The sequence below is a fragment of the Adiantum capillus-veneris genome, chromosome 12 (assembly GCF_014529385.1).
Source record: "Adiantum capillus-veneris isolate H3 chromosome 12, ASM1452938v2, whole genome shotgun sequence".
NCBI lineage: Eukaryota > Viridiplantae > Streptophyta > Polypodiopsida > Polypodiales > Pteridaceae > Adiantum > Adiantum capillus-veneris.
The window spans coordinates 21,325,499-21,397,587 of record NC_140942.1 but is presented as its reverse complement, the minus strand read 5'-3'; the positions used below and the strand labels follow the sequence as shown (position 1 = coordinate 21,397,587).

Sequence of the window (72,089 nt, the reverse complement as noted above, 5' to 3'; positions counted from 1 at the left end):
TTTTTAACAGGTATTTCCACCACAAGGTTCTCATCTACGTTGGGTTGTGGATCTAAGTGTTCCTCCTCTATTGGCATCTCCCCAGATCCATCCATCTGTGCAAATTGTGGTAGCCCAAACTTCAGTTCTCCATTGAGGAAGGCTCGAAGAGCTGAGACTACCTCAAGGTCTTTATATAGTTTGGACATTATGGTGGTTCTAACTTTTGGAGACATGAAATCCATCAATTTGGCAATGTTTAACGTCATCTTTTGGGATTCAGCCCCTTGACGTGGGGAAGATGGGATCTCCATTTCTTTGATACGATCAGGTAGTCCCTCTAAAAACATAGGATCAGGTAGTCCCTCTAAAAACATTCTTTCCATCAAGAAGTGAGTACGCCCACTTTCCAATGACTTTAAGTCACTTACTTCTTGGATGACACTAGGTATGGCTAAGGGTCTATGGACTTGGTGAGGTTGTTGTTGCATAGGGAACACTGTGTCTGTAATCTGGATCTACCTAGGTGCTGGTTCTAGATCCCTTTAGGTATCCTCTACCAAACTCCTTAATTGCTTGACTCGCTCGATCTCCTCTGTAGGGTTTGGATAAGTTCCTATCTTCTTCTTAGATCCTGGCCATTGTGGCTCATGAAGATATTCCTTGTTGGTTTCTATCTTACTGGTCATTTTGATCTCCATGATTTCACCTGAATCAGAATCCTCTTCAGCGTCGCTCATATATACGGGGTTGTCACTAATCCCTATGTTGGTCTTTGAACTGGGGTCTGACTTTGCTGCTTTTTGCGATCTCTTCCTTCGTGTTTTCTTCTTTTTCTGAGATTGGGCAATTGATGCCGTGTTTTCCTCAAGAATATAATTTTGTTTCTAGAGCATCGATAGTGTGAGTACATTTACCAGTACCACAAGTGTACTTTGTCATAGCTCCTCGGTAACCTCAATCAAGTTTAATGGCATGATCTTCGGTGCATTTGGATTATTTAGACATTGGGCAATGTCATAAAAATTAATATCTATCCAACCCAAATGATTTTCTCATATTAAACTGATCACTTAATGTGGGAGAATACACGGGAACAAGGGTTAAGATATAGACATGTGCTTATAGATCTATCTCAACACGGGGCCAATGGTTAAGGGGCCCAAATGAGAGATGGTCTATCAAAGATCAAGGCTAACCAATGGAGCATAAGACCTTAGGGTTAGCTTCATTGAAGACCTCCAATAATGTGTGTAAAAGTCCTTTGACCTTAGGCAAGCTAGGGCTGAGCTTGAGGTGGGAACCCGGCCTAAGCTCGAGGTGTTTGTCCTGCTTGAAGTGCTTGTCATGCTTGAGGTGCTTGACATGCTTGAGGTGCTTGATTAAGATTCTTGAGGTGCTTGATTGGCTCCATGCTTGAGGTGCTTGACTTGCTACATGATTAAGGTGCTTGAGGTGCCTTGAGATGCTTGTGGGAACACCCCCTAGTTCAAGTGCTTTGTCATGCTTGATGACTAAGGGGCTTGCTCATCCAAAGTCAAAAATATCCCTACAAGCAGGGGGGCGAGCCTACAAGGGGGGGGATGAGAGAGAACATACACACACACACACAAGGGAAGCCCCAGCTTGAAGAGGCAGCAAGGACACTTGTCAAGTTCCTCCCCATGTTGCCCTCATGGTGTGCCTGAAGCCTATTGGTTAGCCACCCAAGGGGTCCAATGATAATTTAGGATATTTAATTAATTAATTTTGCATTTATCAAGTCCTCTCTCTCAAAGGGGAAAGGGGGACACTTGTCCCAAGGCTACCCATGTTGCTTGTAATGGCTCCTGCTTGTGATTGGCTAGGCCTGGAGGGGTCCAATGAGCTTCAAGCATGAGCTACAAGGGGGGGTCGACCCAAGCAAGCTAGGGGGGTGCTTAGGGGGTATACTCACCCACACACACTCACAAACACTCTCATTGTGTGCTATGCAAAGTGCAAGAGCTCCATCTCCTTCTCCAAGCTCCTTGAGAAGTTGAGAGCCTACACCAACTCTCTTGGCTATGGAATGCAAATCTAACCAAGAGCTATGCTTCAATGCTTAAGCTTGCCATCTCCTCCTTCTTCATTACTATGCTATTATGTATGCTAGCAACAAGAGTATGATAAGTGAGGAACTACTTCTTTCTCCTATGAAATGTTTCTTCTTCCTCTTCCCTACCCTCATTCCCTGCTAGCTCTCTCCACCTTCGAAGGTGTTTGAGGTCTTGGGATAGTTAATGCTTTCTACACGTGCATGTTATGCTTATTGCAAGAAGGCTAATGGTTTATTGCAAGTAGATTAATTACTTAATGCAAGTAGATTAATTGTATTGCAAGGTAGATTAATTATTGCTTTAAGCACAAGTTGATGCATAAAAAGTATACATCTTCATGCACTCAAATGATTTAGGGAACACAAAGATTAATGATGTTCACAAGTTCTTGATTGTTTCCAAGCTAAGATTGATTGTTGAAATTATGCAAAAGCTTGGTGTGTGAACCTTCCATCTTCATATTGCCAAGGAGGTCTCAAGGAACACAAAGATTGTATTGTACCAAGTCTCTCTTAATGAGAGAATCTATAATACAAATGCCTTTTGGAGGGGGGACCGGCTCCACATAAATCCGGTCCTCAAATGTTTTCATATTCTCTACACTCTCTCTCTTGTAAAAGTATTGTTCATGCCTAGTTAATTAAGTGTTATGATAGAGTTGCTACTACCAATTAAGTTCACCCTCTATGCTCTCAAAATTGCTCACTCTAATTCTCTTAATTCCGCTATTCTCTAAGTTCATAGGCCATTCCCATTACATTGGGCAATCAAATGATCTATGCCACATCAATTACAGATAAGTATCAACATTGTAGACGTGGTCGCTTGATTGGTTTGCATTAATGTGGTGTTCTTTTGTAGCCTAGTAGGACACTCGGCCACACGATGTGGACCTCCACACTCATAGCATTGAAGAGGTGGTCTCTTAGCCGTGTAATTGATATTTTGGCCTCTTGCAACAAGAGCAGCTACTTGATAGACAGGTTTGACTTGTCCCCAATAGTCCTCCATGTAGTATTGTGGACTTTCTTCAAGCGCATCCATCCCATAGGGAATATTAGGGTCTATATCTTACTCACAGCCTTCCAAAAAAGCAATAGATGACTCACAACCCACTTGATTCACAGAAGTGATTCTCGGATGTGGTGGTTGCGGTCCTAGCACTCGAGGTAGTAAGGGTGTTGTTTGAACAACATTTTGGGCCTTAGGGACCATGTGTTGTGATGTTTGTTCAAGAGGTGGGGCCTGCATCAACGCAAGCACTCAAGGTGTGTCTGTCCATTGTAAGGTTGGTCTATTGGCCATTTGCGTGCTTAAATACTATGCAATCCTTAGCTTGATGACCGTACCTCCCACACGCATGTCAATTCCCATTGAATTTTACTCTAAAAGTAGGGCATTCACTGGTAAAATGTGGTTCATAGCATACCGAGCACCATTGTTGCTCCCTTCTTGGATACAAATGATTGTTTTGCGGATTATGATTATCTTTAACACTCTCTTGAATGGCCTTGGTGAGATCTGCTAAAGTCATCTCAGATATCTTTGGCTCCTTAGCAATAGGCTTTAGGGTCATTGGCTGATGCCCCGATGCTTGCGAGCTAATAGATCTAGGATCAATAGACACTATTTCTCCTTAAATCATTAAATTATCCTCCAATTGGATCGCATTGGCGGTGACTGCTTTCCAAGTGGTGATACCTCTAATGACTAGGCCATTGTAGATATCCTCATGTCGTAATCCCCTAATGAATCTATCAAGCAATTGATGTTTATTGAAGCGCTCATTTGGATTACAACAAGAATTCAAATGCTTCAAGCGACTAATAAAGTCTCTCATCGACTCTCCTTCCTCTTGTTGGGCTTTCTGGAGTTGAGGGGCTACACCCCAAAGCACTCCCTCTCGTATGTATTTTTTTGAGAAATAGTCTTATAAGAGTAGGGTAAATCGTTTTTTCTTCCACCCTTAGGGTTCTATACCAATCCCCAGCCTTCCCACTTAAGTTTAGGCTTAAAGCATTACTGTTATGCAGGTCATTGTGTTCTCCTAGAGAATCGCATATTTATTTGAACACTTCGATATGCTTCTCACATCCCCGTCTTCACTAAATTTTTGTGTGAGCTGGGCGGGCTATTTGTACTGCCTTACTTCTAGGTTCTCTATCAGTCGTGTTACGCATATTCTCAGCAATAGATCAACCGATAGCTTGAGCAAACGTTGCCAAGTCACCTTAGTGAGCAGGCAGCGTGGGTGAAGGTGCTCCAGAGACTACATGTGGAGTAGGTATTGGCATTGGGCTTGGTGCATGGGAAGCCCTTGGATTCCATGTTTGGTACAGTGTTGTGCCATATGGCGGTCCAAAGTTCATATGTGTGGCCCTTGGCATAGCAGACATAGGATGTGACATGGTAATGCTAGCCGGTATGGTCCCATGGAAATGAGAGCTTGGGTGTTGTGGTTGTGGAGCATAGGTTGTTGAAACAATGGGAGGGGTAGGGGCTACATGAGTACAAAGACCCATAGGTGTATACGATTGGTACACACTTCTAGGTAGTGTTGTTCCAGGCATTGAGCTACCATGTAGCGGTGCTTTACTAAGAAATGAGGTCCATGGCGTGTTTCTTGGCATGCCCATCATTGGGGTAGGCATGGTAGCCGTGGTGTCATCAAGAGAGAGATGAGCTAAACTTGGAAAGGTAAAGCTATCAGTTGTGGGCTCAGATTGCATTGAGACCCTGGCGAAACAACATATGGGGGATCCATCAGACTTACCGAGGGAGTCTCCATGTATCCAAGAATCTCATGAAACCCGTTGAAGGCAGGTGGATCCCCTTGTTTTGTCTCTCTAGCTCAATAACCCTATGGATGACCTCACAAACTCTTTGTTGTTGATCCTCCACACTAGTAGCACCCGTTGTGGATTGTAGGACATCTAACCAACCCACGTGATAGGTGTGACGTGTGTATACGTCGGTTAAAGTTTCCGTTTGTAGTTTGTACTCCCAGTTCTCATTTAAGAACGCTCCATCTAGGCTTGAGGTGCTAGGGGTGTCCTTTGAGCTAGATGCAATGTTGCTCTGTATGGTCTGAGCCTGAGCGTGGGCTTGGGCTTGGGAAATATTTCCGAGCCCGGTCCTACCTTTTTTTTTTTGGGATAATGTCGTCGCGGCCGCACTGTGCGCGCGCGCACACACACACCTAACCTACCTACTTACAACTAATACAGCTATTGTTACACACGAACACACTACTACAGTCACTCATTAGCTAACAGATCTACTTACTGTACTTACACATAACTAACATTATGGATCTACTACCTTAATTCTAATACCTTATCACAGAGAAAACACAGTACCTTTCAACACCTTATTAACAAAACAATACACAGTAACAAAACAAACTCCTTCTCAACACACACACCTTCCTTCTCTACCTTTCCTACATTTCAAAATGCACCACAAAGTAGCATAGAGTGCTACTATGGCTTAATGCAGGGCATTTCCCCGATAACGGTGCCAAAAATGTGCGCGTCTATCGCACGTGTCAATGCAAGGGACTTGCCGATACACTGTGTGCGAGCCACAAATGGCTCCAAGCACACAACTAGACTAATCTAGCAAGCTCAAGAGAGCAACGGTGTGTCACTCACCGCCCTATGCTCGCCTTTGTGGAGGATTCCTCGCCGCGAAGAAGAAGGAGCTACCGTCGTGCCGCACTCAACCGCTTCCGCCGTTGTGCCGTCGTGGCAATGCTCAACCGCTCTCTCTCTCTCTCTCTCTCTCTCTCTCTCTCTCTCTCTCTCTCGTGCGCGCGTGCATACACACACACACACACACACACACACACACAAGGAGATGATGAAGAAGAAGATGGAGATGGAGCAAGAGCACTCTTCAATTGCACAAATGAGAGAATGAATGTTTTTTAGGTTTAGGTGACTTTTATATGAGCTCGCCCATTCACACTTGGGCGCCCATGCTTAGCCAACTAACCATTGAATGTTCCAGTTAGAGCGCGTCTCTCATCGACGATCACTCTTACCCTTTTCCTATTGGACCGACAAGCCCGATACTTGACTCTACCAAATAATGTTGTAGGTGACATGAATGTGCATGAGGGTTAACAATTGGGTCTACTAACTCGATTTCCTTAACCCACTGGACCATCATACACTCCATTGCTTCCATCGATAGATTTTCTTTGAGCCTTTGTATACACAACCTTACGTTCCTCTGTGGTGTAGGATTTGAAATGTTCAGGTGTGCAGGGTGTAAGTCTATGGGGTCCTGTTGTTCAGTTTACTTTGATTTCACTTTCGATTCCTTTTGTTGTTGAGCTAACTCTTGATTTTGTCGTCTCCTTATGGTACGGCTCAACTTTGGCTTCTCTGTAGCCTCTAGTTGTGTGATGTCAATGCGTTGTGGACTACACCACATAACGCTTTGAAGGTATTCACCCCAATTATCTACCAACTTTCGATGAGCATCACATGCCCCTATATAATTAAGCCATTCTGGGGTAGATTTCTTTTCATTTATTCTAGTACACACATTTGCTCGATATCGTCGCCTCTTATATCTCTTACTCGTCTTGTCTAATTTTTGATTACGGCCGATCTCTAGTGAAGAGTCACTAGATGAATCGCTACTTGTCTTTCTGCTCCCTTGGATAGATTGTCATCTAGGGTACCATTGGGCCCTGAATGGTTTCTCCCCACATTTGCACTAACATTTAACTCAGATTCTTCGTCCTCAGAGTCAATTTCAATTGATGATTTTGACCCCAAATCGTGTGGGCTATAGTCTTGTGAGACACTACTAGTTCCAATGCCAGGCAAACCTTCATCTTGTAGGTCATCAGAAGCTATATGCATTGCTTCTAACATATTTAATGGTATGAGTGGCAGCATTTCATCCCCCTCAGGTGTTACCCAGGTCATCTCCCTATTTCCCCAAGTGTCTATGGTTGCTGCTAGGTGGACCCAATCCACATTGTCTGACTCAGTCATCCCAGGTAGTACATCCATATAAGGAGAATATTTCCCAACCTTAGTGTTCGCTTTATACGTGTAACAATATTGCAATGGGACCGAGTGAATTGTGGTGTCAGATCTATGATCAAGTATAAACCTGTTTCCTAGAGGATGTGCTCGACTAGTTACAAGATCCACTCAAATGATAGAATCTTAGAACTACAAGTAGACAAAGTTTTTAGACCAATCATGCACCATTTTTGCTTCCCTCATGAAAGGACATCCTAAGATCATCTTAGATGCCATAGTATGCTTGGAGAAATCCATAACAATAAAGGTAATTCGTATTTTATGTTCAAAGACCTTGACCTTGAGATCTTCTAGCATCCCAATAGGTTTAACAATAGACCCATTGGCCATCTTTACTACTATGGTTGTGGTCCCAAGGTGAGGTCTTCCTATAGTTTCTCATCAATTTTTAGTGACAATGCTAACCCCCGCGCCACCATCAAGGATTCCCTTCACAATTAATCTCTTGGTAGTGATTGGTATGGTTGCATTGGATTCATCGCCCTCAAAATATTGTCTCAACTTGTTAATAGGTATTTCTACAACAAGGTTCTCATCTAGGTTGGGTTGTGGATCTAAGTGTTCCTCCTTTATTGGCATCTCCCTAGCTCCGTTCATCTGTGCAAATTGTGGTAGCCCGACCTTCAATTCTCCATTGAGGAAAGCTCGAAGAGCTAAGAATAGCTCAAGGTCTCCATATAGTTTGGACATGATGGTGGTTCTGACTTCTGAAGCCATGAAATCCATCAATTTGGCGATATTTAACGGCACCTTTTGGGCTTCATTCCCTTGACGTGGGGAAGATGGGATCACCATTTCTTCCATAGGGTCAGGTAGTCCCTCTGTAAACATTCTTTCCAAGAAGAAGTGAGTACACCCACTTTCCCATGACTTTAAGTCACTTTCTTCTTGAAAAGGTATGATCTACCCAAGGAAGGGGGGAGTGTTTGCTGACATCCATCATTCACTTACTTCCCTCTCAACCTTCCTCCCCGACCTCTTAATCTCTAATTTTAGGGAATGTATATATAAAGCCTTATACTCACAAAAAACAAAAATAGTAAAGAGCAAGAGCAATTAGCAAACGAGTATGCACAATAAAAGTCAAAACATTGATCCACGCCTACAAATTCACATCCGGTACACTAAAACAGAAACTTATGTCATCAAACACCTTTGATCCTCATCACTAGAGTGATGGAGGGTAGGTAGGATTAGTACAATAGGAGTGTTTCTGTTTTAGAGTTTATCGATTAGCAAAGTTCTTTCTTCCCACTGATGTGCCTCCTAGAAGTATTCTTTGTGTTTCCTAGTGTGTACAGAAACAGGTGTTTCTTGTCCATTAGCATTGCCCCTTATCTTTTTTGCATCCATGTTTGTCTGCTTTAATTGTAATTGGTAGCATAATATTCAACGCATTTTTGCTTAGTATCAAACATTAAATTCAATGTAATTTTTTGTCATAATCACTTGTCTAGGTTTAAAAATCAAGCAGTCCGACTAAGCTAGTTTTACCAAGTTAGGTGTTAGAGATCTTCTCTTAATACCATGGGGAATGCCTTCCTAATCATCAATGGTTACTTAGGTTCTTAATCCGATTTAGGCAGCATTGTGTGAAATGCACTAGGGCTTTCTAGTGGGCTTAGTCCCTATTGACCTTTAGCTTAAGTATTATAAAGGGAGTTTACTAGTGTGATGCGCCTGAGGAGGGTAATAGTGTTATATGACCCCCCAAAGTTACAAAATTAAAATGCGAAAAACGAAAAAAAAAAGTGCCACAATGTAAAATCTTAAGCGGGAAGAGAAATCTTAGCTTGATTTGGTACTTCACTCACATGTATCACCTATGGTACTAGAGCCCTAGAGGTTCCCATTGTGGGCGCTTTTCCTTGAAAAGCAAAAAACCCAAGGCATACAAAATAAGCACACACATCAAAATTGAATCAATGTTAAAAGACTTTGGGGGGTCAAAGAAATTGAAATAAGTCTGGGGATAATTTCATGAGCAATTCCTTTTATCGTAGCTTAACTACAAGGTCTTCTAGGTATAGCCTCTAGTCAACCCTCGGACATGAAATACTTGGCTCTCTCGATTAAACAACTTAATTGACCAGAGAAAATTGAGAAGCTTACTCATGGTATTAATAGTTGATCTCTAGTGCCTTTCGATCGTTAAATTAGCAACCCAAGACTTGTTTAGTTTTTGACATTTACAATTGTTTATGCGTTTGATTATATTACAATTTAATGTTTATTACTAACAAATAGTTTAATTTTTTGTTACCAATCAATTTGCCTGCCTACAACTGCATATGCTTTTTAATTATATATAAGAATGCAATTACTGTGCCAATTTTGTTTGATTTTGCAGTGACTGAAGAGGCTAAGGACATTCATCTCAAATGCTCTTCCACCTCAACAAACGAGCTTCAACTCAATAGCTTTCGAGGACAGAATCTACATCAGGAAGGGGGGCATGTTAACCCTCATGCACATTCCTATCACCTACGACAGATGCCGTATTATTTATTTGGTAGAGTCAAGTACCGGGCTTGTTGGTCCAATAGGAAAAGGGAAGGAGTAATCGCCGATGAGAGACACACTCTAACTAGAACATTCAAGGGTTAGTTGGCTAAGCATGGGCGCCCAAGTGTGAACGGGGGAACTCATATAAAAGTTAACTAAACCTAAAAATCACTCATTCTCTCATTTGTGCAATTGAAGAGGGAGTCTTTCGCCATCTCCATCTTCTTCTTCTTCATCTCCTTGTGTGTGTGTGTGTGTATGCGTGAGAGAGAGAGAGAGAGAGTGCGATCGAGCATTGCGACAACGCCACGGCAACGGGCGAGGCGGTTGAGCACGGCACAGTGGTAGCTCCTTCTTCTTCGCGACGGCGAGGAATCCTTCATGAAGGCGAGCATAGGGCGATGAGTGACACTCCCTTACTCTCTTGAGCTTGCTAGATTAGTCTGGTTGTGTGCTTGCAGCCATTTGTGGCTCGCACATAGTGTACGGAAAATCCCTTGAATTGACACGTGCGATAGACACACAGATGCTGCAAGTCATCTATCCACACGTCCGGATATAAGCCCATCTCCTCTCTCTCCGACATGCACCATGCTTCATTAAGGTGCTCGGGAGTGGGGAAGACTAGAGCATCCCTCCACCATCTACAAGACAACAAATAATGTTTTGTGCCACCATGACAAGATAAGTGTAACCTACAAAACATATGTATGTGTCTAGCAAAGATGTCCAACCTGTAGAACATGCGTCGTCTTGTGAAAGCGAAGTGGGGTTGCTCTTAGGGATCTTGTGTGGACTTGATCCATGCACTCCTTTTCTTAAAGGCTTTTCCAAATTGGTTCCACCTGTATTTCTGTAATGTATGTGTGAGTGTGCAACCATGCCTCTCTTCAGCCTTCTCGTATAGGTTTGCAACATGTTGATTCTCGCCCTCCGTTTTCTCGGCCATCTCAGCACTCTCCTGCAACAAATAAAAGGACACAAGTTAGATCACCAACATGCTGATTTGAGGACATAATCACTTGATCTACCTTTCTAATTGCCACCAATACACATGATAGTGAAGCCATTGGATCCATGCCTTCTTCGTCAACCCTATGCCATTCTCTTTCAAGGTTGCATCACCACCTTGGACCAAGTCGATTAAGCGGCACTTCCTAGCATAGGAGAAGGGAGTCTTCTTTTTCATTGAGACATAATCAAAAGTGAAAGATATCAAATGACTTGCAAACATTTACTTACTATTGTGGGCTAATGCATGCTCGTGCAACCTCTACCACTCTAGATGGTGTCATTTTGATGGTCTTCTCGCCTAGCGTGTAAATGATATACATTTTTGAAAAAAGTCGTTGCCATTGTTTGGATTTGCAATTGTTGTTATCTCAAGGCCTTTGCGCATGAAATACTACTCTGTTTGAGATAATGCAAAAATGATACTTTGCTCATATGTGCCAGGTACCAAGTCGTAGTCTAAGCTTCCTTTTGATGGCACCCCTTCAATTTTACTATTGTACATAGCATCGAACTCTTCCTATCATTTGCAAAGGACACAATCAAAAGATATATAATAAGAAATCATAATCAAATCACATGCTCATTTAGCATTTTTTTCAAGCATACCTTCCAAATGAGTTGAGCAAGGACAGCCATTGGCAATTTTTGCCACTTTGATTTGTTTGGACCCCTAAAGCTCAAAGCCCTCTCTGCTGCCAGTCACGGTCTTTTCGAAAATTTTTGCAGGAGTGAAGCTGGGTTCCCAAGCCCTAGCTTTCTCATCATGAATATATGATGCGCAGTGGTGTGAGGGGCTGAAGCCCTTGTGGTCCTGTTTAACATTCGGATGTAATACACATTGTCAAAAACAATAAGATGCATTTACATTCACAAGAAACAACTGGATTTACCTATTTATCATTCCCAAAATCAATAAAAACTCCGTTGTCTCATGGGGTTGAAATCCACAAGCACACACTCCACCCGCGGTGCCTCCTCAATGGAGATGTTGTTCTCGTTCATCCATCGCATCCATGCCTCCAATCTGTGATTTCCATCCCAAAACACAAAAGTACCTCTAGGCCATGATGTGACTAAGCTCCAGAATTAGACAAAGCTCCTCATCTAAGTCATAGGACATCGCAATATCTCTTGAATTGTGACCACAACGAGAGAGTTGCTTATGATCATCCCCACGAATCCCCTCACTTACAATAAATCTTGCCATGGTTGGTTGGTAGCTTTTATTTGCAATGGAGAGTTGCAATCCACCACAGGGTCATCATGCGTGCGGATGGAGGGGTTCAAAAGAAATCAACATAAAGGTAAGCGCAGAAGTTTGCCATCATAGGGAGCTCTATGAGAATCCACCAAACCCAAAGAAATATGCTTGTTGACCAGATTTCCAAACGCTTCATTTCCTGTGTCTTCTGTTATGGTAGCAGTTCCCACACAATGGCTCAATTCTCCACTTGATTGCACTGTTCCACCCACACCGGTTATGACGGACACAGTCGGATCTAGAGAGCTTACGGTTTGAGATTGTTCGCTCTCTTGAGTCCATATCACAAAGGGATTTCTTGCGACGGAGTAGCATAAATTCATCTATGACACCATTGTTTTTTGATTGATTTCTTGTTCTCATAATTTAGCTAAAGAAATAGAGAAAGTTATGGCTTATGAGAAATTGAGAACTTGAAATAGGAAAAGAGATGAAAAGTTAAGAGCTTGAAAGAAAGAAAGTGAGATCAAGTGAAAGCTTGACATAGAAATGAGTTTAAGATAGAGAAGTAGAGATAGAGATAAATAGATAGAGAAGTAGAGATGGAGACTTTTTCAGACATCTTCTCTAGGGTCACCTTTAAATGTCAAGAGTTATCTATTGTAAAGTATGCCAATGTGAGTAGTAGTGGTTTCATGCCTGTCCTCTATCTCTCTTTCCCTCATTTTTTCTCTCCCTTTAGCTCCCTTTAGCTCACTTTAGTTCACTCATCTCTCTAACCATATGATATGTGTGCAAGGTTGTCCACATCGGGCCACAATGCATGTCCTACTTGCGGGCCATCGTTGGTGACGGAGAGGCCAAATTCCTTCTACAAGGTAATCTATCCAAACAACCACCATTTTTTACCCCAAGGGCATATGAAGCACAACCTAGCTCCAACAAATGGGAAGGCTCCTCTAAAGCTCACAATGGCAGATTGGGCAACCATTTGGGAGGAACACCACAACAACAATCCGGATCCGTGTCCTCCACCAAAACATATGTCAAGGTATTCCATATTGAAAGGACTTAAAAATACAACACCTCTTGGATCCTTGCACATATTCAAGAATGTATCCCAAACACTATGGGACCACATTATTGGCAAGAAGGACTCTTTGGGTGCGAGGGAGGATTTAAGGCTTTTAAAACGTCTCCCCGCCTCTGCCACTTCACAGCGTGCCCCAAATGGAAAGATTGTGCTTCCTAAAGCACCACGGATGCTAGAAAAAGAAGAATTAGACAAGGTGAAAGGTACCATTGCCTCTATTCGCACCCCAATAGGACATACGAGGTCGCTAAAGGGAGCTTTCACAAAAGTGAAGAAGGGTGGAAGCGTTCAATTGTATGGGTTGAAGTCCCACCATTGGCACAAGATGCTTCAGGTAATCTTCATACTCCCTATTCTATCTATAGTTTGTGTGTATGACTATCACTCACTTTTCCTTTTCCTAATTTACATTGTAGTTCATTCTACCGGTGAATATGTGTATATGTCGGGACAAGAAAGTCAGGGATGCTATTTTCAAATAAGGAGAGCTAGTAAGGTACACCACAAGACTCCACTCGACTACACTTTTTTTATGTACACAATAATTTCAACTAGCACTTAGTGCATCCTTGTGTGTTTTCTTGCAGATTTGTGAGCTCCAAGGAAATCGAAATAGATGCTATCCCTGCTGCTCAAACACTTGCAACAGAAACTGTGTGTGCCATTCAAGATACATTTCCTCGATCGGTCCTTCTTAGTCAAATTCACCTCTTGGTTCACGTGGTGGAGGAGATAGCTATATGTGGAGTAGTGCACGCACGATGGATGTTCTTCTTAGAGAGGTTTTTAAAGACTCTCAAAGATTTTGTGCAGCTACGGTCTCAACCAGAGGCATGTATGGCCAAAAATGAGAACATCTGACCTCCGCATAAATCTCTGTTGGCATAATGTTCATCACTGGGGGAGGAGCATCCTCTACTGTAGTGGTATGGGAGACTCAACCACATTGAGCTCCTCAATCTTTATCGTAATTTTGCCTTTGCCAAAATTATCTTTTTGCATGTTTTTCTGTCTCTTAGGAAACTGCGACAATCCTTTTTGTAATGGCCCTTCTTATGGCAATTGTAACACTCGACATTTCTGGCAATGCGGTCTCTACTTGAGTTCCTATGTTTGCTAGGACTACGAGGATTTTGCTCTCTACTTTTGCTTTTGTATTTGTTCGTGTCACGGCCTCTTGCCTTCGTTGAACTACCAGCCATATATGCATCTCCATGACTAGCACCATCGAGAGATTTACATCGAATTTCTTCAGTGAGCAACGCATTTGTGACGTCATTGAACACTAACTTGCTATTCGGAGCCGAATTTCTAAGGACTATGCAAAAGATTTCCCTTTAACTCAGTAGAGAGCATAACAAGAATATAGACTTGAGTTCGTCATCAAAATCCTTAAAGCCCTGAGATGTCAACTGATTGAACAAGGAGTTGAACTCATTTAAGTGACTAGAAATTGTGCTACCTTCTTTCATGTTGAGCTTCATAAGCTTTTTCATGAGAAAAACTTTGTTCAAGTTTTCATGTCACACCACATAGAGAGTGGTTTTCCTCTTATCAGCCATGCATGGCATAGTCAAGCTTGGTGATTCCTATGAGCTTGACATAATTGGCACTGGTGATGTGAAACTTTAGATGCATAATGACACTACTTTTGTGTTGTAGAATGTCAGACATGTGCCCAAGCTTACAAAGAGCTTGCTTTCTATAGGGCAATTGGATGAGATTGGCTACACTATGATTTTTTGTAATCATTCTTGACTGATCCGTAAGAACAACCTTGTCATGATGAAAGGTTGTAAAAATGGATCCATGTACTCTATGTTTGTTTCGAGTGTTAACAAACACTCTATCTATGTTACCGAGTTGCCGTCTACTGAGTTGTGGCATAGCCGGCTAGGGCATATTAGCCAAAAGGGAATGAAAACACGTGGAAAACACTTCAGCATTTTGGCTACTTACCTGTGTTAGATTACACGGACTTTAAATTGTGTGACCATTATCTATACGGAAAACATACTAGGTTGACATCTTTGCCATTGAACAAGAGGCGAATCCCTAGACTTAGTGCACAGTGATTTGTGTGGTCCAATGCCACATAAAACTCTAAGGGGGGAAACTACTTTCTCACGTTCATAGATGATTCTACCAGAAAGGCGTGGGTGTATCTCCTTAAGTGTAAGGAAGAGGTCTTTTCTACATTCCAAAAATTTCACGCCATGGTTGAGAACCAATCAAGAAAAAAGCTCAAAGCTTTTTGCACGAACAATGGTGGAGAATACATCTCCACAGAGTTCAAGGATTTTTGCAAGGAGTTCAAAGAGGAATTCGGCAGTTTATTGCTCCATACACACCTGCACAAAATGGGATAGCTGAAAGAATGAATCGCATGATTCAAGAGCAAGTTATCTCTATGATTTCTATGGCGAAGCTTACTCCAGAGTTTTAGGGGGAAGTTATTATGGTAGCAGTGCACATCATCAACATGTCACCTAGTTCTCCTTTGAATTTCAAAATTCCAGAGGAATTATGGAATGGGAAAATGCCAAGCTATGAGCATTTATGTGTATTTGGATGTGAGGCATATGCACATGTGCCCAAAGAACTTCATCGCAAGTTAGATCTCAGGTCACACAAATGCATTCTTATCGGCTATGGTGCAAATGGAGAGATGGGCTATCGTCTCGGGCACCCAGAATCCCACAAAGTCATTCGTAGCTCACACATGATTTTCAATGAATCAAAAATGCACAAGCAGCTCATTAAAGAAGTTGAGTACAAACGAGTTTGTTTTGTGGATGTAGCCTTCGAACCAACTCAGTTCAGTAGTGTTGCATCTAATCCTCAAGTGCAAGATACTACTATTCCTCCAGAGAGAGCAGAGTCCAGTAGTCAGGCACTAAGATGCTCTGTAAGAGTATCACGTGCGCTTGAGCGGTTGATATTGGCTATACCACATTTTGGTCACTAACAGTGGAGAGCCAACATGCTACAAAGAAGCTATACAAATGGACGATAGTGAAATTGGGAGCAGGCTATGCAATCAAAATACAACTCGATTGTGGCTAATGAGACATGGGACTTGGTTGAATTACCAAAAGGCAAAAATGCTTTACCTTGCAAGTGGGTATACAAGAAGAAGTATATAGCGGAAGATCCCGAGCCTAGGTACAAGGCTCGTCTAGTTGCAAGTTGCAAAAAGGTGTGGATTTCGATGAGATTTTCTCTCTAATAGTCAAGATGACTACACTTCACACTGCGCTTGGCTTGGTTGCTATCTAGGACATGGAACTTGTCCAAATGGACGTGAACAATCATTTCTTCATGGGGATCTAGATGAAGATGTCTCCATGAAAGAACTAGAGGGTTTCGTATGTGAAACCCAAAAGCCAACAAGGGAAGAATTGGTTTGTACACTTAAATAGGCACTCTATGGCCTCAAGCAAGGTTCAAGGTAGTGGTATCAAAAATTTGACAAATTCATTCAGTCTCAGGGTTACATAAGAAGTCAAGAGTATCACTACTTATATACAAAGAGGTTGAACAATGGCTCTTTAATCATCTTGATCTTGTATGTAGATGATATTCTTATCATAGGCAAATCAATTGATGAGATCAATCATTTGAAAAAGATGTTAAGCACTCAGTTTTGCATGAAATATTTGGGAAATGCCAATCACTTTCTTGGTATGTGCATCAAGAGAGAAAAGCAACATGGAATTCTTGAATGAAAAGTACATCCATAAAGGCTTGCAACATTTTAGTATGCAGAGGGGGAAGTCACTGAGTACTCCAATGCAAGCATACTCCAAACTTGCAAGGAAGATTCTCCCAAGACAATTGCTGAGAAAGAGAAAATGGCAAAAGTGCCATATTCTTCAGCAGTTGGCAGTTTGATGTACGCTATGGTAGCCACAAGACTAGACATTGCACATGCATTGGGAGGTTAGGAGGTACATGGCAAACCCTAGCAAGAAGCATTGCGAAGCAGTGAAGAAAATTCTCAGATACTTGAAGGGTACAGCTAGCAAGTGTTTATGCTTCAGAAACAGTGATGCATCTATTGTAGGTTACACTGATGCAGATTAAGCGGGTTGTGTGGATTGTAGAAGATCCACATCTGGCTATGTGTTCATGTTCGCTAAAGCAGCTATCTCTTGGAGATCGTGTCTCCAAGATTGCATGTCTTCATCTACCACTGAGGTAGAATATGTTGCTACGTCCGACGCAAGCAAGGAATCCATACAATTAGCTCGTCTAATGGGAGATTTGGGCATTCACGAGGTTCCAGTACTGCATTGTGATAGTCAGAGTGCCATTGCTTTGGCAAAGAATCTGGTGTTTCACTCAAAGTCAAAACACAAAGAGGTTAGATACCATGTCATACGAGATGCATTTGCTAGCAAGCGCATTGAGCTTGCCAAGGTTCACACTGACGACAACCCCGCAGATGCTCTCACAAAGAGTCTAGCCTCGGAGCGATTTACACAGTGCATAGATATCATGGGTGTAGGATGAAGCCTAGGCAATGCTTCATCAACTTTATATAGACTAACTATACTGATGCTACTACTGGCTACCATGAGCTTCAAGTGGGAGGTTGTTGGGATGTAGGCCAGGTTGCCATGGGAAATCACCCTTACTCTTATTTTTCCCTAATCAATATAGGGAAAGAAAGTGAGAGGGTTGACTCTCTCTCACTTTCCTTTCCACTAACCCAACTCTCTGTTTGTGCTTCATCCCCTTCCCCAATTCTCTTCTCCCCTCTCTTGCATGCATTCCTCACACACACACTCCGCCTAGAAAACCCCCACATCTTTGTCTCCTTGTAGAGGTGTGAAAGTTGTATGAATGGGCATTCCTAATGTGGCTTTATTCACTACTTCTGTAGCTTGTAGTGGACTAGGATATTTCTCCTTGCATCTCTCTAAGGAATGTTCCTTCCAAATATGCTTACCTTGAGAATAGGGAACTGCCTGTATACATTTTGGTATTTCATTTGCCACATCTGTGCATCCTACAATGAGATTTTCCTCTTAAATCTCTTGAATACAAGGGAGTTCCCATGCTTACTTTCAGGCAAGTTGTTCCTTGGAGTGTTTGTTTTCATCTTCACTTTTTTCCTTTGATGTCATGATGCTACCCCAATGTGCAATATACACTTCCCACTAGTTCACTCACAAGTACATTGCGGGAATACTTTATCCATACAATGCCCACTTAATCACCATTCTGAACAAAGACGAGATTTTGATTTGTTGCCTCTTAGAAGAGGGCCATATGCCACTTCTCACACAATTCCTTGTGAGTTTTCTGAGACGATGAAATAATGTGCGTGGCTGCATCAGTCACCATGTTCTGTTTTTATATGGAAAAGACAACAATGATCTTGATTGTGAAACATAGTGTGGAGTGGCTCACTTCGTCGGTCATGAACTTGTAGAAATTTGCTTTCTCACATCCATGTCTCTCCATGCACTCCCAAAAAAGGATTTGGTTTTCCACATCCTCCTCTTTCATATCATGAGGATTTTTTGCATGCTAGAAAGAGTCAAATGGATAACAGATTAGATTAGTTGTATATATTAACTATGTGCATAGCTTGAAAATTATGTTTCAAAGAACAAAACCTAGGATCATAGACATGATAGGGTACCATTACACCACTCGATGAATGTGATCAAACTGCACCCATGCATGTCAGAGATCCCTTGATCCCTTGATCTCTGACATGCACCCATGCATGTCAGAGATCCCTTGATCTCTGACATGCACCCATACATGTCAGAGATCCCTTGATCCACTACGTCTCATTCAATTGACCAAATCCGATCTAGATGCGGGGCCAATTGTAGACATCTTGAATACAAAGCACGGATCTCCTTTTGCTCCTTGCCCTAAAAATATGCTCCTATTATGGAAGAAATTGTATGTACCACCTCCTTCTAATTGCAATAGGGAATCTAATCCAAAGGTATCCTGTGTTGGGCCACTTCTTGTTGTGGCCACATGGGGGGCCATAGACCCACGAAACCGGTAATAGAGGAATCAACATAAACATGTTTACAAGTGACAAATAAACATTCTCACAAGTTGGGGATGGCACTTTAAGCAGGCTACCATTGAAGTCTGTGGTGTTTGATTGGCTAGTTAGCTAATTTTGAAAAATGCTTGTTGAGACATTCTAGGTCACCTGCACATTTGCTTTTGCAACACACACTTGGGAAAACACGACATTTCATGTTTGAAGTTTGTGTGGGTCGTACTTGTGCTCCATAATGTCCATTGGATGAACCTTCCTTAGAGTTGGTGGAAACCCAAATACCAGTGTTGCCATTGTCCTCTTTTAGGATTTCTTAGACCTGCTTGATCTCCACTATCTATGAGAGGAGCTTTGTTGAGGTGTTTGGCTTCATCAGTGTGTTGAAAAAACGTAAAATACTATTTCTTCTTCTTAGCTCACGAAACTTCTCTAATGAGTGTCCCCCCCAAAATACTCCTTCAATGGGCTTGTAAGACCTATGTGGGGAGCATCCAATGGAGGAGAAACCATCCCATTGTAGTTGGAAACCATGGCATGACTGACCACCACCATGTGCTTTGAAGAGAGTCTCGTCCACAACATAGAATTCCTCAGACACGTGATTGCTTGTTCTCTCTAGAATAAACAAGCATGAGAGTGCATGTCCATGAAGAAGAAAAGGAAGTTGAAATAACCTTTTGGTTATCCTAGTTCCCTCCTTAAATGCTATACATTGGCTCTCTCAATTCCCTATCAAATAATATGTCTTGAGTTCAAAACTTATCAAATACGTCTTTGAGGTCTCTCAGGATTGTTAAGTTGCATGAAAATCTCTCTCTCATTGTTATCTCAGTTCCCTCTTTAATAATAGGTCTTGTGTTCATGTTTCATCAAAGCTCTCTCTCTCTCTCTCTCTCTCTCTCCCCCCCCCCCCCCCCCCCCCCCCCCCCCCCCCCCCCCCCCCCCCCACTGGGCCAACAACGTTCCTGTATGTGTGGAATCGGACTATGTGTGCATGAAGATGATCAGGAAGTTGAACTTTTCTGTCATCAAAGTGTTGTAGATTGTTTATCCTAGACCCCTCCCAAAAATGGTAGATTGCTTTTCCCAAAGCCCTCTCAAATAGTAGGTCTTGAGTTCAATACTTGATGGTCTTTTAGGATGGTCCAAAGCACATCAAGAATCTCCCCTCTCATGTGTTCCCTCTCCAAATGTTGGGATCGTGGGCTTCTCTAGCACGGAAATGAACGTGTGAGAACACCCCCTGTCTACATGGCATCCTAGGTGGCATGGAGCATGGGCCAAAAGTGGCCCAACTCATGGTGCTACCCATGGGGGAGTTTTCTACGCATAGTAAACTCATTTTGGAGTAGTTTGACTCACCAAAAAGTGCCCTACAAAGGTGGATCCGAAAATCCAAGCTCTCTTTTTAGTAGATGCATGTGGCAAGTGGAGATGCCTCTTTTGTGCTATATAAGAACCTTCTCTAATCACTCTTTCAAGCTAGTTAATTCCTTATTTGAGTCTACATACTCTCTCTCTCTCACACATCCTGTGTAATTAGCAAGTTAATTAGTGTGTGTTAGTATGAACGCTACTCTACTTAATCCCCCTTGATCCTACAATTGGTATCAGAGCTATTGGTAGTAATTAGCATCTTTAAGCATTTCCCTATGCTAGGTTATATTAGAACTTCCTCTCTTGCTAATGGTGATTATTAATCAAACTCCCTTGCATTGCATACTAAGCCACACTAATCTCTTTTAGAGGTTTGATAATGATCGGATATGTACCCTCGTTGAGGATGTGACACTACCCACATTGTTAAGCTAGCAAAAGAAGATTAGTATTACCATTAAAAGTTTTTTTCGTAATTAATTTTTCTTAGTATAATGCTCCTTTGCTCTAGCTCTCTATAGAGCCCTCTAGCTCTTAATTTGAGCATCGTTAGCCAACTTAATCTTTTACCCGATTTAGGTGTGTGTGTCCTTGTGGAAGCCAACAAAAAGATCAAGTTTAAGTAACCTATTCTTAGGCCCTTAACACAAGCAAAGCTTGCGCTTCATGGCTAGCTTGCCTCATATAGAGCTTTGATAGCATAGTTGTGGGTTCAAACCAGAATTAATGAAAATTTTTTTGGAGGCTTTTGCTAGCAAGCAAATTTGATCGTCGATGGTACCGCCCGTCGGATTCAAACTCAGGAGCATATGCTAGAAGTCTCAAGCCCTATCAAGTGGGCTACGCGACTTGCTGTTCAATCAAGTCCACATGCTATGAAGAAACTTTATTCAATGTCCACGGCTGCTTGTTGAGAACCTCTTCCCACGAGCCACTTCCCCAAGGGCACTGAAGGCTTCAAGCTTCTTAGCCTTTGCTTGGTGGCCGGTCACACCAAGAAGCCCTTTTCCACAAAGGTCAAAGTCAAAGCAAAAGGATAAAGGAAAATTTTCTAACTCTCTCACTCTCATTAGACAAAGAAAATTAAAATCTTGTAACCCTACTTTGCAATGCATGTATTTGACTCTCATTCATGTAGATGAGTTTTTTTTTCGTGCTTTTGTAAGGGGATAGACACTAGCACTGGAACGTCTCCAAATTGCTAAGGCCTCTCCATGTGTGAGAACTTTGTGACAATGTATATGAGAGACACCGCACGCTTGGGCTGCCGAAGTATGACCAAGATGGAAGAAGAGACATTAGTTTTTTGCAAACGTTTTTTCATAGGATCTTTTAGCATGTTGTTGCATGCCATTATGACACATGGAACAAAGCTTGATTTCACAACAAAAAATGAACAGAGGGAAGAATACAAAGACAAAGACCATGAAGCAATTGAAGACAAAGCATTGAAGAAGACAAAGGTGCTCTTGGATTAGAGCGAAGCAGACATTTCTTAGGATTTTGCTCTTGGATCAGAGCATTGTTGTTTCTCCTGGATTGGAGTGTTATGCTGTCTGTGCTCCTCGATTGGAATGTTGTCTTTCTTCATCGAGTTTAGCCCAAAGCCCAAGGGGAGGGTTGTTGGGATCATGGGCTTTGGTCTACCGCAAAAATGAATGTGTGAGAACACCCCCTGTCTACATGGCATCCTAGGTGGCATGGAGCATGACATAAAAGTGGCCCAAGTCATGGTACTACCCATGGGGGAGTTTTCTAGGCATAGTAACATTTTGGAGTAGTTTGACTCACCTAAAAGTGCCCTCCAAAAGTGGATCCGCCAAAAATCCAAGCTCTCTTTTTACTAGATGTATGTGGCAAGTGGAGATGCATATATGAGCACCTTTTGTAATCACTCTTTCAAGCTAGTTAATTCATCATTTGAGTCTACATACTCTCTCTCTCTCTCTCTCTTTCATCTTGTGTAATTAGCAAGTTAATTAGTGTGTGTTAGTATGAATGCTACTCTACTTAACCCCCCTTGATCCTACTCCAAACATAGTAGATAGGTTCTTTGAATGCCCTTTGGATTAATAGCTCTTGAGTGCAAGACTCTTGAGGGACATCTTGGAGGTCTCTCATTCCTACGGCTTTCAAATACTCCCCTCTCATGGATTCTCCCTATGGCTTAAAAAACTTCCCTTCGCATGGGTGTGTGTGTGTGTGTGTGTGAAGAAGAAGAGGAAACTGGACTAACCTTTCTATCACTCAATTGTGGTAGATTGGATGCCCTCCCCCAATGTGGTAGACTAGCTCTGCCATTTCCCTCTCAATTGAATATAAATCTTGAGTTCAAGGCTCATGGGGGACATCTTTTAGGTCTCTTAGCATTGTACCTATGACATTCAAAACCTTCCCTATCATAGGTTTTCCCAATGGCATCAAAAAATTATTTTCTCATGGTGTGGGCATGCATGTCCCTAAAGAAGAAAAGGAAGCAAAAATAACCTTTCTATTACCCAAGTTGGTAGATTGGGTATCCTAGTTTTCTCCCCAAAAGTCATAAACTGGTTTCCATGGAGCCTCACTTGAACTTGATAATGAGGAAGGTGAACCAAATTTTCAAACCATAGGCCTTAGTAAATGCAAAAGTGTGGAATATGTGCTAGAGATCATTCAACACCTCATTGTATGCAAATGCCACAACCTGCTAACCCATTTCACCTAAATACCCAACGTGGTGTGCGATAGAGCAAAAATGGATAGATCGTTCAAGTTTTGTTGACAATTTTTTTGGAGCTCTCTCTCTCTCTCAGAGTGTTTGTCTCTACCTTTGAAATGAACCCCCAAAAATGTTCCTATGTGTGTGCAAGCTAACTATATGTGCATGTAGAAGAAGAGGAACTTGAAGTAAGCTTTCTGTCACCCTAAGTGTGTCAGACTGGTTATACAATTACCCTCCCTAGAAATGGTAGATTGCTTCTCTCAATTCCCTCTGAAATTGTATCTCTTGAGTTCAATGCTTGCTAGAGAGGTATTTGAGGTCTCTTAGGATTGTCCATACGGCGTCAAAAGCCTCCCTTCTAGAATGATAGTTTAAGTCTCTTGAGGAATATTCTATGAGGTCTCTTAGCATTTTCCCTGTGGATTTTAAAACCTCCTCTCTCATGGGTTCTCCCTATGGCGTTAAAACTTCCCTTCTCATGGGTGTGTGAAGAAGAGGAGGAAACCGGAATAACCTTTTTGTCTCACAAGTGTGGCTCAATTTCCTTTGTAGACTAGCTCTGGTAATTCTTTATCACGTGAATATAAAGCTTGAGTTCAAGAATCACAAGGGACATTTTTGAGGTGTCTTAAGAATTTTCCTTGTAGCGTTCAAACTCCCCTCTCCTAGGCTTCCCCTATGACTTTAAAGACTTCTCTTCCCATTGGTGTGTGCATGAATGTTCGTGAAGAAGAAAAGGGAGCTAAAATAATCTTTCATCACCGAGCTATGTTAGATTTGTTATCCTCCATCGAAGGTAGGCACATGCCACTCTCTTTGTCCCGCAGTTCATGAGCATGTGGCTCTCTCCCTACCTCTCTCTCTCTCTCTATCTCTCTCTCTCTCTCTCTCTCGCACACACACACACACACACACACACACAAGAGTGGAGATTGACTGGGTTGCATCATTGCCGCCTCTCTCTTGTACCCTCATCTTGAAACGAGTTGGGCCATTGTGGTATACTATCGAGTTGCCAACCTCATGTTCTCTCGCAAATTGGGCAATAAGAGGATTTTTGCCACGCGGTTGCAACCAGGAACAATGCTGGAATAGCAGCGAGAGCCCACATGATAGCAAGCAGTCCTAGGTTGGCAACACGTGGAGGGGCCAATGTTCTTGGAAAATATTAGTGTCAATTATTGAATCAATAGGTGTTGGCATTGCAAGCCTAGTCATTTTAAGCTCAACCCGACCTATCAAGAATCATATTACGATCATTCTCCTTAAGGTGCCCATGGGATTAAAATTGGAGCTCTTGCTATGTCAGCTAGGCGACCTCTTGGTAGTGCTTTTGCTACGACTTTACCTTGTGTTACAAACATCCAAAAATCCAAAAACTTCATAATCGTTAACTTTTTTTAAAATTAGACATCAAGATATATTAGATAAAAGATCGTACATTTAAAACGCTTCGGTCAGGGATCCTTTTTAGTATAAAATTATAGTCAACCACCTCTACACTACAAAATCCTACCCATAGATCTTTTTCATAAGCTCAGACCTGTCGATTGTCATCCTTGCTGCCAACTACGTATCGAGTCATCGCCAAGATGTGGTGCGAGCTACCTTGTGTCGGCCTTCCCCATCCTGCCACCTATGTTTGGTGTGAGCCACATGTATTGCTCAAAATGGATTCCTCCTCCCCTGGTACTACGGATCTTGACATGCCCACCATGTGACAACTTCCCCTTTTGCTTATTCATGGAGTGAGATTTTTTGTTATCCTACCATAAGTTTACTCGAGAATTGCATTTCAAGTTCTGCTCCGTGGTAGTATTTCCCTCCTCTAAACCACTTTATCAATACTAGTAAAATGGCGCCGCCTTCGGCGGCGGCATGGCCTCTGTTACCCTCAAGCTCCTTACTCTTGACAAATTTCACAAAAAAAGATCAAGAAAATTACTCTCTCTCTCTCTCTGCTTTTGTTTATGGCGGGTCTCATTCTCTCTTACAACCAGTACAACGGTAAGACCTTCGACAGTGCTTATGCATGCTAACAATATCTACATAAGCCCTACATTGTGTGTGTGTGTGTGTGTGTGTGTGAGAGAGAGAGAGAGAGAGAGAGAGAGAGAGAGAGAGAGAGAGAGAGAGAGAGAGAGAGAGAGAGAGAGAGCGCAACAGCAGCAATATCCTCTACACAAGCAAACATGGAGATGAACAGAAGAGATCTTTCTTTTGTGAGATCACTTAAAACTGTGCTAAGAAGAAGGGTTTGTTCCAAGGCAGTAGGATACATGTTGATATTCATGATAGTAGGTTACTTGAAACAAACAACTCTCTCTCTCTCTCTCTCTCTCTCTCTCTCTCTCTCTCTCTCTTCCCCTGGGTGTTGCGAGCAAGAACAAGGATAGCTTTCTTTCCCTGTCAATGCTGCAAGCATCAATCGCCGTGAGTGCAACGCTGAAAAGGGACTTCATAGCGTCAAGCTGGCTATCAGAATTATATTTTGATCTCTCTCACTGCCTCCTTGTTCGCTTAGAGAACATTGCTTGAAGGTGCCGGAGAAAGGAGTTATTGACATGTGTCCGATGGGGGGGCGGAATTCTTCCCCCCAGAAGAGAGAGAGAGAGAGAGAGAGAGAGAGAGAGAGAGAGAGAGAGAGAGAGAGAGAGAGAGAGAGAGAGAGAGAGAGAGAGAGAGAGAGAGAGAGAGAGAGAGGAGCCGTTCTACCCTCTTTCAAGTTAAACTGGCACTTGGATAACCTTCGAGCTATTGTTCCCCCATACACTCATTCTAGGAGATAAATAAAATGGCAAACATTAGCGTTGTTGCTACCTCAATACCAAGGAGGCGCCCCTTTATCTCTCTCCTCCCTCCCCCTATACCTTCCCACCACCACGCTTCCTACTCATTGTCAACCAACGCTTTCCACGTAGCCATCATATTTTACCTTTCCTCCTAGCCTAATAGTATAGATGTTCAGGAAAAATGTGTCTCAGCTTAGGCAACCAAAATTTGAGAAATTTTGCCTCAAAATAGACAAATATAGTGTAAAAACCCAAAAAATAACCTAAGATTATGAAATTTCCTCTTGACAAAATGATGGAATGGAATTTTGTACGTTTGGAAAAATGATTTTTCTCTCATTGCTGGTAGTGTTTGCTTACTTTGCTCCCCGTTGGTAACTTGGTAGTATTCTCTCTCTCTCTCTCTCTCTCTCTCTCTGCTCCCCGTTGGTAACTTGGTAGTATTCACCACGTGACATGTTCATTTGGTCCCATAGGTCATATTTGACCTCCCAAGACGATAATAGAACTATCTATCTATCTATCTATCTATCTATCTATCTATCTCTCTCTCTCTCTCTCTCTCGTCCTATACGGGCCAAGAATGCATGCAGTTACCACTGACCAATGTTCGGGAAAAATGTGTCTCAGCTTAATTATCGCGCCGTTTCCAATTTCAAAAATGCCATTTGAGGGCAAAGGGGTAAGGAGAAATCCCGCCCCAAAATAGAGAAAAATAGTGTCAAAACCCAAAAAATACCCATATTTTTTTAAAAAAATTTCTCTTGGCAAAACTAAAGGAAAGGAAATTTGTATGCTTGGAAAAATGATTTTTCTCGAACGCTGCCACTCACCAGTACTCTCTCTCTCTCTCTCTCTCTCTCTCTCTCTCTCTCTCTCTCTCCCTCTTGTACGTCGACAGAGGACGCCAACTCCCACCCATCACTATCATTGTTCTCTCTCTCTCTCTCTCTCTCTCTCTCTCTCTCTCTCTCTCTCTCTCTCTCTCTCTCTCTCTCTCTCTCTCTCTCTCTCTCTCTCTCTCTGGCGGTGGGTCTGACATGGCCGTTAGCCTTTGATGGTTAGTCAATGGAGCCTTCATGCACACTGAGCGTACACAAGCCGCGAGCGAGTGAGGAGGCGGCCAACGGATTGAAATTTGTAGCATGCCACATGGGGGCAGGGACTCTCGTGTGCTCGCCTCTGTGTGTGTGTGTGTGTGTCTCAGCCCGAACAGTTGCAGGGATCACTGTCAGGGGAGGCAGATGCAAGTAGGGATTGCCACGAGGGGGAATCCCTCCCCCTTTTACTATAGTGTCTCATAGGTAATTTTGGCCTCTTGAAGACGTTAATATATCATTTTGGTCTCAATCTTGAAGTTAATATATCATTTCATTTCTCTACGGTGGCCATCAACTTCAAAATTCAAGGCATTACCTACAACAGTCTCACTCGCTCTCCAATTCGCTCTTTCTTTGCATCTCTCTCTCTCTCTCTCTCTCTCTCTCTCTCTCTCTCTCTCTCTCTCTCTCGTTAATCACCTGCCTATGCCTCTGCACTCTCTCCAATTAAGTAAGATATATCATCATCTTCTGCAATGCCACATGTCTTCAAGGTGCAAACATGGTATCAGATTCACCAGTTTGTGTCTCATAGGTCATTTTGGCTCATTGATGCACTCCATGAGACAACATTCTTTGTGTGTGTGTGTGTGTGTGTGTGTGTGTGTGTGTGTGTGTGTGTGGCACTCGCTGTCTCATTGGGCTGAATGGTGAGTCTCTCTCTCTCTCTCTCTCTCTATGTGTGTGTGTGTGACCCTCGTTGCCTTGTTCGACGGTGCCTACAAAAAAAATTAGGTCTAAAACAATGAAGCAATTCATCTCCAAAGCCTACATAATCAACTCAAATTCTAGTTTTAGCATCTTGTATTGATAGGCCTAGACAATCAGTCTTCTCACAGCCTGTGGTATTTTGGGAATTTCCACAAATTAGAGGGGTATTTTGCAACGGGGAGGGGGAGAGAGAGAGAGAGAGAGAGAGAGAGAGAGAGAGAGAGAGAGAGAGGGGTAGCGTGCTCACACCCCATCCGCACTCTTTCAACTCGAAAGCCCTGGCGACCTCCCTTACCCGCCCATGCGCGCACCTCAGCTCCTGCACCTTTGAACGGCCACCTTTTCACTGCCACATGCTGGGTTCGAACTTCAAGGGAATTCAATCTCTCTCTCTCTCTCTGCTGTGTCGCTGAGGAATGCAAGGCGCACATACCGGATCAAGCAGACCATGCCACGTGGTAGGACAAGGGAGGGGAGCAGGAATCCCTCCCCCTTTTATAGTAGTATAGATGCTCATGGAGTCACACAAACCCTCATTTTGCTTTTGCCTAAATGAAAAGACATCATAATTCTCGGCATATGAAAAGTTGAGGACTTGCTCTCCATAATTCTCGGCATATGAAAAGTTGAGGACTTGCTCTCCATAATTCTCGGCATATGAAAAGTTGAGGACTTGCTCTCCATAATTACTAGTATTGTACCATGCATTGAGCACATACAGATGGGAACAAGGGTTGATTGCCGACACTATGCCACATATGGACATGAATGGTTCGAGCAAAGCTACTCTAAGGCAAGTCAAACGAGCTTGATGGCAACTCGTTCAAAGAGACAAGGGAAGGGTTATATTTAAAATTGTCTAGGGAAGCGTTAAATGTGAAATTGATGACAAATTCATTACCTAATGGGTAATAGCATAATGGGTAATAGCATGGTGTATGCTCTCCATTGGGGCCAACAACCTGTGTTTAAACTATGCTGCCAATATTTTTTTTTTTGGGGGGGGGGCGGGCGGGCGGCGGGGGCGCTCACTTTTGATGGGTTCGTGAATTTGGCTTCCTTTTTAGACCATCATGGATGCTCACCCTCTAGGGCTGTCCCTTTTGAACTTGGCCGCAAAAGTACTAGGACTTAGGATTGCCAAATGTTTGCGCTTGCTATACTCTTTGTGTAAAATGGGATAGGGGAGGGGCTCGCTACCCGCTAGACAAATATATTTGAAAAGTGGAGCCCCTTCCTAGCAAAATGCACGGATAGGAGAATCGATTGGAAGCATGTGGTTAGAGTTTCAAGCATTTGGTAGTGCAAGCATGTTATGGATTGAGGGTTGGGGCCGCCCAAAGTGTGCAACCGATTAATCTACGCGAGGTGGTGGCTACGTCAAGGCATGCACTTGCCTCTTTAGTAGTGGTACGCCCTTTTGGCAGTGTGCAAAGTACCTTAGGTTTGTATCTCAGATAGGTGCTCGGGGTGCAAAACGTCGAGTGAGGACCCCTCTCACCTATTCAAGGAGTGCCCAACGATCAGAGGTTTGGCATGCAAAATATGCAAATGGACCCAAAGGACCTTGAAGATAGGGTTCTTCAGAAACGATTTATTCTTGAGAGGGAAGGTGATGAAAAGCCAAGCGCTTCTAATCTCACACAAATTGTCAGATTTTGCTACTTTCAACATTTTGGAAGACCAGTAATCGTCGGGTATTCGAAAATGACCTCGCAATAGCTAGCTTCGCAAAGATTATCCAAGACAGTAGAAAAGCGATAAATGCCATTGAAAGAAGGAAGAATACGAATGAGTGGAACCAAGCCATTCTCACCATCATGACCATTAGCGGTGAGCAAGGTTTCACGGGTTATGCATATGGCTTTGTAACTGATTGGTGAATTGAGCGATCCCTCAAGGCTCAATGCAAGCTACTTTGTACATTTCTTGAATTCAATACATCCACTTAATAGGGGGTACCAACTGAATTTTATTCTAAAATAACTAAGAATCAAGAGGATTCTCCCCAGTCTCTTGTTTGAAAAGAATAGCACACATTTGTCCCACTTGGTTCTTGACGGGGTGCTAGCACCGTCTCGATGGTTTGTAGCCTCATGCGCCTTGCAGGGTGATATTGCTGCTAGCGACACATTAACGTAGGAGATCGGGGAGCTACATGGTGACGAGCTGGCAATCGAGGTCTTCTCTTGGTGATAGGCTGACGTAGGACTTGCAAGTGCGAAGCAACAGAGAGGAGGGACCCTAGGAGGGGTGGGGAGAGGGAGAGGTACACCGTGCAAGGGCGTGCGGAGGCATGGAAGCAGGTGAGCAACAAAGGGGGGATTGGGGGACCGACGAGAGGGGGGATCTTGGAGGAATCTCCTAAGAGTAGGTAGTTAGTGTGTTTCAAGGGCTATTTGTGAGTTTGGATTAAAAAAAAAGGTTTGTATCCCAACTAAAGATTCTGGACCAAGACTTTGCAAATAGGATGAGGAAAATAAAAGAAACATATATTGTGGTGTTCAGCTGAAAAGGGCAAAAAATGATGCCAAAGGTCCAAGGGGTCTCAAAGATGCCACGTGGCTTATATGCTGACGTGGACTCTTTGTGTTCGAGAGGTCGAACCATGAGGTAGTAGTGGACAGCCGTTCTGTTGGTCGAGCTCATTTGCAGAGGCATTCTAGGGCTTGCTTCTCCTTCTGCTGGAGCCGCCCGCCATCTCTGTGTCTCTTTCTTCAGCTTCATTACGGCGATGTGCAATTCATTTCTTGCTCTGACATTGTAGTCTGCTTCGCTCATTTTCTAATTCTGCTACCGCTGCGGATTGATTGCGAGTCTTCATTAGCAGATCTTCCTTTTTGTCCAGTGTTTTTTCCTGGTTCCGCATTCGAGAGATTTGACTTTGCAAACGACAACCAGGTTTGGTTAATCTCTCTTCTCTTTCTTAATGTCAATGGCAGTAGTGAAAGATCACATGCAAATTGCTGCCATTACTCCTTGCGTGCAGGATTCATAAGGAAGGGCTGAACTGCTCACATGGGGGAGAGCTCAGGCTTCTTCATGGCGAGCGTCTCAAGCAGCCAATCAACCTTAAGGTTACTTGACGGGCACAAGGTCCGTGTGACTGCGGATGGTGTGCACTTAGCGTCCAAAAGCCAAGTCTTCCAGGGTGATCAAAATTGGGCATTAAAGGAAAAACATAAGCTACAGAGCTCTACGGACAGGCTCAGAAGGGGAATAGAGGCAGTGGCGACAGAATCTTCTTTTGAGACAAAGCTAATTTCTGTTGGTACAGACAGTCGAAGTAATTATGGCAGTAAAGAAGCAAACTCAATAGCGACAGCAAGCCGCTCCATGGTACAATACGTACTGTTTATTGTTGGTATTGGTGCTTTGTTAGGATTGTGTGAAGGACAGGTATTTGAGTTGTGCCCAAGTGTTGGCGCATCTAGTTTGAAGCCTGGCCTCTTGATGTTCATCGCAGTGAAATTGATTAGCGGCCGTTTTGTTGCTTATGTTAATATAAATTGCATTTTTGAGCTGTATATTGGTAGCTTGACATACCGCATTACTAAGCTAGCATTTTCTTTAATTTTTATTTACGGCAGAAAGTGAAGGGTATGTCAGAGGAGATTAAAAAAATGAGAGCTCAGCTGGAAGAAGATGAACAAGTTGCATCCCTCATGCGTGGACTGCGTGGTCAAAACCTTAGGGATGAGCTTTTTGCATCTTCCGATGTAAAAATGAGGCTTGTAGAGAGTGTAAGGATTCTTCCTAGCCTCATTTATCCTGTACCAATTATATGATTAATATTGATAAGTTTTGCGGCGATTGTCTGCAGGTAGATGGAGATAAGGGTGATACTTTGCCCCTAGTCTACAACCCAGAGACAATTGCCGCTTATTGGAGGAAACGCCCAGCAGCTGTAATCACTAGAGTAGTGCAATTGCTTAGTGTTTCTGGTGGTTTCCTCTCTGGGATAGCTTCTGACATTCTTTCAAATAAATTAAAAGAGGTATTACTAGTCATTTTTTCTTCTGAGGTAGGTCAAAAGGGTCAATTGATGAGGTAGAGTATGTAGACCAACATTGTCCTACACTATTGCAGAATGAAGTTGCCAGAGCAATTGAATTGCGTGATATTGTGACCTCATTGGGTCCTGCCTACATCAAGCTAGGACAAGCTCTTAGCATTCGTCCCGATATCTTGTCTCCTGCTGCTATGACGGAGCTCCAGAAGTTGTGCGACAAGGTAGGCAGTTACACAATTATTGCTCTTTGGATCGTCAAAATTCCTTTTCCATGTTGCACTCTAGGTTCTGTACTTCTCGATTGTGGAAACTCTTATCTTGATGTAGGTTGTGTGGTCTATAGTTGCAATATAAAATTGGGAGACCATCATATAGGGCTTGCTAACTATAAGTTGCATATATTTGTTTTTCGTTAGTTTTTAGTTTTTGTAGAGGCTATGGCCCTCCTGACAGCAATCCTGACACTCACGTATTGTGGCCCTATTCTCAATTATTATTCACGAAATGGACGAGGAAGCATGTTAAGGAACCTTTCTGAAACTTGTTGAATAAAGTAGCACACCTGCTCACATTGCTAGTTTTAATACCATCCATTATAGTGCTATGGAGGAAGCTTTGGATACCCTTGGAAACTTTCAGCATCTATGGGTAAAGACATTATTGCCTTTTCTGCTTGGTATACTTATTGTTCTGTGTGTGGAGGAACCATGCACAATATTGTCCAGCATAAAATTGCTCTACTTTTACCAGCAAGGGCGCTATCTCTGACTGAAATCCAATCTAACTTCTGATTTAGACCCCTTCTTTCATTAAGTCCTTGTTCATACCGAAATGTTGAGTGCAGGATGGAAAAGTCTGACCACCAATACTTCGCGTGTGCTGCCTCTATCATCTTAACTCTTAAGTTGCATTCTATCCGTATGTTCTGCTTCAATGCATTGTACTTTACGTGAGAGTCATGTGTTTACTATGATTTGGAAGTATAGGTGGGACACAAGTCACCAGTAAAATTGATAGTGGCTTCATATTGTTGTTGCTCCCAGAGCATGTATTTTAAAATCATACCACAATTATACTCATCATACTTCCCAAATGATAAAAGTAGGTTGTTGCCACCAAAACAGTACTTGAAGTCACTGGTGCTTCAATACGTCTCTTTTTGGGCCAAATGCACTTCCTTTTATACAAAAACCTAGGCTTCTTGTCAACTTTTTTGAGGTAAATAGATTTGGTCTGAATTAAGCTATTTGTTTGGCTGATCAAACAGCGACACAGTGTCCCGGGTTGGTGCAAGTTGGGGAGGAAGGGAGGGAGCTTTAAAGTAAAGCAGGGGAGGTAATTGTGGTTGTAACTCAGTGGTGGACCCAGGTAATAATGAGGATCATTTTTTATACTAAAAAACACCCAAGGCACAACATGCACTCTTGAGAAGGGGACGGGAGAACGTGACATTTTCTTCCTCTTCAAGTGCATGGAAACTTCAAACAACCTAGAGTCAAGGATGATTTGATGTACAAAAAATGCACACTATGATGAAGGTGGCACTGAATGGTTTAAGGCTAGAATTGTAGAGGAAGTGTTTAAGGCTATGGAAGCCCAAGAAAATGCCATGACCATATGAGGAAGACTGGAAGTGTTGGACAACTAGTGGCTGAGATGTATGCAATAATAAAACAAGAGATGCAAATTCTCTTGAGACTAGAGGTGATTGTGGTCTAAGTATCCGAGAGTGTTGATTCGATGCAAAAGAAGAGTGTGCAACTTGGGAGGTGGAGACTTTGTTGAATTAGTCCTTTATTGGGACTTGTTTGTTAGAAGTCCTGTTTAATATGAAGGACATGAGAAAGTTCAAGATAAGGTGAGGTTTTGACTAGTGTTTGAAAGTTTGTGAAGCTTCACTGTTTTATCTGAGCTCTTCTTTCTATTTCCCCTTTTTAGGTATTTAGGCAGCAAGAGGGGAATGGGTGGAGAGGGTTGCTTGTGTTTTTAGGTTTTTGCAATTTTCCTTTGTAAAGGAACAATGTATCACTAAAGTTTTTTTTGGAAGAAAAATTTAGCCACGTGTTGTATAATGGACTGTTGGGCTATGCCATGACGTGCTTATCTTCAAGCAATTAGTGAGATCACATGAGGCAAAGGATGATTTGATACCTTGTGTTTCTGTGCTATGGGCATGGTTCCAAATTATTCAACTGTTAGGTACTAGGCTTCACATTCTACTGCAACTTTAAGAATTTACTTTTTATTACAAAGTTTCCAGTGGCAAACTAGACTTGTGGCTGAGCCAATTTCAAACCAGTTGTGCACCTTTATAAGCACTTTTTTATGCAGGTTCCCTCGTTTCCAAATGATGTGGCTATGGATCTCATAGAGGCAGAGCTGGGAAGTCACTGGTCTGAGTCTTACTCAGAGCTTTCTCCTTCTCCAATTGCTGCTGGCAAGTGTCTTCTAATTATGGAGTTGTTGCCCAAAAGTTGTTGCATAAAAATCTGGTTTAGAGTGCTAATTTTGGTGATTTTTGCATACAGCATCATTGGGGCAAGTCTATAAAGGACGTTTGAAGGAAAATGGCGATTTGGTGGCTGTGAAGGTTCAACGACCCTTTGTCCTCGAAACAGTTACCATTGATTTGTTCATTATTCGCAAGCTGGGTGTAGCCTTGCGCAGATTTCCACAGGCAAGTGTTTTGAGCATGGTCTTAGGCTGATGTTTGTGATGACATTATGCTGGGATCTGAATGATAGTTATGTTCTAGTACTAGCAGATTGCTACAGATGTTGTTGGGCTTGTGGATGAATGGGCTTCACGATTTTTTGAAGAGCTTGATTATGTGAAGGAAGGGCAGAATGGGACACGGTTTGCTGAATTTATCCGGGATGATCTTCCTCAGGTGGGTTCTTTACTTGGGAGAACAAAGTTCATTTCATAGAATAGTAGCCATATTCTGGGTCTGTCAGTTTTGATCTTCATTTTCATGTTTATTTACGCAAAACAATTGGATGTATTTTGCTTTAGGACCTTTAAATCTTGCCTTTTTCTTTTAAGGTTTAGTCTCTGTATATATTTGTTCCTTCCCTTCGTCCAATTGTCTGTATGAATATATTTGTCATTTGCTAACCTTATATGCAGAGGCTACAAGTGTCTTATATGTGTCGAACCATTTCAAGAAGAAATAAAGTGCCCCAACACATGAGGGCAACAATAGCTATAAGAACACATGCCAAGCAACTACCAGAAGAAACTTAATTCAGAAAAGTGATTTTAACTAGTTGCAGCGACCATCAAGGCATTGGGAACAGCAACAAAGGTTGACGATTGGCATGTCTTTTTCTTACGCGTTGTTGCTGTATGGTGTTTTTTATAGGTGGTAGTTCCAAAAACATATTCAAAATACACTTCAAGGCGCGTTCTCACCACACAATGGATTGATGGAGAGAAACTGTCTCAAAGCACTGCAGATGATGTTGGGGATCTTGTCAATGTTGGCGTTATATGCTATCTCAAACAGGTGATTGCAATATTTCAAGCTGGACTGAATGTTCCCTCTCGATCTGTCAATTATTTAGCAGCATTACATGGCTTCATAGCCACTCCATTTGAAGCTCACGAGATGTTTGGTTTGTAATTTGTAGTTATTGGATACAGGCTTCTTCCATGCTGATCCACATCCTGGAAATCTAATCCGGACTCCTGATGGGAAACTTGCAATTCTTGATTTTGGTAATGTTCACATCCCCCAATGGTGATGTCTTATACTTCCTCCGTCTACCTCTTAATCCAGTCATAAGCAATTGGCTATGGTCTGCAGGCCTCATGACACAAATCACAGACAATCAGAAATATGGAATGATTGATGCTATCTCTCACCTCATTCACAGAGATTATGATGCCATCGTCAAAGATTTCGTGATGCTGGATTTTATTCCTGAGGGGGTGAACCTGGACCCTATTATGCCTGTACTAGCAAAGGTCTTTGATCAAGCACTTGAAGGAGGAGGAGCAAAAAATATCAATTTTCAAGAGCTTGCAGCAGATCTCGCTCAAATAACGTTTGATTATCCATTCCGAATCCCTCCATATTTTGCTCTGATTATTCGTGCGATTGGTGTGTTAGAAGGCATTGCACTTGTGGGAAATCCCGACTTTGCCATTGTTGACGAGGCCTACCCATACATCGCTCAGGTAGGTTTCACCTTAGTCATCACATCTCATGAGTCCTTACCCTTTGGTATATTGTATATTCTTAGGAACAGCGAGCCGACTCAGTAGTGTGTTTTGTGTCCAACAATGATATACTCTTGAGTAATAACTCCTAGCTTTCCTGTTTTATATGAAATAAATTAAAGTTGTCATTCACAAGGTTTTCCATCATACTGTGCATTAGTTGGAGGGACTGGCGCTTTTGTGCCTTCATATTCACAAATAAACCCATTTCATGACTTAAAAAGAAGTGTGTATTCTTCTTCACTGAGACTTAAGTCTATCAGGGAGGCCTTTTTGTCATCCTGGGCAACTCAGTTGGCTTAACGGTTTCTTGGTGATTTTTCTTTTTAACGAGCCAACATCATGTTTCCTTTCTGGTTGGTACTAGGCATACTGTAGTGGACTATGATTGTGATTTTTTTTTTTTTTTTGAATTATGTCTGCAGAGGCTCCTTACGGACAGTTCACCAAGGCTTAGAGAAGCTCTACGCTACACGATTTATGGAAAAAGTGGGGTATTTGATGTGGAACGTTTTATTGATGTCATGGAGGCCTTCGAGACATTCATTACAGCTGCAAAGAGTGGAGGTGGGGAAGACATGCAAGGAAACATGGCCTCCTTGGGACTTGTAGGTGCAAGCAATACAAGGTTTCTTCCGATCACTCTTCCATCCCAACAAGAGCCAACTCAGACGAGAGCTGCACTGGCTTTTATTCTGTCTCAGCAGGGCGAGTTTTTTCGAGAGTTTATTCTGGATGAGGTCTCTCTCTCTCTCTCTCTCTCTCTCTCTCTACATAGATCTGTGTGTGTGTGTATGTTCGTGCGCATTTTAGATTACAAAATTTAATTTAAATTCAAGGAAATAGACCAATTAATCATGCGTTTCAGTATCTACACTGCCTTAGTATCATACCATTGTGTGCTGAGGTCAGAGGCACCTCTGGCTGCCTGAGCCATGTCTGTCTTCTTTTCTTTGCCTCTTCTTCTTCGAGCTCTTTTTGCAACTGTCCAGATACTTCCTGTAGTACCTGTAGCAAAAGACATATGTGGAGCCTTCCATTTCATGCTACTCTGCATGCCTCTGCTCATGCATAACCCCTACATGTACAGGAAGCTGCCCTATAACCTGGTCTATAACAAGCAAAGCATTGGCTACGAATCCTGCTAAAAAAATACCTTTGCTAAGTCTCTCCATGGATACTGGGGAGAGAGAAAAAATCACACCAAGGCTCATTGCACGGCAAAACTCTGGAAGGAGACCAGGTAACCTTATTGTAGGTGCAAGACCCTCACGGAGACCAGATAGATTCTTGCATTGTCTCCACGTGCAAAAAGCTCCACTAGTCCAATGGGGATTGTACAAACAGTGTCAAGAAAATCTGATACAGATAGCTGAACTACTGGACTCAATAAATCACCAAAATGGCACTACGTTAGTGAGCTATTGGATGATAGAGACCCTTTCATGCCCCACAACTGTCACCAGCTGAACACAATGTCTCCTAAATATGTAAAAGCATACCACTGAAACTCGGAAGAAGCGGAGCTGTATGGAAGAAATGTGGCACTACATATGAATGTCACCAAGGTGCTGAAGCAAAGACGTCCTTAGGTGGTAGCCAAAGGAGGTCGAAATTCACCTCTTCTCAAGCACATAGACATGCGCTTCTTCGCAGAAAGGCCTATTGAATTAGCCTCTTCACGACAAATTGCTGCCAGAGGCCTGCAAGCAACCAATATGGTGCACACTGTATAAATGCTATCCTAGATGTCAATAGTTTCATTCTCTACTGTGAGGAATACCTCAAACGGGGAAGTGCTTTGACTGTGGGGAATAAGGACATATATCTGCACGGTATAACTCAAAACGGGGAAGTGCTTTGACTGTGGGGATTAAGGACATATATTTGCGCGGTGCCCCAAAAAGGCACAAGAATGAGAACGACCGATAGACTGAAATTGAACTGGGTGAGGAGATACTCGCTCCAAAACAGATACTGAAAAAGGAAACGGAAATGGATGCTGACAATATTCTGCTTTATGACTTTATGAATGAACAATTTTGCAATAGGAATTTTCGAAGATGACTGTGATTTATGTATGAAATTATTGTGTTTGGAAGATCTTGTTATTTGTATATAGATAACATGTGAAATCGAGAAAGAGATCATGACGAATTTGCATATGCATTAGGAAGAGGATTGGGTGTAGGAGGGCCTCTTTATTTGCCAGGAGCTTATGGAGGTGATTAACATTTTGATGAATAGGTGTATGCCATGTGTGCAAGAATGGTGGGTGTGTAAGAGTGCTCAAAGGATGCACTTCCCCCCCAAAGGAGGTGGACAATTTCATCATTTTCGGCCTTCTATAACTCCCACGTATGATCTCCAATTTGAGCGGAGATCATAGATTTGCAATCACGCATCGAGCTCTTTCCATAGATATGCTACATGATATGGTTTTACCCGCTAGATTTTAGGTTTTTTTTTGGGGGAAAACTTGAATTCAACTAAACTAGCCGTTTTGCCTCTTTGAATTCAAAAGCTGACCTTTGATTACTTTCTTAATACTAACGGTTTGACTTCCTTAAATTGCCAAATAAAGAGGCTCTCCTAGACCCCATTTTCTTCCTAATGAAATGCAATTGGGAGCAATGACGGCTCAAGAATGAATCCGATTACGATTCAAGACAAGAATCATGAATTTTGAATAATGATGATGACTGATGATGAATGATTGAATGAGATGACTGGATATTGTGATGAGCGCATCATGAGTTCCCGAGGGATGAGATGGCTACACAGGGATAAGATGACTAGACTGAATGATTGAAACAATCTGTTCAATATGAACTCAGTGTGTGATTTGTGAATTGGAATTCCCGGAAATGAACATGAATTTTGAGTACTCACTACGAAATGACTGCAACATTTCGGTCTTGAGGATCTATGGACATGATCGCAATAAGCATTAGTTAATCCGACATCGTGAGGTCCGGTGTGGATCTAGATGCGATTACTAAATACGTTGCCAAGAATCATTGTCCTAGATCTGAATGGATTCTATGTGATATGATTTGAATGTGATGTGAATGTGCAGTGACTGTCGTTTTTGTGCAAGTGCTAAATTTGTGTCGTCTAGTGCGTCGATACTTAGAGTCAATGTCTATTGAATTGGTTTATGGCTTACGTCTGATTTTGCAGGCGTAATCGAGGGCATTTACAGTTCTTTCAAGTGGGGGGGGGGGGGGGTATGTCACAAATCGATGACGTGGCAGACTCGGGAAAACCTACTGACATGGGGACGTGGATAGTCGTAAGGAAATCCTGGAAGTTGCCCTGACATGTTGACGTGGCAGCGGTACAGAATCTCACGAAATGCGTTGGCTGTGCCACGTGGCGTGTTGGACTCGACGCCATACAGCTCGGTACCTGTATCTCACTTTGAAAAGGAGGGGATGTCACGTGTACATCTAACCCTATAAGTACGTGGACAAGCTACTTCATGACATGGGTTCAGTTCAGTTAGATTAGGAAGTGTTCTGGCACTTTTGTGAGTCTGTTCGTAGACCGTCCATGCGAGGCACTTAGATTAGATGCATATCCTCTGGTTGCACATAGCATAGCATGATCATCAGATTCCCATCAGAACCCATCAGGAGCATTTTTACAGTGCATTGACCTATTTTCCCTATTTTCCCTATTTTGGACATTTTTCACTTATTATTTTTAAGTGACTTTTGTTGGGAACTAGGTAGGGCAATTTTAGCAAGCAAGTATATAAGTAAACCTAGCGCTAGCACTTTCTGGTAGAAGACGCAGCAGGAACTTCACGTTCAACAAGCACCTTCTCAACAAGACCCCCCCCCACCGGCGGTAAACCTAGCTTTTTCAGCCATCAGAAGGCCCAACGTTTTTGCATCAAGATCAGCCTCCAACGTTTTTGCATTGCAGATCAGCCTCGGCCACAGCAGACCAGCCCTAGCGTTAGCAGATTTCCACCGCAAGCACAGAATTTAGCCTAGCGTTTTTGGATCAGCAAGACCAACCAGCGTTTTTGCAGATCTTCGCAACAGAACCAAGAAGCATCAACGTTTTCAGTTTTCAGTTTTCAGAAGTCAAACATTGCAGAAGAAGTCCCAGACCTTGCAGATCTCACCTTCCTGTAGCAGATCCTCGCCGCACGGCCAGCTCTAGCGCAGTTTGCAGTTTTAGCCCGGAAAACGCAGATTTCAGCATTTGTGTTTTCAGCTCATCGACATCGTCATCGACATAGAGTCAGAATTCAGCAAATAAAGGTTTGCAGATTTCAGCCCTTAGCATTCTCAGATTTGAGCCCGTCTCGTCGTCGTCCTCATCGTCGGCAAGTCATTGTAGAGATTTGTGCAATCAATAGTAGACCGCTCTCGCCATAGAGAGTGGGGCCTTCAGAGGAGGGTTTGACAACATTCTGGTGTAGTATTCTTCTCTCTCTATCTCTCAGTCTCGGCACCTTCATTCACAGTGTTCATCACTTTGTTTGTGTCCATTGCACTCTCTCACTAAAGGAACGGAAGGCTCTCCCTTCCGTAAGTAAAAGGAACCCTTGAGCACAGTTTGAAGCACTCATCTTGAGCAAAGTTTAACATTCACTTCCGCTGCACCTTACAGATGAGAGTACAGAACTTTGTTGACCTTAGGGCAAAGCGAAAGACCAAGAAGCCCCGATTTTCTTTGATGGAGAAGCCAAGGCCAACTTCATTTCACCTAAATTGACGGCGCGGCTCGAGATTACACCCGATCGGATGGGACCACAAGCAGAGGCAGTTCTAGCGGCACTCGACAGGGACGTGGCCATTACACCTGTCATTGGCAAACTTCGGTTGCATTGTCAGGGGTATTTGGGGCATGAGGACTTATACATAATTCCCTTGAAAGGTTGTGATGTTCTCCTGGGAGTCCCTTGGCACCATAAGAACAATGCCGTGGTCGATTATCGGGCGAAGAAAGCGACATTGACTATTGAAAAGGACCGAACCATTGTACTTGATGTGAAACTTAAGGGCGAGTCTGTCCCTATTGTATCGGCTTCGGCCGTTCAAATTTCGATTCAAGGCTAGTACGATGTTCTTTAGTTTTGTTCTTAATCTCGATTGTTCATGCTGGTTAATGATATAGGGAGATGTAAGAGTAAGGTGGACAAGCTACACCAGTCCAATGGCTTTATAGGCACAAAAAAAAATGAATGAGCTGAAGGGATGGAGATAATGGCTTGAAGGCATGGACCAATATGGTAAATCAACACAAGGAAAAATCAAGCGGATAGAAGAGGCTAAAATCCAAAAAGCTAGCCCCTTGGCTACTTCTCTAGTATCATAAATGATAATATATTGAGGGAGGAAAATAGAAGCAAAATGCGAGCTTTGAATGTAGAAGTTCTGGATTGAAAAGAGGACAATATTTAGAAGAGGATGTATTGGCTTTATGGATAAAAAATGGGGACAAAACAAAAGTCGCCCATAGATCCATGGAGAGAAGGGAAGGGCTGCATTGAATGCGTAACCACTTTACATGTAACTTGTTGATTTGGACAAAAGAAAGAAAGCGCATGCCATATGAGGTTGTCAGGGCGGAATTGGAAGCTACCCCCATTGTGGTTGAGGCACTTTACTAGATTTGTATCTTATGCACATGGGTTGTGGGAGCTTCTATGTCATCGCTATGCGAGATTGGGTCTTGACAACTGGCCATGGGGGAAGACTCTAGATGTTGTTATGCACAGATGCAAGCTTGGTTTCAGTTTCATGGCTTATATATGGACAGATTGCCACCGCTTTTGTCACGAGACTGTGACAACCACTATATATATTTGCTGCTTTCTTTCCCTTGATATTTCGTTAATTTTTGGGACCATCTTTTTAAAATCACAAATGCCCGGTCATTGTGTAGCCAGTGTGAAACGACTGTTGGTCGAGAGTTTCACGCGCATGAGTCAAGGCCATGCAGCCACGAGATGGTTGGGCCTATTGGCACTAGAATCCGACTAGTAAAGAAGTGGCTAGGCTTAGTTAAAGTTATTTAGGCCCCTCGGTAGGACTTTATAAGTTGGTGGGTACTAGGAATTAAAGCAAAAGGAGCAAATTGGGAACATGGCAGTAGGAGAGCAACCTGCAAGTCAACTCTCACTCTAGAAGGTCTCATCCAAGAGGGGACGCCCATTTTTGAGGCTGAAGGTTGATTTTTATCCAGTGTGCTCCTCAGTGTGTGTGTGAGTAGTGGGTGGAGGTGATCACAGCTTTAATGGAAAGCTTGCCTTCTCCCTTGTCTCATGTTGTGCGATGATTTGCTCTCGCGCATCTCTCTCTCCCTTTGCACATATGGTAATGCGGCATGCCCCACTAGTAGGGCTTCTCGTATGACCATGCACAATTCTGGGGGTTTTATTTGCGTTTGCCAAGGCAAGAGCCTTCTGTGCAGGAACTGGATTAGCTGATTGCTAATCCCCTACAGGTACGTATAGTTTCATCGCGAAGGAATGCGAAAACAAAGAGTTTTCTCGCGTGAAAACTTGTCCAATTCACTAGGGAACTGTCCCATTGCATGCAGGAGCACCTGAGACACGCGTAGACGTGTTTGCTTCGCTCAAAATGATGTGAAACAAGGAATTACAGCTCGCTTTTTGCAGGTTTAGGGTTTCGCACCCAAACTACAAGGTAATTCCAAGGGAGCCTTGGGTGCTTGTGCAAGACAATTTAGAGAGATTTCCTGCGAGGACTCCCTGCGAGGACTCGCGTCTAATTCAAAAGGCAAGTGACCCTATAGGTGCGGGAGCTCGAGGGCTCTACCCACAAAAGTGATTGGCACGCGATTTGGAGCGCATACCAGAGAATTACAGCTTGCGGTAATTTATTGCAGGTTTAGGGTTTTGGTCAGTTTTGATGCCTATAGGTCCCAAGAGCTTCGGGGAAGCTAGGGAGTCACCGAACAAGTGTTTTGGTGCAAATTGGAGGCCAAAAACAGAGATTTCAGCGTGCTGTAATTTCTCGCTAGGTTTTTTAAAGTGCCCTAAAGTGCGTGGAAAGTCACTATTTACTTGGGATTTTGTTGGTGGAGACTTCTACTGTGGTTATGCTGCCGAAATTAGGTTAGAGTAGGGGAATTTCAGCCCGTGGAAGTTTTAAGGTTTTTCTCAAGTTCAATAAGAATAAAGAAATACCGAAAAGGCGCCAACCTTTGGGGCCAACACGGTGTCATTGTCCGCTTGGAAGCACTCTAGTTGCCAAGCTGTGGTTTGTTTGAAGTGTTAAATTCCATTCACAGTTTTTTCGTGAAGTTCCTCTGTGTCGTGAAGTTTAATAGTGTAAAGATCGGGTGAAAGCTAAAGTTTACCGCCCTACGGGTCAGTTTCACGGTTCCGTCGTCGGGACAGAATCACTTTTTCCTTAAAGAGTGAGCTCTGGTTGGTTTTCGGCGAAGACACAAAGCACAGGAACTTGGAATTACACTATGACTGACAGGACAAATGACACTAGGGAAGAGGGTTCCTCTTCGCAGTATTACAGACAGGTTGTACTTCCACTGTACGAGGTTGGCGAGAGTTCACCGCCACCCTTGTCTATACCTTTTGTTGACGTGAATGCTCCACAAGTGCAAGGGTTTACGACTGGAGAACTAGATGAGGATGCGCTCAAGATAGTTGGTTGCTTTGGAATGTGTTTTCTCGGTTGGTGCAAAATCCTAGGTTTATGGAATTTTTGCAAGTGCCACAAGTGTCACAGCACACAAGGAAACTTTCTCATGCAAGAGAGCTCGTTGAGGCTCAAGCCCAGGTCCCTTATGCGTCCTAATAGGGCGGGGAGCACTCCCATGTTGTGGAATTAGTTGGGGCTCCAAAGAAAATTCCTTCTGTCCACGAATAGGTGGTTAGAATGTTAGTTCCACAAGCTATATTACTTCAGCCTGCTACATTTCGAAGTCCAAATGTTGATTTAAATGGACAGGGAACTAATTTCTAGGCTATGCGTCAGGTGTTTCCACCACCAACTGTACATCCTGGGTATTTCGGAGGTGGATGTGTGTTTCAAAACATGGCTGGTTATGCGCCTAGAAACCAGCAATATATGCCAGGAACAGTCTTTGGGGGTATGCAAGGCATGATACCAAACCCCATGTATGGTGACATTGGCCTCCAGCAAGGGTTTCAGTGCAATCAGGGCCAATTTGGGGTGCCACAGAGGGCAATTTTCGCATGGCTGGTTTTTTTTGACCAGTAGGCAAATATGGCACCAGTGACTCACAATGTCAATGGCCAAGGGGCCCCGATGATCCCTATTATAGTGCCCATGTTGCACAGGCTTCTCGATGATAATTTGGGAACATTGGAAAAACAAAAAGCATACAAAGAAGGTGGTGCAGCTATGAAGTTTGATACTTTTAGCGGCTTCGAGGACAACACGAAGGCTCTTTCTTTCCTCCAACAGCTTGATACGGCTAATGCAGGGGGGGGTGGTGTAATTTTACAGAGGCGTCCAAGGTCAGGAAAGCTGCCACCTTTTTGAAAGGAAATGCACGTCATGGTGGACGACACTGTCGATGCAAGGACAGGCACCCGCCACTTGGATTTATTTCAAGCAAATGTTTGCATCTGCGTGGGTGTCAAACGTATTTGAAGCCGATGTCATGACGGATTGGCACCAACTCAATGCGGCTTCTTGCAAAAGCTTAGACGAGTACAATCGGAAGTTCTTTAAAGCATTGCTCTCTGATTGTGCCACTGACAGAGCAGATAGAGAAGTATTGTTGTGGGTTGCCTAAAGGGCTCAGGAATTACTGTACAAAGAACAAAGTGGCTACCCTTACTTAGCTTATGGAAGTTGCCAACACTGGTCATGCCTTGTTGAAGGGAGAGGACATTGGGTTTCAAAGCAACGTCAAAGGGGGTTAGCAAAAGAAAAATTCAGCAAAGAGGTCCTTTGCAAAAGCAACTCGTGAAGCTTCCAAAGGGTCAGGAAATACAGAGAAGGCTAAAGACTCAATCGAGTCTTCTAAAGGACAAGCCAAAACAAAGAAAAGTTAAGGTAAAAGTTGCAAGACGGTTATTTGGTGAAGTTCAAAAACTATCCACCTATGGATGCCAAGTGGATGGAAAAAAGTGAACTGATAGAGTCATCAAATGTATTGCAACTTTACCTTGAAGCCTTTCGTTTACAATTCACGTATTCTCCAACTCAGATCACTATAATAGAGCAAAGGTCAAAGGGCTTGACACGTGATCAAAAGCGGGGTGATGATAGAGCTAGTACTTCACATGTATGTAAGGATTCAATGCGATAGCAATGTACATTGTTTGCAAAAGTATGAAGGTCTCATTAAGTCATTTGTACACATGTTTGATAGTCTTTCTTGCGGATACATGCAATGATAAAAGGGTGTTTACCATACTAAATCATCTATGGCATGTATATATGGCATGCAATCGAGGATGTTTGCGATTTTAAGAGAGGGGTATGTCACAAGACTATGACAACCGCGAATATATTTTCTGGTTTCTTTCCCTTGATTTTTACTTAATTTTTGGGACCCTCTTGATGCTGAAGGTTGATTTTATTCAGTGTGCTCCACAATGTGTGTGTGAGTAGTGGGTGGAGGTAATCACAGCTTTAATGGAAAGCTTGCCTTCTCCCTTGTCTCATGTTGTGCCCTTGTATGCTCTTGTGCATCTCTCTCTCCCTTTGCACATATGGTAATGCGGCATGCCCCACTAGTAGGGCTTTTCAGATGACCATGCACAGTTTTGGGGGTTTTATTCGCGTTTGCCAGGGCAAGAGCCTTCTGTACAGGAAGTGGATTAGCTAATTGCTAATCCCCTATAGGTACGTACGGTTCCATCGCGAAGGAATGCAAAAACGGAGAGTTTTCTTGCATGAAAACTCGTCCAATTCAAAAGGGATTTGTCCCATTGTGTGCGGGAGCACCCTGAGACATACATAGACGGGTTTACTCTGCTCAAAATGATGCGAAACAAGGAATTACAGCCTGCTTTCTTTTTTGCAGGTTTAGGGTTTTGCACCTAAAATACAAGGTAATGCCAAGGGAGCCTTGGGAAAGCCTTGGGTGCTTGTATAGGACAATTTAGAGGGATTTCTTGTGAGGACTCGCGTCCAAGTCAAAAGGCAAGTGACCCTACTGGTGTGGGAGCTCGAGGGCTACCACAAAAGTGATCAGCACGCAAATTGGAGTGCAAAAGAGAGAATTACAGCTTGTTGTAATTTATCGCAGGTTTAGGGTTTTGGTCAATTTTGATGCCTACAGGTCCAGTAGCTTCGAGGAAGCTAAGGAATCACCGAACAGGTGTTTTGGTTCAAATTAGAGGCCAAAAACAGAGATTTCAGCGTGCTGTAATTTCTCGCTAGGTTTTGTAAAGTGCTCTAGAGTGCGCGGAAAGTCACTGTTTACTTGGGATTTTGTCCGTGGAGACTTCTAATGTGGTTAGGCTGCCGAAATCAAGCTAGAGTAGGGGAATTTTAGCCCGGATAAAAGTGGGACAGCTTGTGGAAGTTTACAGATTTTTCTCAAGTTCAATAAGAATAAAGAAATACCGATAGGGGCGCCAACCTTTGTGGCCAACGCAGTGTCTTGGAAGCACTCTAGCTGCCAAGTGGTGGTTTGTTTGAAGTGTTAAATTCCATTCACAGGTTTTTCGTCTGTGTCGTGAAGTTTAACAGTGTAAAGATCGGGTGAAAGCTGAAGATTACCGAGACAGAATCACTTTTCCCTTAAATAGTGAGCCTTGGTTGGTTTTCGGCGAAGACACAAAGCACAAGAACTTGGAATTACACTATGGTTGACAAGACAAATGACACCAGGGAAGAGGGTTCCCCTTTGCAGCATTATAGACAGGTTGTACTTCGAGTGTACGAGGTTGGTGAGAATTCAGGGCCACCCCTGACTATATCTTTTGTTGACGTGAATGCTCCACAAGTTCAACGATTTACGATTGGGCAACTAGACGAGGATGCGTTCAAGACAGTTGGTTGCTACTGTGGATGTGTTTACTTGATTGGTGCAGAATCCTAGATTTATGGAATTGCTGTAAGCGCCACCAGTGTCGCATTAAACAAGTTAACTTTTTCATGCAAGAGAGCCCATTGAAGCTCAAGCCCAGGTCCCTTATGCGTCCTAGCACTGTAGGGAGCACTTGCATGTTGCGGAGTTAGTTGGGGCTCCAAGACAAATTCCTTCTGTCCACGACAGGTGGTTAGGACGCCAATTTCACAGGCTATACCAGTTGCGGCTTCTTGCAAAAGCTTAGATAAGTACAATTGGAAGTTCTGTAAAGCATTGCTTCTACTAACTTCCTACAGGATTGTGCCACTGATAGAGCAGATAGAGAAGTATTGTCGTGGGCTGCCTAAAGGTCTCAGGAGTAACTGTACAAAGAACATAGTGGCTACCCTTACTCAGCTTATGGAAGTTGCCAACACTGGTCATTCCTTGTTGAAGGGAGAGGACAATGGGTTTCAGGGGAACGTCAAAGGGGGTCAGCAAAAGAAAAATTCAGCAAAGAGGTCCTTTGCAAAAGAGACTCCTGAAGCTTCCCTAGAAATACAGAGAAGGCTAAAAAGACTCAGCTGAGTCTTCGAAAGGACAGGTTAAAAGAAAGAAAAGTTAAGGGAGAAAGTTGCAAGACGGGTATTTAGTGAAGTTCAGAAACTATCCACCTATGGATGCAAACTGGATGGAAGAAAGTGAACTGATAGAGTCATCAAATGTATTGCAACTTTACCTTGAAGCCTTTGGTTTACAATCCACGTATTCTCCAACTCAAATCACTCGAGTAGAGCAAAGGTCAAAGGGCTTGACACGTTCTCAAAAGAGGGGTGATGATAGAGCTAGCGCTTCACATGTACATAAGGATTTAGTGCAATAGCAGTGTACATTGTTTGCAAAAGTATGAAGATCTCATTAAGTCATTTGTAGACATGTTTGACAGTCTTTCTTGTGGATGCATGCGATGATAAAAGGGTGCTTACCATACTAAATCATCCATGGCATGTATATATGGCTTGCAATCCATTTTAAGAGGGGGTATGTCACGAGACTGTGACAACCACTATATAGATTTGCTGGTTTCTTTTCCTTGATTTTTATTTAATTTTTCGGACCCTCTTTTTGAAATCACAAATGCCTGGACATTGCGTAGCCAGTGTGAAATGGTCGTTGGCCGAGAGTTTCACCCGCAGGAGTCAAGGCCAGGCAGCCACGAGATGGTTGGGCCGATCGGCACTGGAATATAATTAGTAAGTAGTGGCTAGGCTTAGTTAAAGTCATTTAGGCCCCTTGGTTGGACTTTATAAGTTGGGTGGGTACTAGGAATTAAAGAAAAAGGAGCAAAGTGGACACATGGTAGTAGGAGAGCAACTTGTTGGTCAACTCACTCTAGAAGGTCTCATCCAAGAGGGGGTGCCCATTTTTGAGGCTGAAGGCTGATTTTATTCAGTGTGCTCGACAGTGTGTGTGTGTGTGTGTGAGTAGTGGGTGGAGGTGATCACAGCTTTAATGGAAAGCTTGCCTTCTCCCTTGTCTCATGCATGATTTGCTCTCGCGCATCTCTCTCTCCCCCCATTGCACAAATGATAATGCCCCACTAGTAGGGCTTCTTAGATGACCATGTACAGTTCTGGTGGTTTTATGTGCGTTTGCCAAGGCAAGAGCCTTTTGTACAAGAACCGGATTAGCTAATTGCTAACCTGAGACTCGCGTAGACGTGTTTGCTCCGCTCAAAATGATGCGAAACAAGGAATCACAACCTGACTTTTTTTTTTGGGTAGGTTTAGGGTTTCGTACCTAAACTGCAAGGTAATGCCAAGGGAGCCTCAGAAAGCCTTGTGTGCTTGTACATGACAATTTAGAGAGATTTTCCGAGAGGACTCTCGTATAAATCAAAAGGCAAGTGACCCTATAGGTGTGGTAGCTCGAGGGCTACCCATAGAAGTGATCGGCACGCAAATCGGAGCGCAAAACAGAGAATTACAGCTTGCTGTAATTTATTGCAGGTTTAGGGGTTTGGCCAGTTTTGATGTCTACAAGTCCTAGGAGCTTCGGGGAAGCTAGGGAATCACTGAACAGGTGAATTGGTGCAAATTGGAGGCCAAAAACAGACATTTCAGCGTGCTGTAATTTCTTGCCAGGTTTTGTAAAGTGCTTTAAAGTGCGTGGAAAGTCACTATTTACTTGGAATTTTGTTCGTGGAGACTTCTATTGTGGTTATGTTGCCGAAATCGGGCTAGAGTAGGGGAATTTCAGTCCAATAAAAGTGGGACAGCTTGTGAAAGTTTTTAAGTTTTTCTCAAGTTCAATAAAAATAAAGAGATACCGAAAGGGGCGCCAACCTTTAGAGCGAACGCCGTGTCACTGGCACTCTAGCTGCCAAGCCGTGGTTTGTTTGGGTGTTAAATTCCAATCACAGTTTTTTTGTGAAGTTCCTTACTGCAGTAAAATTTAATTCACGCGAAAGTTTACCGCCCTATGGGCCAGTTTCATGTTTTTGTCGCGCTTTAGAGAACTCCTTGGATGCATCAGTCTCTTGCATTCACATGCTCAGAGATAAACAAGATTATCAGTGATCTCACGTAGATTGATTCAGAGAGGACATGAATGACTTCTCCTAGGGTCATAGGACAGCTTCGGACCTCCTCCCAGCAGCTGTAGAAAAAGACAGGTAGAATACACTCCCAGCAGCTGTAGATAAAGGCAGGTAGAATACGCTTTAGTACCTCGAGAGCAACGGATATGCCAGCTCTGTGACTTAGACCTAGAGACAGAGGAGCATCACATATGTCAATGCCCAAGATATCATGAGATACGGGGATTAGAGCCTTTTTCCAGGGTGATGTTTTACGTTGACCAGAGATGCTTTGGGCTTTTTGTAACCGGCGTGTACAACATAGAGGGCGGTACTATTTCAATTACATGTTAACTTTACACAGAGCACTGAGAAGCGAAGAGAACACAGCTGCGTCCAGCGACTAGAATGTCATTGCACACACGAGACCGACACCTTGTAGGCCCCAAAGACTGGCGCCCCTTTTGGTATTTCTTTATTCAAATTAAGGTAGACGATCCGACCACTTAGCACAAGCTTTCACAAAGCTGTCCAAACCTGGCGAGGGCTGAAAACGCAGGTTTTCGACTTGATTTTGGCAGCATAATGGCGCAAAAACCCATGTAGGTCAAAAACACCTGTCTATGACGGATTCCCTCGCTATCTGGAAGCTTTCTGGTGAGCTGTCACAGAAATTCAGTGGGCTGTAATTCCCTGTTTTTCATTGCCGGGTGCCCAAAAGCCTGTACACGCATTCAAGGCTCTGACGAGGCTCCCCCGGGGTTCCCTTGCAGTTTAGGTGCAAAACCCTAAACCTGCAGAAAAACACAGCAGGCTGTAATGCGCTGTTTCGGATTGTTTTTAGCGGAGCGAACACGCCTACGCGTGTCCCAAGGGCTCCCGCATGCAATGGGACAGTTTTCCTTTGAATTGGACGAGTTTTCACGCGAGAAAACTCTTCGAGCTCGCAATCTTTCGCGACTGAACTGTGCGTATTTGTGGGGGATTAGCAATTAGCTAATCCGGTTCCTTTTCAGAAGGCTCTTGCCTTGGCAAACGCGCATAAACCCCCAGAACTGTACATGTTCATCTGAGTAGCCCAACTAGAGGGACATTACCATATGTGCCAAAGGGGAGAGAGAGATGCACGAGAGCAAGTCATCGCGCTACATGAGAGAGAGGAGAAGGTAAACTTTCCATTAAAGCTGTAGACCTGCACCCACTACTCACACACACTGTAGGTCACTTGTGAGTAAAAAATCAGCCCCCTCTCTCTCTTGGGCGCCTCCTCTAGCTGAGGTGTCCTGCAAGCAGCTCTCCTCCTGCCAAATGTCCAATTTGCCCCTTTGAGTTAATTCTCTAGTTCCCACTGACTTATAAAGTTGTGACTTTCCGAGTGGCCCAGACTTCGTTTGGCGGGCATAGGCTTCCATACTCATCAGAATTCAGTGCTAACTGGCCCGACCAGTCCCAGACTGACCGACCCAGACTCCCGATGTGAGAAACCTATTCGGCCGCAGTCGTTTCACACTGGCCATGCAATGTCCACTTGCACCTTTTCAAGGGTCCCGGGGAAACAAGTAAAAATAAAAATAAATAAAAATATCTAGTACTTATTTATTGAAGGCAACAGGAAAAATACACCTCCTGGTGACACACCCCACCCTTGAAATACTGCAAGCGACCTCGCTTGCATGCCAATAATACATGCGGTATCTTCTGATATCACATATATTCTATGATGGGAGTCCAAGATATACATTCTTCCGGAAATGTAGCGTTGGACGATTAAACAATCCCACCAACCTAACTACGACACATATATCAAGCATAGAAGCCTTCTAGTGTACTCTGAAGCACAAACTTCTCTAGCTAAATTCTGTATGGAAAGAGTAGATACAATTGCTTAACTACTCTCTTGAGCATCATGAACCATGCTCTTGCCTTACTCCAAAAAGGCTACATCAAGTCACTGTGGGTTCCATCTGAAAGGCTTCAAGATACAATTGCAATAGCTGAGGTGAATCAAGCAATTCAGACTCTTCCATCCATTTGGCATCCTACGATGGATAGTTCTTGAACTTCACCAAATAGCGTCTTGCAACTTTTCCTCTTAACCTTTCTTTCCTTATGTGCCAATATCTGTTCAGGAACAAGGATCTCATCCAATTCTTCCACTTCGGGATGTTCCTCATCAAGCATATTCTCTGGCACATTACCAACAAAGGGTCTTAGAAGATTGACATGAAAAGCATTATGTATTTTCCAGCCTTCTGGTAGCTTTAACCTGTAAGCTACATCGCTGATCTTTTCTGAAATCTGAAAAGGACCATAATATCGCATACTGAGCTTAGGAAACAAGCGTTCCTCGCCTTTCCTTTTCCTCTTAACCTCGCCTTTTCAAAGCGCAAAAGCAACCAATCACCAAGTGAAAATACAAGTTCACGACGGTGACGATCAACAACTTTCTTTTGCTTAGCTTGAGTCTTCTCAAGAGCAATCTTTATCTTCCTGTATGTTTCATCCATATCTTGCACATACTTGTCTGCCTCAATTATCTTGTCCATAGTCTACAAAATGGGCGGGACTTTCTTCCCTCCTTCCACTATCTCAAATGGTGCCTTACCTGTTGACGTATGCACAGTGTTATTGTAAGCATATTCAACCAATTGAAGGTGGTGTTCCCAAGTTGCCTTGTGCTCTGACACGTAACATTTGAGCAGGTCCAGGACAGTAGAATTTGCCTCTTCTGACTGGCCATTAGTTTGCGGATGAAACGAAGAAGAGAACTTTAGCGTAGTGCCCATGCTCTCAAACAATGCCTTCCAGAAAAGACTCATCATACGTGGATTCCTGTCACTGACAATTGACTGAGGCATCCCGTGCTATTTAAAGATATTGCTCATGAATATCTTGACCAAATATCTTGACCATGTGTTCTGGTTTTATCTTCTTTCTCACAGAAATGAAATGGGCCTGCTTACTGAAAGTCCAAATCCCATCATTGCCTGTTTGCGTCCTTGGAAGATCAAAGATAAAGTCCATTGCTATGCTTTCCCATGGCCTATCTGGGATCGGCAATAGCTGCAACAATCCCGGTTGCTTTTGTCTGTCAAATTTGACTTTTTGGCATACTAAGCATGATTTTACAAATGTGTCAACATCTTGATGCAAAGCTGGCCAATAGAAGAATGCCTCAACCCCTTTCACTGTCGCATCAATTCCACGATGCCCAACATAAGGTGGAGCATGACTTTCCATCAAAATCTTTGGCCGTAACTGTTTAGTAACGCATAACTTTCCATGCATCATGAGAAAGTCATTCTTAAGCATATAGTGCTCATGATGTTGCCCATCAACAAGCTGGTCATAGATCCTTGAAAAATTTGAATCTTCAGCATATTGTGTCTTCATTTTGTCTAGTTCACAATGGTACGGAATTGACACTGTTGAAATTTGGGGCTTTCGTGACAACGCATCAGCCACCACGTTCTTTTTCCCTTGCACATGCACAATCTGAAAATGGAACATTGACAAGATGTTTGCCCATCGTATGTGCTTCTCAGACAACTTCGTCTGTGTGAGAAAATATCGCAAGGTTTGATGATCTGTTTGGACAAAAAAATCAGCCCCTAGCAGATAGTGTTTCCAACTAGTGAGAGCATGAATTACTGCCAACAATTCTTTCTCATAGACTTGCAAGTTCCTTTCAGTCTTCAAAAGAATTCTACTCTCATATGCGACTACTCGGCCATTTTGCATTAGAACTGCACCAAGACTATGGCCACACGCATCACACTGAACCATAAAAGGTTTCGAAAGATTTGGCAAAATGATTACCGGATCCGAAGTCAGTCTCTCTTTCAAGTGTTTGAACGCTTAAATTTCCTTGGCTGTCCACTTGAAAGTAACTCCTTTTCCTTGTAGTGCATGGAGTGGAGAAGCAATCTCGGCAAAATTTCGGATGAACCTCCTGTAGTAGGAACATAAGCCTAGAAAGCTTCGAATGTCATGCACGGACTTCAAGTCTGGCCATGCTTCCACTTTAGCGGGATCCATGCGTACCCCATCCTTTGAAACAATGTGCCCAGGCCCCAAGGAAGTGAATCTCTTGCAAAAAGAATTCAGTGTTCTTACGTAACTCATTGAAAACTGCAGTCAAGTGATCCCTATGCTCCTCTTCAGACTTTGAATAGACAATCATGTCATCAAAGAAGGTACCCATGAAGTTTCTATGTGGTCTAAAAATTCTGTCCATCATCCTATTAAACGTGGTAGGAGCATTTGTGAGACCAAATGGCATGACAAGAAACTCATAGAGACCAAATGTTGTCCTGAAGGCAATCTTATGGACATCTTCTGGCCTAATGCGTATCTGATGGTAGCCACTCTTTAGGTCTATCCTGATAAACGACGACGCTCCCTCAAGCCGATCAAGAATGTCATCTATCCTCGGTATGGGGAACCTGTTCTTGATGGTATTCTTATTCAAGGCGCGATAGTCAATGCACATGCGCTATGAACCATCCTTCTTCTGCACTAAGAGTACAGGCGAACAAAAAGGGGATGAACTGGGTTGAATCAGCCCCTTCTCTAAAAGCTCGTTGACCTGACTCATAATCTCTTTCTACTGGGCTGCACTAACCTTGTATGGTGGTCTATTCGGTGGACTAGAACCTGGCACAAGATCTATAGTATGATCCTCAGGTCTCTCAGGAGGTAACTCCCTTGGCAAAGAGTCCGAAAAACAATCACTGAAACCACTCAAAAAAGTTGACGTGTCTTTATCTAAGGTAGACAAATTAGATACAACTTGAGGTACTTCTTTTGCAAAGATCAAGTACGTAGAAAGATGATTCTTTATTACAGATGAAATAGCAGAGGCAGAAACAACTGGAACAGACTCGCCTTTAAGCTTTACATCAAGGACACGAGTCTTTCCTCTATGTACAAGGGTAATCTTTTTGTTGTAAGTATCTACCATAGCATGACACCATGGGATACCCAGTAACACATCACAGCCCTCAAGTGGCATAATATGAAACTCTTCCACATCCACATAACTCTGAATGTGCAGACGAAGCTTCCCCAAAATGGGAGTAACAGGCTCTGAATGACCTGGGCATGCCAAACCTGCTTCCCCTGTCATATCCATCTCCTCTGCACGAATGCCCAACTTTGATGCCAATTCTGGTGATATGAAATTTGCACGGGCTCCTGGATCAAAGAAAACCAGCACTGTCTGGTCTCTAACTTTGCCCCAAGCTCTGCTCAGCTCCGTGGCATTTGTGTTTGGCTGGTCTCCAACCAAATCTGGAACAAGTCCTGCACTTGGCTTTGGCTTCTTCCCTTTATGGTCTGACTTGTCATCCTTATCCTGTGACTTCTTCTGTGGACATTCATTTGCAAAATGTCCTTCCTGTTCACAAATGTAGCATTTCTTGGCCTCCCTAAGAGCTTTCCGTTCTTCAAAAGTTTTGCCAGAAAAATGCCTCTTTTGTCCTTGTCCTCGTCCTGAAGAAGACTTAGACTGCTTCTTGGATGTATCACCTTCTTCAGTGGAGGGCTTCTTTGTGGGAGGCTCAGAAGGCTTTGCTGCAACATTGCCCTTGGCTGAAAATTGTTTGCCTTGGGACCCTTTCTTGTGGCTATTAAATCCATCAGAATCTCCCTTCGACAGATTGCTGGCCATGCTTGCATTCTCTATCAACTGAAACATATTTATGACAGTAGTCTTTATGCAGTAGTCCCTGATTTTCTTGGGCAATCCGCAACAGTACTTCTCAATCTGTTCTGACAATGGCACAAACCTGTAAAGGTGACTAGCAACAGTGTGGCCCAAAACTGTTTATTGTACTTTTCCAGATTCGCACACTGTTTAGTATTCAACTCGTGCCATTCTGTCATCACATCCACTTCAAAAGTGTTTGTCAACCATGCAGGCGCAAAAAGCTGTTTGAATTGGACCCACGTTGTTGGGGCTTGACCCTGGTTCAACAATGCGGTCCACCATTGAAGCGCATTCCCTTTCAAGAAAGTGATAGCCTTGCGTCTCTTTGAAGATTCCGTGAAGTTTCCTCTATCATAAGCTGCATCGAACTGCTGTATGAAGGTCAAAGCCTTCAATTGATCCTCAGTTCCTCTGAAAGTTTCAAACTTCACTCCGTGCCCACCTTCCTTGTAATCCTTCAGCTGACTCAAAGGAGCCACATTATCATAAACAGGTGTCTGTAACAGTGGTGCTCCATGATTGCTCATTCCAGCACTCACATCAACTGTTTTACCTGTCATATCTGCATTTTGTACGTATGGCTGCGAAAAACCAGCCATACCAAATTGTGTTCCAGGCACTCGAAACTGGCCGTAGGCACCGTGAAAACCTGGTTGGACACCCATGTTCGCGTACATAGGGTTACCCATATAACCTGTGGAAGGTCTAGCCATAGCTTGAAACACTGAACCACCTCCAAAATAACCACCATAAGTATTAGGTAATGGAAGGGTTTGACGCATAGCGTGTTCATTACTCCCTTGACCATTCACAAACGGTTCCTGTCCAGCTAAAGCAAGTTGCTTTGGATCATTGGACACCGCTAGTTGCTCAACCACATGGGCTTTCCCTCGAGCATCATGAGTCCTCTGCGCATTGGAAATCTCCTTTTCCTGCAACAACTCATTCATGCCCTGTGTAGGAGGCTGAAAACCCTGTGTCGGAGCCTGTAAGAACTCCTGCATCCTTGGGTTGTTAGCCAACTGCTGAAACATGTCCATGCAGCAATGCAATTGAGTTCTAAACAACCTGTCCTCTTCTTGAAGAGTCGAAGGAACTTTCTCCGTGCCATGTGAGGAAGATCGCTCTTCAGGTACTTGGTCTCTCTTCTCTGCCATAACGACAAGCTCTGTGTTGCTTTCACCCACAACAATCCACGTTGCACTTTTTGAAGAAAAAGTGACTATCCTGTCGATGGAACCATGTAACCGGCCTGTACAAGGTAGAGGGCGGTTCTATTTCAGTTACCTGTTAACTTTACACAACACTAAGAAGGGAAGAGAACACAGTTGCGTCCAGCGACTAGAATGTCACTGCGCACAAGAGACCGACACTCTGTAGGCCCCAAAGACTGGTGCCCCTTTCGGTATTTCTTTTATTCAAATTAAGGTAGACGATCCGACCACTTAGCACAAGCTTTCACAAAGCTGCCCAAACCTGGCGAGGGCTGAAAACGCAGGTTTTCGACCTGATTTTGGCAGCATAACGGCGCAAAAACTCCTGTAGGTCAAAAGCACTTGTCTAGGACGGATTCCCTCGCTATCTGGAAGCTTTCTGGTGAGCTGTCACAGAAATTCAGCGGGCTGTAATTCCCTGTTTTTCACTACCGGGTGGCCAAAAGCCTGTACACGCATCCCAAGGCTCTCACGAGGCTCCCCCGGGGTTCCCTTGCAGTTTAGGTGCGAAACCCTAAACCTGCAGAAAAACACAGCAGGCTGTAATGCGCTGTTTCGGATCGTTTTTAGCGGAGCGAACACGCCTACGTGTGTCCCAAGGGCTCCCGCACGCAATGGGACAGTTCCCCTTTGAATTGGACGAGTCTTCACGCGAGAAAACTCTCCGAGCTCGCAATCTTTCGCGTTGGAACTGTGCGTAGCTGTGGGGGATTAGCAATTAGCTAATCCGGTTCTTGTTCAGAAGGCTCTTGCCTTGGCAAACGCGCATAAACCCCCAGAACTGTACATGTTCATCTGAGTAGCCCAACTAGTGGGGCATTACCATATGTGCCAAAGGGGGGAGAGAGATGCACGAGAGCAAGTCATCGCGCTACATGAGACAGAGGAGAAGGCAAGCTTTCCATTAAAGCTGTAGACTTGCACCCACTTCACACACACACCGTAGGTCACTTGTGAGTAAAAAATCAGCCCCCTCTCTCTCTTGGGCGCCTCCTCTAGTTGAGGTGTCCTGCAGGCGGCTCTCCTCCTGCCAAGTGTCCAGTTTGCCCCTTTGAGTTAATTCTCTAGTTCCCACTGACTTATAAATTGTAAGTGACTTTCCGAGTGGCCCAGACTTCGTTTGGCGGGCACAAGCTTCCATACTCATCAGAATTCAGTGCTAACTGGCCCGACCAGTCCCAGACTGACCGACCCAGACTCCGAATGTGAGAAAACCTATTCGGCCGTAGCCGTTTCACACTGGCCATGCAATTTCCACTTGCACCTTTTCAAGGGTCCCGGGGAAACAAGTAAAATTAAAAATATCTAGTACTTCTTTATTGAAGGCAACAGGAAAAATACACCTCCTGGTGACACTTTTCTTGTTAGAGCTTCGCAGGCACAGATATTCTGTACTACGGAATTCTTTACATCCTAGCAGAGGATGCACGTAGAGCAGGTGGACTTCTTTCAAAGTGGCATCTCTTAGAAGGACCTTAGGAGATGTCAGTTTTCAGCACACGGGACTCTTCTAGATAGAGCTACAGAGATTTGTAGATATTGACTCCCTCAAACCTGTAGGAACAAGGAACGGGCGGAACGGCCCCTTGCCGTATCGAAACGGCGTTCCGGCCGGGCCACACTGCCGAAACGGTGACGGGAACGGAGGAACGTTTCGGAGTCGGAACCTAACAGGGGAACGGCCGAACTGAACTGCCTGTCAGAACAGGCGGGCAAAATTTGAAAAATAGCTGTTTCTAAAAATTTGAAGATGGAGCCGCTCGCGTGAAGAGTGGGAGAGTTTGGGGGAGGTTGAAGCTGTCAACTTTCAAATTTCAAGACTCCCAAAGAGGGGGGGGGGGGGGGAGGGGGTCCTTTTCTTTTTAAAAGCTCACCCCTAACCTCTCACTTGACCATATCCCTCACTCTCAAGCTTGAAGCCACTCTCACCCTCTCTCTCCTCACCCCTCACTTGACCATATCCCTCACTCTCAAGCTTGAAGCCACTCTCACACTCTCTCTCAAGCTTGAAGCCACTATAGTCTCTCACTCTCACCCTCTCTCTCAAGCTGGAAGCTTCAAGCCACACTCACCCTCTCTCTCAAGCTTGAGGCCACAAGCTCTCAAGCGCCATCCCTCCATCCCTCTTTCAAGGTTCAATCCTCAAGCTCCATCCCTCTCTCCTTCTCTCAAGCTCCATCCCTCCATTGGAGATCCCTCTCTCTCTGAGTTTCAAGTCTCAAGCTCAAGCTTCAAGTGCCATCAATATGGCACAAGCTTCCGCATCACATGAAGGTCCCTCGGGTGTTAAGAGGGGCAAGAAGGATTAGTCTTCATTGTGGGATGAGGTGCATTCCGAAGTCTTCGGCAAAGACGGCGGTGCAAGATCATGGACGTGCAAACTATGTGGCTTCCAACGCAAATCCGGAACAAGCAACGTTCGAGCACACCTCCTTCAAGTGAGGCATTGCAAGAATGTGACGGCCGAGAAGAAGGAGCTTGAGATCAAGGATGCCATTATGAGAGCCAAAGCAAATGATCGAGCCAAGCGGCAAGCCATTGACCCCAATCACTTTGTTTTTCCTTCTTCTACGACTCATTCGCAAGCTTCCGTTGGAGGTAGTAGTGCGGCGGCTCAAGCGTCATTTCAAACGACTTCACCCTCTCTTCCCACCCATCGTCAACAAACTCTAGATGCGTCATGGGATCCAAAAAAGGAGGATGTGGATGCCTCCACTGCCGGCTTCTTTTATCATGATCATATCCCTTTCGTAAAGGCTCGGTAAGTTCCAAGTTCTCATACATAATATGTTCGTAACTAGTATGTCCATTGTCCATTCAACATTGTCTTGACTTTTGACTCTTGAGTCTTACCTTCTCCTTACAACCTTTGTGACATGGATAGGTCGGACTACTTCAAGGCCATGTGCACAAGGATTGGGGAATACGGGCCACGCTATGTGCCACCCACTTCAGAGGCCCTACATACTACTATTCTTGATAGAGAGAAGGCCGTTGTGGAGATGGCAGCCGTAAACATGAAGCGACAATGAGGCAAGTATGGAGTGACACTCATTGCAGATGGATGGAGCGACACCAGGAGGAGATCCATCCACGGGCTTGTGGCTTATTGCAAGGGAGAGATGTACTTTGCCCACTCACATGATGCCACAGAAACAGGGAAATTTTCCGACGTGCTTGCAGAAGAGTGGGCGTCTGCCGTAGAGATCATTGGCCTAGAGGTGGTGCTATAGCTTGTCACGGATGGGGAGCCATCAAACAGGGTAGCTGGCGCCATTTTGTAGGGCATGTATCCCTTGTCATTTTGTATAGCACATTGCCTTAACAACCTTTTAAAGGATATAGGGCGCCTACCTTGGATAGAGCCACTCATTATAGATGCGTCCAAGCTAGCGTCCATCAACAATCACAATCTCCTTTGTTTTGCATTCTTGAAGCGGTCAGGGGGCAAGGTTCGCTTGAAGTATTGTGAGACCCGCTTTGCCTACAGCTACCTAATGGTTCATCGCCTATGCGAATGTCAGAGTGCAGTGCGGCAGACCCTTATCAGTACGGAGTACACTTCCTCATCCTACGCAGGTACAGTCGCAGGGATCTTATGTGTAGACAAGTCAGAGGATCTCCAGTTTTGGGTAGTCATTGAAGACTATAGACAAAATGGTGCAGTCTGTACTCTACTTGCTTCGAGTAGTTGATGGCATGCAACCTTGCATTGGCAAGGTTTATGAGGCCATGAGTCGCATGGTGGAGGCCCTCCAAACACTTGAGCCAGATGCAGATAGATTTGAGGAGATTAGCCAGCTTTGTCAGAGCAGATGGGACTCTCATGCTTCCCCTTTCCATGGTGCGGCTTTTGTCTATCAACTTTTTTTTTTTTTTCCGAGAAAAAGATCCTTCTATTAGTTAATGAAAGTTGCCCGTAGGGCTACAACCACCTCTGCAAGAGAGGGCTACAACAAACATGATGGGGAGACTCTCCCAATGAAAGAACAACATATATACAATGAGGCTAAATCAGGGGATGGGAGGAGGGAAGAGCCACACAGGTGGTCGGTAGTGCCATCTGAGCACACCCTGGACAATGGTGTAGAAAGGCCCAGGGCGCGAGAGTCGAAGGAAAGCCTCGCGGCGCTCCCGCATGCGGTCGGAGCTGCCCTGTAGTCCCTCAAGCTGTCCTTTGAGAGTATGGATCAGCTCTAGCCAAAAGTCGCTAATAGTCTCTGCTGGCGGCACAGAGCGGGCCTCAAAAATGCGGAAGCAGCGGGCCTGCCAGATGAACCAAAGTGTCAGGCCACTCTGTGGAGTAAGCTCTGTAGCAGGCTGGAGTGTAGGACGCCCCCCCTGTATCACTATCATCCTGCTGGTGGAAGATAGCTCAAACTGAAGTGCCGGGCCCGTGAGAGTGGACCAAGCCACTGCCCCCCAAGTGTACTGTCTAGCCGTGGAGAGAGTAGGCATCAGTCGAAGAACTCGTAGCCACACCTGCTGGGCCGAGGGACAGTCCCAAAGACAATGACGTTGACTCTCCACCAACTGGTCACAGGCTGCACATGCGACCGAGAGACCACTATGCACAAGCCAGCTTCCTATTGCTGTAGCTTTGTGTGCAACCAGCCACTGAAACAAAGTGACGCGCCTCGGCTGTCTGGAGTCCCACAGCCTCTGCCAAAAAGTTGCCAAGAACTCGACTGTGAGGCCCTCCTCCTGCCAATGACGTGCTGCAGCGGGGCGGGCCTCTCTCTGTGCTGCAAGTATATGACGTCCAAGCTGAACAGTGTACTGAAAGAAGGGGACTCCTGGTTGGTCTGCAGAAGAGAAGGGGTCCCTCCATAGCCACTCACCAGGATCCCACTGCACTCGTGCCAGTGGACAACACTCCCAAGCCCATAAGCCTCCAGTGTCCAGTCTCAAGAGCTGCTGGGTCAGGGTCTATGACACAAGTCCTCCCGCAGATGCCCACAACTCGGATCCTCTGAAAACAGCACTCTGCTACTTGCGGGGCCTCTACTGCAACTCGCTGTAACCGTCCCCCACCCTGAAGCTCGAAGAACAGGGTTGGGACAGTCTCTGAGCAAGCCCTGACTGAAAGGAGAACCTCCAGTCGTGTGAAGGCTCCCATCCACCGGGGTGCTAGTGGCTTGAGAGGTGTGAGCCACTCAGCTGGAACTAAATCTGAGATGTCCTGACACATGCTCTGCACCCCTCTCATGCCCTGCAGCTGGAAACCCTGTACCCCCTCTAACAAACCTGTGAACTCTAGCCAGTTACCTAGAGAGTGCGCTGGACCTGTTGCCATGGGACCCTAGGAAACATGAGGCCGACTACCAACCAAGTGGTCTCTCTGAGTGCTAACATGGGGTTCCAGACGAGGGGCTCCGGTAGGCGCTCCTCCGTGCACATCGGCTGTCGCTGCTCCAGGCCACGCCGTAAGAGCTCCCAAGAACGAAGCAAACTCACAGCGAAGCGGTCCTCCAGTCTCCTGCTCAAACCAACTCGGTGCATCTCTGTAAAGATCCATCTGGTCGAAGGTTGCCAAGGGCCTCCTGACTGAGGCACCTTGGCACGAAGCCTCTGCAACAAGAACTCCTTCCAGGGCTCCTCACCTGGAAGAAGTCCTTTGACTATGAAATGAAGGGCTCTGCTCTGCTGTGCCAGCTGGATCAATGATCCCAAGCCCTCCCTGAGAACAAGGAAGCGTGATGACCGACCAAGCCACCTTTGCTCGAGCCATCTGAGTGTCACGTCCTGACCAAAGGAAGTTCCTGATCAGCCTCTCTACTTGGCTGATCTCGAGAAGAGCCAGCAGGAAGTGATGTACCACACAATCGCCAACAGCACCTGGTTGGCAACTACTACTCTACCAGCCAGCGAAAGTCGTGCTGAGCTCCAATGTAACAGCTTTCTCCTGATGGACAGGAGAAGAGGAGCAATCTGCTGCTCGGGAGACAAGTCCAAACCAACCTGACAACCCAAGTACCGAACTGCAGTCCCTGGGGGAATCCACCTGAAACCCTCTCCTGGCATCCAATCTGGCACAGGAGCACTACCAACCGAGAAAGCCATTGTCTTTCTCCAGTTGATCAGTGCGCCCGATGCACAACAAAAGGTCTCCAAAGCCTGCTCACATTTGTGAAGATTGGCCTCCTGGCCATCTAAGTACAAGGCTGACTCATCGGCAAACTCAGCGTCCAGTAGCTCCTCTCCCCGAATAGGGAGTGCTAAGCCTCGAAGACCAACCTGCTGTGACACCAAAAATCTGCTCATCGCCTCCGCATAGAACAGAAAGAGAAAGGGGGCAAGAGGACAACCCTGTCTGACCGAGCGTGTGAGCATGAAGCGCTCACCTCTCCCTCCTGCCAAAAGCACCTTACTGTGAGCCTGTCTGTACAAAGCTGACACCCCTCTCATCCAAGCATCTGAGAAGCCCATCCTGCAGAGAGTGCCCTCTAGAAAGTCCCAGTCAACTCGGTCGTATGTCTTCTCAAAATCGAGAAGAAGAATCACAAGGTCCTCACCACGGAGCCGTGCCAGGGCAAAAGCCTCCCAGAAAGTAAAGATGTTGTCAAGGATGCTGCGTTCCTTGACAAAACTTGTCGGAGTCCCATGTATAAGGCTCTCTAAACGTGGCTGAATCCTCAAACTTAGAGCCTTGGCAAGGCTGAGTTGAGGATGGTGATGGGGCGCCACTGTCGAATCTCATCCAAGGAGCCACCCTCCTTGGGAATGAGGTAGATCAGGCCCTCACTCATGCTGTCAGGCATCACTCCTGTGTGCAAAATGTAAAGCACTACAAAGATCCGGGCAAAGCAGGTCCCAGTACTCCAAGAAAAAGCCGGGAGTCAACCCATCCTCACCTGGACAGCTACCACGAGGGAGGGCCCTAAGAGCCGTGTGCAGCTCCTCAAGCTGAAGTGGCATCTCTAGCCTTTGGCGCATCTCCTCTGTCACAAGACATGGCATCTGTGCCCAAACCTGCTCCCTGCATGCATCCTTCTGCTCTGACTGAGGCTCAGCCGACAGTAACTCACGGTAAAAGTCAGTAGCAACTGCACGCATATCCTCTGGCTCACAAGCAACTGACCCATCGGGCCTCCTCAACTGAATGACCTTGGCATGCGAGTGCCGAGGTCCCAGAGTCACTCTGTCACCCACCTGAGTCCACTGAGATGCCTGTCGGTGAAAGGCAAACTCATGACGCCTCTCCTCTGTGCTAGCAAGCTCCTGTCGAGCCTGCTGTAACTGCTCCTGCAACCATGGACTGTCTGGATGCTGCTCCTGCATCCTCTGTAGTGAAGCAATGCCTCGTCTGAGACGCTGCTCCGGCTCTCTCGCTGCAGCCCGGCGAGCCAGAGATTCCCGAAGAAAAAAGTGGCTAAGCTGAGCTAGAACTGAGGCCACTCTGTCTGCAGGTGAAACCTGGCTGTCCATGCTCTCTGTCGAGAGAGCCTCTATCTACCCTCTCTCTGAGTGCCGAGTCCAACAAGACCCTCTCTGGGATGCGAAGCATCGTGCTCCCAATCCTCTGCCTGTCTGCCACCGTGAGGATCACTGGTGCATGGTCCGAGAACGAAGTCCCTGCCAGGATGCCCACTGAACCCCCCAAGTCACTGAAGTGGTCACTAGTGTAGAAGTGATCTATCCACGATAGATTCACTCCTCCCACTTTGCGGTCCGATCTAGAGAAGGCAAGATTGTCTGGGGGCCTCACAAAACCAGAGTGCTGCCATGTATCCGAGACCCTCAAAGTCATACAAAACCTCTCCCAAGCTGCCAACTCGACTCCATGCATAGTAGCTTTGCTGCCACCAATCTTGTTAGAAGCAATAGTCATACATACCCCACCCTGGATACCTCCAGGTCCAAAAGCAGCCGACCAAAAGGTATCATAACGTCCACGCAAAATCTGACCACATCGCTGAATGTGGCTCTCACACAGATGGTGCTTCTGAAGCATAAGGAGATCAATCTCTCCTCCCACAAGGCAACGCTGAAGCTGAAACTGGGGCCCACCTAGTCCCTACACGTTCCATGAGACGATCCTCATGGGGAGTGAGAGAGAACAGATGCTGCCGCAGCAGCAAGACGGGCTATCTTCGAGGCAGGCTTGGATGGGGAGTAATCCGCATCCGAGCGTCCTCTAGATAGGCGTGACTGCAGTGAGTGCCTAGCCCAAGCCCAAGCAGAGCGAGCCGTGCGTAACGCAACCTCCTCTGTCCAAGAGTCCTCCTGAATGTATACATAGCAAGGCAAACACTGCGTATCAGCAAAGAAGTACACCACAATGTGCCTACATCCTGCTGAGTCTGGGGGTGTCACCGCAAACTTGGCCAATGGCCACAAAGTCTGCAGCATATCTGTAACTCCAAGTTCTCCCATGTGGTGAGAGAACTCTAAGATCTGTGTATGCAACCATCCCACCACTGAGTCGAGGGACCACTCTGTCTCGGCCCTACCACAGAGGGGGAAGGAGAAACCAACTGCTGAGTCCAAGGCCTCTGTCCCCCTAGCGACGAGGAACAAAACATGGACCCTGAAGCAGGCTGCCTCATGGTCTGCTGCGGAATCGTCGAGAAAACGAGTGAACCCGTAGTCGAAGAAGTCCCAGCGGCGTCGGATGTCAATTCTTGTCAACCCACGAGGGATAGCTGCAAGGGAGGATGTCTGAATCTGCAGAGGGGGCCGCAAGAAGGGCTGACCCTCTCTCGCTAGGCGACTCGCGGCAAAGGCGCTGCCAAGAGATCTCCTAGCCGCCGGAGATGGACCAGTCTCCTGAGCCGACTGAGAAACTGGAGCAGGAGGGGGGGGGAGAAGGAGCTGGGGAGAGTGGAGGAGAAGAGGGGCGGGATGGGGCGACAGAGGTAGAGGGGCGAGGTGGAGAGGCGACGGGAGTAGAAGGCGGGGAACTCTGGGGGGGGGAGCGGCTGTCGAGGGAGAAGCGAAGGTGGGGGCTGTGCAGGGATCTCCTCCTGCTTAAGAGGACCAAAACGGTTCCCCGTGGGAACCCACTGCTGCTGAGTAGGCACCTGAGGGCCACTCTGAGTGCCAGGCTGACGCTGTGGCCCCTAGTGTCGGTGGCCACGGGCCTGCTGCCACCCCTCCTTCGCTGGCTCTGCATCTGTATCTGTATGCTGTGCCGCTGGCTGTGGCTGCGGGCCAGCCCTGGCATCTGTACGCTGTGCCGCTGGCTGTGGCTGCGGGCCAGCCCTGGCAGGCTGGGACTGAGGCTATGGTGCAGGTCGCGGCCGCCTCCGTGGACAGGCCTTTGCTAGATGGTCCATCTGTCGGCAAATGAAGCAATGGTTCGGGAGGCCCGAGCACTCCACACTCTGTCGAAACCAACCCCCACTCTCCTAAGGTAAAAGGATAACCTTCGGGAGCGTGTGGGTATCTCTGACCAAAACTCGAACTGAGGGAATGTGAGCCGCCTTGGCAGCTACTGATGCTGCCGTACGAGGTGTCTCCAGGACAGTCCCAATGGCGGAACCGATCCTGGAAAGAAGTGGTAGGTACTCCCTCCGTAAACCCGGAAAGCAGACTGAGATGGGGATGTCTGCCTCCTCTACTAGAACATCCGAAGCTGGGTCAAAACCATGTCGCCACTGTCGAAAGTGGGCACGTGATGCTCGGATGGCCAGTGGACTCATAGCTATGACCTTGGACGCCATCTCGGAGGACTCAAACTCGATCTGATAGTAACCCCGTCCGAGAATATGGACATCCAAGATCTTTCCCACCTCTGCGAGCAGGCGGGCCTGGAGAAGGTCTCGCAGCTCTCCTCTGCTAGGTCGGGTGCCGAGAATCTTGCAGATGACCGAGGTCGTCTGCAATCGCTCTACCTCTGCGGCAAGGCTCGCTTGCTCTGTAGGCGAGAGAGCAAGTCGAATGGTGGGCTCAGCGGGGCCGGGCGAGGGGGCTTCTGGCGAGTCCCTCTGTGGCGAAGCTGGAGCCTCCATCTGTGTCTACTGCTGTGGCGTAAGAAGGGGACGATGGGAGGGTGCTGCAATTGGTTGCGCCAAACACTGCTCCAAGGAATTGAAACAAATGCCGAAAGTGCCGAACTGCAGGGAGTTGCCGAAGAGAAGGAACCAAACGGGCGGGCGAATGGGCCGAGGTGGGGGGGGATAAAGCGGGCTGGGGCAAGCGGGCGGGCAGCGAAACAAGCACAGGGGATAGGGCAGCGGGCGGCAGCAACTGGAGCTGAGGCGGGCGGACGGGCTGGGACAGGGGCAGCGCGAGGGGGGGCAGTGGGGGCTGAGGGCAGGCGGGAGGGGGGAGGCAGCGCTTGGGGGGGGGGGGGGGGGGGGGGGGGGGGGGAGGGGGGGGGCTTGGGGGGGGGGGGGGGGGGGGGGGGGGGGGGTGGGGGGGGCTCTATCAACTTATCTATCATTGCCGCATCCTTTCCATTATTGAGAGGCATAGAGCAGCTCCTATGAGGTCGTTTACAGAGGAGGAGATTGACTCCGTGATGCAGTGGCTCATGAGAGAGCTCATGTGATGGTACCTAGAGGGGCAGCCCACTGAGGAGGTTAGTCTTTGGTAGATAAGCCACCAGCTGGCTCTACTGGCTAATTATTTGTTACATTTTAGAGTTTCACTTTAGTCTTTTGTATTTTCTGTACTGGACATATGGATACCTTGTTCTTCAACAGGTGCTTTTCTTTAAAGATTCAAAAACCTCTCATCTTGTGGACTGCAGGTGGTGAAAGGTATAGATGCAGTGTCCAGGGAGCAAGTAGTCCAGCTAGTTGTTGCATTTGGTCTTGACAGGATGGTACCCTCTCTAAATAGGCTACCCTTCTTCTCGATACTGAGACCTTCTTTCTTGCTACCTTCGCTGACGACGGAGGATCAGGTGGTGGTGAACAATACAAGAAAGGTGCTCTCATTCTTGGTAGATGGGACGCCTGCTGCAGATACTCATAACCAGGTGAACATGAGGAACCCACTCTGACACCTTTGCTACTCTGTCATTTAATGTTGCCTTTCAAGTAAGCTGATATTTGATTTGTTATTAGCAGGATTCTGGTTTGAAAGTTTTGGAAATAACGAGGGAACTCTTGCCATTGCTTCCAAGTATCACAGCTGAATTGGTTCCGGAAATAGCGAACCGGCTTGTGTCAAGGGTTGTAGCACGATTTCTGAGAGAAGCATTTTTGTAGTAATAAGGAGTAAAGAGAGCCACTTGAGATGACTTTGTCCAAAATTGATACCAACAATCACACATGCAAAGTTTTGGAGATAGTTATAAGCTGTCATAACTAGTTCCTTTCTAATCCTTAGTAGCTCGAGAGAGTGGCCTTTTACAACTCAGCATTTGTTTATTAGTGTGCTTCAGGTGAAAAAATTCTGGAGCATACCATGTATCTTGTACACTGAAATTTGTAAATTCAATCAGCTCAAAAGCACTCCCTTGATAGTGGAATACTTCTTTTGCATGCATGGCTTGTACGCGCACATGCCAGTAATATTTTCTTTGATGGGATTCGTTCAAGCTCATGTAACCAAGACATAAAACCCCCATTTCACCGAAAGTTATGTCCCTTTTTGGAATGCTGGAGAAGATTTTGTTATGGACTGCATATGACCACCCAGAAAAGCATGTAAGATGCCTTTCGAGTATCAGTGCAAATTGTTTGCAATCATATGAGACACCCCTAAAAATCAAGATCCGTCGGTTTGGAGTGGTTTCTCCTTTCAAAGCATACCAAGGATGAGTTTGCTCCTTAAGAAGACATCCATGTGTGCGAAATGGCCTTTCACTATGGTGGATGAATGGAAAACGGCAGGGCTGGGCTTAAAACAATTAAGAACGGGTAAGTAAGTGTTTATAATTAGCCTGACATAGAAGGCCAAAATTGGAAAGTTTAAGGATTGGTGTTTACAGGGATACATCAGTACACCCTTTCAAGCTAACATTTAGTATGTGGTATAGCTTGGCATGGGAGTCTTACAGTAGCCATAGCGAGATTTTTCGAGCAAACTTAATCCCAAACAAATATCTAAATGGAATGGACCGATGTTGTGCTATGTGATAAAGCGAGCATAACGACCATGGCAAGAAAAGCATGCTTGATCTCTAATGTTGCTTTAAAATTCAAGCCTTTAATCTAAGCTCGCATGGGATTTCAAAGGGTCCTCCAAAGCTAATCCTCTCCACTCAAAACCACAAGCATAAATGCTTGTTGTACATTCCATCTTTTACATCTTCTATGAACCCTTAGTGTGGTTGTATGTTTACATGATAGCTAGCGAGAAATGTGATAGGCTTGGCTAGCACACATGTAGCTAAGAAAGTTTGATGAGATTCAAACACCTATAAGCTATAGACACAAAGAAAGTTACACTAGCACCTTAAAAAATTAGAAGTAAACTTATAATCATAGAATTTTTGTGAACTACTTGCTTCTGAGAGTGAAAAAAAAACTTTGTCAATAAAGTTTTCAAATTCTTTGTGAAAGAGAACCTTCTAATTTTATTATCACCTCTTAAAGATGCATGCATAATGTACATGATTTTGATTTTTCTACATCTAAGTTGCGGGGGGTGTATTCTCTTTTAACATTTAGTGTGAGAGCTTCTCGAAAGCATTCAAAGTCAAATGAATGTAACAAAGAGACCTGAGTGGAAACAAAGTATAAAAGGTTTGTATTTGACAAAAGGAGTGTTGGTTGAATGGAACTATGTAAATTTGTGTTTGCTAATCCAAAAAACTAGTCCAAGATACTCCAACGAAAGTAATATTGAATGCACCTTTTCATTTAAGTGGATGACAGTATGGGACTTTTCTTGTGGGAAACTTTATGGTTCTTCTATAATAGTAAAAACACAAGATCAGGTTTAACAAAAGGAAATTGTTTCTAGCACGCTGGTACAACCAAAGTGTGTTGACCATAGAAGATGGAATGGGCAGAATGTGCAGGCTAGCAGAAGCATGGCAAAAGGCTGGAGCAGCTAGGAAGATCACGGGCTGAAAAGGTAGCAGAGGAGGTGTATCACTGATGCGGTTTATAGGCCAAGAAAGGCTCCAAAAAGGGCTAATTTGGGTAACAAGTGAAGGAGATGCGAGGTGCAACTTGTGGGTCCAGGAATGTAGAGCTTGAAGTGCAGAAGGAGCAGGTCCAGACGGCTCATCAAACCGAGCTACAGAGCTGAAGTTATTGAAGGTTCAGTGTGATGCAGATTCTTGTCGGACAGGGCATTTGGGGACAGGTGGCCCAAGTGGAAGTCAAGGTACAGGTGTGTAGTGCTCAATTTATGGATCCTACCCGTCTTTTCGGATTGCAATCGGAGCCACGGATTGCAAGTTATGGCCAGTTGAAAATTTTTCGGGGCCTAGGTTGGTGCCGACCTGACCACATAGGGAGGTGTGCATTTGGCATCTTTTGAGCTTCGACAAGATTCTAGAGCAGAATATACATCATACAGAGCTAGCAGGAATTGACTACACGTCAAACGGAGCCAGGAGCGGAAAGATACAAAAGGCGGAAGATTGGGTGCACATGTTTGAGATTGGTTGCAGATGAAGATTGGCATTTTACGGCCTCGGTTCGAGGGCTTGGGGAATTGCATAGTGTGGCAAAGTCGGTGGTAGTCGGAATCAGCACAATAGGTTTTCAGCATAGCATTACGGCTCGGGAAATGGATCACCAATTGCCAATTGGCAGGTGGTACAAATTGGGGAAATACAAAAGTGAAGCTTGGAAATACCATGGAGCCAATGGGAGCCACATGGCCCCGAGTAAACCCATATGCCTTCGACGATGGTCGCATGCTGGGGTATTTGAGCCAGTCCGTGAGGCCCGTGAGGCCACTACAGAGCATGGGATGGCGTGAGCTTGTTGTGAGCTCCCTGGCGATGGCAGTGCCCGTGAGACGCTGCTGGTGGTGGCGCAAGCAACATCCAGGCAGCGTTTTGGTTGGAGGAGGAGGGGCAACGCTGTGCGTGCGCCTGCTGGGCGTTAGCCGGTAGGCTGGGGCTTGCAATCGGCGGCGTAATGCACGATGATGTGGCAGCCATTAAGGATTTGTGCCCACACCCGATGAGACAAATTTTTTCTGAGGGCGAAGTGCCCCCCCCCCCCCCGTCTTTGCATAGTGTGGCAAAGTCGGTGGTAGTCGGAATCAGCACAATAGGTTTTCAACATAGCATTACGGCTCGGGAAATGGATCACCAATTGCCAATTGGCAGGTGGTACAAATTGGGGAAATACAAAAGTGAAGCTTGGAAATACCATGGAGCCAATGGGAGCCACATGGCCCCGAGTAAACCCATATGCCTTCGACGATGGTCGCATGCTGGGGTATTTGAGCCAGTCCGTGAGGCCCGTGAGGCCACTACAGAGCATGGGATGGCGTGAGCTTGTTGTGAGCTCCCTGGCGATGGCAGTGTCCGTGAGACGCTGCTGTTGGTGGCGCAAGCAACATCCAGGCAGCGTTTTGGTTGGAGGAGGAGGGGCGACGCTGTGCGTGCGCCTGCTGGGCGTTAGCCGGTAGGCTGGGGCTTGCAATCGGCGACGTAATGCACGATGATGTGGCAGCCATTAAGGATTTGTGCCCACACCCGATGAGACAAATTTTTTCTGAGGGCGAAGTGCCCCCCCCCCCCCCAAATAGCGATGCGCTATTGCTAGTAGAGGGGAGGGGTCCAGTGGTGGAAGGAGAACCAATCTGAGGCCATTCAAGGGGTAAGTCAAGAGGAGGATCCCGCGACAAGCAGACAGTGAAGTGAGCCAGAGCGAGAGGAGTTCAAAGGCCCAAGGCCGGTCAAAGATGAACCAAAGGGGCATATCCCACCCGCCACAAAGGTCAGTGGAGCCAAGCAAGGGAAGAGAGACAGGGAACCAATCTGAGAGGAGTTCAAAATGCAAGTGCAAGTGCAAGTTGGCCAAATTGAGTGGACAAAGAGTCAAGATGTGGGCACCATGCAGAGGTTGCCAAAATGAGCTATGACAAGTGCAAGCAATGCAAATGGAATCCCAAATGAAGCTGCAAGTGAACTGCATGAGATAGGAGCTCATCCATTATTTCTTTTTTAGGTCTCCTAGACACACTCTATAAAAAGAGGTAGATGTTCATTTTTTGACCAATGTGGCTTTTTTGCCAGAGAGAGTTATTGGAGGTTTGCAAACCTGTGTATTGCAAGCTTGCCGTTGGAGCTGCATACTGGATTGTACTATCTCCCTATGCAATACTACTAAGCATTTGCCCCTATTTCTTGTGTTGCTTCTCCCCATCTCCCTCCTTGAATTCATGGTCATACATAGAAAATCTGCTCCATATCATCCACAGAAAAATGGACAAGCCAAGGCCACAAATAAATCTCTAGCTCTTTGTGTATTTGCGAATGCTTACAGAGGGTATGCATGCAGCTTGAAGGGTGCTACCAAAAGGGAAGAATCAGGGTGTCTTGTGAGTCGGAAAGGGTGAGTTGAGCAGTGTGGATGCATTTGTGCTGCAAGGTTTTTTGTTGCAAGGTATGAGATAGTTGTTCTGTGTGCTAAGGTGGATCTGTTAGTGCAAATTAGCCAATTTGAAGGTGTTGTTTGAGAGGTTAGGGGTGCTGTGAATACCATGAGCTGTAGGGAGGCTGTGTTGTGTGTCGGGTGTGTTCTCTATTCCCCCTCTGCATCTTCTGGAGCCCCCATTGAGGAGCTGTCTGATGCTCCAATTTGAGGTTTGAAACGGTGT

At 44.9% G+C, this 72,089-nt stretch overlaps 1 protein-coding gene across 1 annotated transcript; it reads left to right on the top strand.

The window, feature by feature from the left end:
• Positions 1–30,274: 30,274 nt before the first annotated feature.
• LOC147445436 (Protein kinase superfamily protein) lies at positions 30,275–67,839 on the top strand. The gene is made up of 14 exons (XM_086524952.1): positions 30,275–30,561; positions 30,650–30,999; positions 31,251–31,403; positions 31,484–31,657; positions 31,750–31,893; positions 34,004–34,109; positions 34,201–34,349; positions 34,437–34,562; positions 35,037–35,180; positions 35,305–35,392; positions 35,481–35,854; positions 36,322–36,636; positions 67,099–67,329; positions 67,421–67,839. Exons 2-14 carry the CDS (start codon positions 30,679–30,681, stop codon positions 67,559–67,561), a joined length of 2,466 nt encoding a protein of 821 aa, XP_086381078.1. The 5' UTR covers positions 30,275–30,561; positions 30,650–30,678; the 3' UTR covers positions 67,562–67,839.
• The last annotated feature ends 4,250 nt before the right edge of the window (positions 67,840–72,089 follow it).

What these genes read in the sequence shown, in the direction of transcription:
- LOC147445436 (XM_086524952.1), top strand. Translation starts at nt 30,679, where the DNA reads ATGGGGGAGAGCTCAGGCTTCTTCATGGCGAGCGTCTCAAGCAGCCAA. An exon ending in TTTCAAATAAATTAAAAGAG is followed by an intron (nt 31,658 to 31,749) that starts GTATTACTAGTC and finishes ACACTATTGCAG; the next exon opens with AATGAAGTTGCCAGAGCAAT. An exon ending in CTGCAGATACTCATAACCAG is followed by an intron (nt 67,330 to 67,420) that starts GTGAACATGAGG and finishes TGTTATTAGCAG; the next exon opens with GATTCTGGTTTGAAAGTTTT.